Genomic DNA, 69,521 nt, shown 5'->3' on the forward strand with positions numbered 1-69,521 from the left:
AAATGCTTATTTATTTATGTTTTAGAGACAGGGTCTCACTCTGGCACCCAGGCTGGAGTGCAGTGGTGCGATCATAGCTCACTGCAACCTTGAACTCCTGGCCTCAAGTGATCCTCCTGCCTCACCTCCCAAAGTGCTAAGATTACAGGCATGTGCTACTGCACCCAGCCCCTAAATGCTTATTTAATCTAATAGCTCTGCTAAGTTAGTATTACCACCCTTACATTACAAAGAAGAAAACAAATTCAGAACGATTGAGGAACTAGTTCATGAGGAACTGGTTCAGGTCACACACATAGGATGCTTCTGACTTGGGATTTGAACTCAGGTCTGGCTGCATCAAAGGCCATATCTGTTCTCTCTCCTTCCAAAATACACGTACTATTAATATCTCCCTTGTCTCTTTTTTGTTGTTGTTGTTGATTCTCTTTTTAAAAAATTTTAATAGATTTAGAGGATACAAGTTGAATTCCATTACATGTATATACTGCAGAGTGGTGGAGGCTGGGCTTTTGGTGTACCCATCGTCCCAGTAGTGTACATTGTACCCATGGGTAATTTGTCATCCCTCACCCTCTCCCAACCTCCCCTCTTGTGAGTTTCCAATGTCCATTGTACTATTCTATTTGCCCTTGTGTAGCCATAGTCTAGCTCCCACTTATAATCCCCTGACTCTTGATATCCAAGACTCCTTGAATCTTGGAACTACAAAGTCTAAGTTTATTTAAAAAAATATATTAGTGCAAACTTTTTTCTTTTTCTTTTTTTTAATTTTTTGAGACAGAGTCTCACTTTGTTGCCATGGGCTAGAGTGAGTGCCATAGTGTCAGCCTAGCTCACAGCAACCTCAAACTCCTGGGCTTAAGCGATCCTACTGCCTCAGCCTCCCGAGTAGCTGGGACTATAGGCATGCGCCACCATGCCTGGCTAATTTTTTCTATATGTATTTTTAGTTGGCCAGATAATTTCTTTCTGTTTTTAGTAGAGACGAGGTCTCACTCTTGCTCAGGCTGGTCTCGAACTCCTGGCCTCAAGCGATCCATCCGCCTTGGCCTCCCAGAGTGCTAGAATTACAGGCTTGAGCCACCGTGCCCGGCCTTCTTTTTCTTTTTTTAACAAGCATCCTACAATTCAGTTTGATTCTGACTGTCTACCTGGGGTTAGCGGCAGACCTCACAGGTTCAGGGCTCAGTCCCACAAGGTGGTGCCCACTTCAGATGCCAATTGCAAGTCCCGGGCGTCCAGGACTTCTGACCGACGCCCCTCTCCTCATGTTTGATAAATTGGTATAATGGGACACAGAACTCAGGGAAACACTTTACTTACTGTCAGCAGTTTATTATAAAGGGTACAGATGAACAGCCAGATGCAGAGGTATGTAGGGCAAGGTATGGGGAACGGTTCTGAGCACAGGATCTTCTGTCCCTGTAGAGTTGGGGTGTGCCACCCTCCTGGCACAGGGATGTGTTCATTTACCTGAAAGCTCTCTAAACCCTGTTGTTTGGGATTTTTACGCAGGTTTCATTACGTAGACACGATTGATTAAATCACTGCCCACTGGTGACTGAACTCAATCTCCAGCTGCTCTGCCCACCCTGGAAGTCGCAGTGGGGTGGCTCGGGGGTGAGGGTCTGAAAGTCCCAACCTTCTCATCACATGGTTGGTTCCTCTGGCAACTCGCCCCCATCCTGAAGCTATCTGGGCACTTACGGCCACCAGTATCCGATTAGCATACAAAATGACATTCCTCTCACTCCCGAGATTCTATGGAATCAGGGGCAGAGACCAAATGTATTTCTTATGTTTCAATATACAAGCCACAGACATGAGGCTGTGAACTAAAATAAAATTTTAAGGCTCACCCCCCCACAGGCTGACTAAATGGACACCCTCGTGGCCAAAGGAATATCCTAAAACTAAATTGCCTGCCAGGAGGAGGGAGGTCAGATGTGCCTCATCATACCCCCCTCCCTTCTTGTTTGTAACTCATTAACAGGCCTAAGGGTATGCAAGAGGCACCTGCAGGTCCTCAATTTACACAACAAATATATGTCCGGGTGGCTTAACTCTGGTAAACAGCAACTATGTTAAAACATTCCAAGCCTTTAGACAAAGCTTCATGTCTTTAACCAATTACAAGCCAAAGAATCTTTAAACCCACCTATAACCTGTAAGCCGCCCCACCCTCCTGCTTCGAGAAGGCCCACCTTTTCGAGCCAAACCAATGTATGAGTCCCACGTATTGATTTATGACTTTACCAGTAACCCCTGTCTCCCTGAAATGTATAAAATCAAACTGTAACCCAGCCACAGCAAGTCCACTTGCTCAAGGCCTCTTGGGTGTGGCTCTGGGTCATGGTCCTCAAATTTGGCTTAGAATAAATCTCTTTAAAATTATTTTACAGAGTTTGGCTTTGTTTCCGTTGACAAGGCGAGGAAACCTTGCCGGCACTGTCAGATCTCCCGGCACCTCCTCCAGGGCCCCCCCTGCCCTCCCTGCAGAGGCCTCGGTTCTCCTGGCTTTGAACCACACGGTTCAAGGACTAGAAGGCAGATGAGCAGAGTGGTTAGAAACACGAGCTCCACTACTTCCTGGGTGCGTGACCCTGGGCAAGCCCGTAGCCTCTCAAAGCCTCAGTGTCCCTATCTGTAAATGGAGATGATAAAACAAAACACTCCTCAAAAGGTCGCTGTAAACATTACAGGAAACAAAGCACGTCAAAAGTAAAATGTGCTGGACAAAGGAGGGCTTCGTAAGTGATGGCGAGTGTGAGTACCAGAGCCTTAAAACATGGACGCTTAGGTTCTTACAATGCTAGAGTCAGAAGGGAGCAGAGGGAACCCTGACTCCGACCTTTCTTCCCCATTTTTGAGATGACATAACTGAGGCCAGAGAAGAGGACTTGTCCAAGCTCACCGAGGGTACACAGCCCCTTTTTGCATCCACTCATCTATGGATGAGAAGGGGACACAAACAAAGACATTCTCTGCTTCAATGTGAGTTTCTGTCTAGGGAGTGGACATTTGCCTGTTTCTTGAAACAGCTAAAGAGCCGTATGAATCCAAAGGTCTGCCCAGAAACAAGTGATGAGGGCCCTGGGCAGCCAATGGGACCGTGCTGGCTTTTCTACCTGCCTGCCTGGGGAGCGCCCCTTCCTCCTCCCGCCCCGTGAAAGGCCGCTTTGCCCAAGTGGGGTATTTCCAGCTTTGTGGCTTTCACTTCCACATCTGCCAGGTGGGCGGAGTGTCCTCTTGTGGACGAATCAGATTCCTCCTCAGCACCAACTTCAAGAGGTGAGCCAGGGGTTGGGGGCCCAGACACACAGGCGGCAGTGGCGGCAGCAGCAGCAGCAGCAGTAGCAGCAGCAGCAGCAGCAGGAGCCTTGGGGAAAGAGCCAGAGCCATGGAAGACCAGCGCGACCTTATCTCCAACCATGAGCAGACGCCCATGCTGACCCAGCGCCCCGGGGCCCCAGAGAGGTACGTGTGAGCACCAGGAAAGTGCACAGATCCTGGACTGCACACAGGTGTGCGGGAGGCAGGAAGGAGGACAGCCGGGAGTCACAGAAGGGATGCGTTCAGGCTCCACTCGGACACTTTCTGGGTGATTGTGAGCAAGTCTCTGGCCCACTCTGGGCTTCGATTCCCTTAGAGCAGGGGTTTGGAACCCTCTTTGCATTAGGCCCCTGCTGAAAATCAGAAGTGAGCCCTGGGTTCTCCGCCTAGAGTTTTATAAAATATCAGGAGCTTCACAGAAACCGTCCCCCAAGCTGAGCCATGAACCCTAGGCTAGAAACCTTGGACTGGATTTGGAAAATTCCTGGATCCCAGTGGAGAAACAGTTTCTCTAAGAGACCGGTAGGAGCAGCTCTTCACAGAGGAGTTCCCTCCTAGTCACCGTGAGTGGGCCCAGGTGTTTGTACCAAGCAGGTGTCTGTAGAGTGGAGGGAGACGGACTGCTGCCATCACTGAAGGGACCGAGAGATGGTGAGGGGCAGGCAAGAAAGGAGGGACGGGCTCTGGCTAAGTTTCTGGGGCCAAGGCTTGAAGTGGGTTGTGCTCCTATCTGTGTCCCGCTCCCTGCAAGCAAGAGGCCAGAGGACCCCGGCCCCCCTCTCCCAGGCCCATATGGACTCACCCATATGTTTCCTCCCCAAAGGGGCTAGAATACAGCTACCCCAATGCCCCTACTCCCCCAATCTTCAAAAAGTCATTTGCGATCTACAGGGACTTACAGCTATAGGTGACGTCACCTGTTGCCAGGCAGAAAGGGGTTTGGGAGAGACACGCAGAGATGTCATGAGGAGCTGTGTTCTGGGGGACGAGGTAACCAGATACAGACTGTTAGAGCAGCAGCCTGTGGAAACCCCGGGGAATCCCATGGCGAGGAGGGAAGACTCCCTTGTGAGGACTGGATTCTGGTCGAAGTTCTGCCACTGTCACGTGTGACCTTGGATAAATCACTGCCTCTCCCTGAGTCTCAGTAATAATAACAACAATAGCCATACTAGTTCCCATCCACTGTGGACCTGTTTCTAGTCCTCAGTCGCTGTTAGTTATTACTACAATTATTTGCCAGACACGTAACTAAAGGCTAAACTCAATCTTAATGCTCACAGTCACCCTATGAGTCGGGTACTTTGATTCTGTCTTGTTACAGAGGGGAGGACATTGAGGCTCATATTGGTGAGTGACCTACCCAAGTTATCACAGCTAGTGAGTGTTAGGGGCAGAATTTGAACCCAGGACTAGTCTTATTTCAAAGTGTGAGCTCACTCCTCCATTTGGCCCCTTTTAGAGGTGTGATTTGTGGGGAGGGGAAGTGGGACCCCTCTGAGCTTAGGCCACCCAGTGAGTTGCGGACCCAGTGGGCTCAGTGTTCGAAGAGGGTGCCCTCTCATCACAACCTCGTCTGGTTTTCATTTAGTTCAGTTACTGCTTCTAAAACCGGCCCAGCACTGTGTGCTCAGGCCATTCCAGACGGGAGCCTGTCTGGGAGCCTTTTGTGAACACTTCTGCCTGGCAACATCTGTGTCATGATTCCTGCTAGTTCTGGTTGGCTCCTGACTTTGACCAATTACTTTTTTTTTTCTTTAAATATTTTAGGAGGCTGTGCAAAGGAGGAAATTAAGGGGGGGGGGTGTGACAACAGTTGGCACTCTACCAAAACTAGGGGACAGACGTTCAAGATTCATAAAGAGGAAGAAACTGAGATGCTAAAGTTAACTATTAGGTCCCCTGAGAATAGTACTAAGGGTTATTTATTTATAGAGTGCTAACAGCATGCTAAGTATGGAGCCAAAAGCTCTACCCTCATTATCTTATTTAACGTAACAGCCTTGGAGTAGATGTGCTTACTCGGTTTTACTCACGTGGAGAGCTTGAACCCAGTTGAGACACAAGACGAGGGACTTGTCACCATCTTTACAGGCCAGGCCACCCATTCCTTGGAAAAGCCAAGAAGTAAAATTTGTTTTCCCTTCCTGTCTAGTCTCCTCCCTTTTCCCATGAAGGGTTTTTGCTTTTTCCTTCCAGAATAACTCTTCCTTGGGCTGGACCTTAGCTCAGAAAGCACAGAGGGTGGGCAAGCAGAGAGCCAGTGAGAATAAGCCATGCCTGTGACATCATGTGTTACTAGGCAGATGGGTCTCGTGGAGTTTCCTAAGCCATCCTTGTGGATTGCTGGAGTACACAGGGTGCAGTTGCATCCCGACAATTTCCAATAGTGTCTTCCTTAGTCCGTTTTGTGCTGCTATATAGAACAGAATACCACAGACTGGGTAACAGAAATTTGATTCTCATAGTTCTGGAGGCTGACAAGTCCAAGATCAAGGCTCCGGCGTCTGGTGAGGGCTTTTTTTTTTGCTGCGTTCGCACATGGCAGAAGGCGGAAGGGCAAGAGAGAACCAATTCCTCCATCAAACCCCGTTACGAGGGCACCTAATCCCGTTCATGAGGAAGGAGCCCTCACAGCCCAGTCGCATCTCAATAGCACCACTGTGGCAACACCTGAATTTTGGAGGGGACACATCCTAACCGCAGCAGGGTCCTAGTAGCCCCTCTGCTGGGGTGAGTTGAGGGAGAACAGGTCAGGAACTCCGAGGGTCCCGGGGCAGGGTCCTTCCATCTTCCATACTGTCACATGCTCATGTGCCCCCAAACTGCATCCAGTGCCCACAGCTACAAGGGCTCCCTGAGGTCTGAGGTCTGGCCACCCCTCATCGTGCCGATGGGAAGCCCAGAGCACGTGAGAAATTCACACAGGTGCGGGCATCTATACTCCTGTGGAAATCTGCCCCACACTGGGTGGCTATCACCATTTGAGAACTTCTGTGGTCACAGTGAGTTCTGGCTTCAAAGAAGAGACCACCAAATCCTAGAATCATGGAGGTGAGGGGTGCCCGTGCGAGACGTGAGGGAATAGAGGTGCAGAGACTGGCAGGAACTTGCTCAAAGACACGTGAAGAGTCTGGGACAGAGGATGTGCCCCAGAGGGGGTGGTGTCTGGCCTGCTCCAGCCCGACATGGTCCAGTGTTCCCCCACCCCCAAAATGTCGAGCCCACTTCTCCTTTTCAGGTGGGCCACACGCTCTGCTGTCCGGGTCCTACTTCCTTCCCCTTTCTTATTAAATCTGATTCCACTGCGGCGGGGGGCCGGGGCGGGGGTCAGGTTTCGGTAATGGGTAAAAACCCCCTTTCCCCTTAAATGGTAAGTATATACAATTTTTTTTTTTTTTTGGTCAATTAAAAAACAAAACAAGGCTGGGCACGGTGGCTCATGCCTGTATTCCTATCACTTTGGGAGGCTGAGGTGGGAGGATTGCTTGAGGCCAGTTAAAGACCAGCCTGAACAAGAGCGAGACCCCATCTTCACAAAAAATAGAAAAACTAGCTGAGCATGGTGGCGTGCACCTGTAGTCCCTGCTACTTGGGAGGCTGAGGCAGGAGGATCGCTTGAACCCAGGAGTTTGAGGTTGCAGTGAGGTACGATGATGCTACTGCGATCTAGCCCAGGTGACACAGTGAGACCATATCTCAAAAAACAAAAACAAACCCCCCCCAAACAAAATTCTTTCCCCTTGAAGGCAGCCCTGATCCTCAGGAGATCCCTGTGGCAATGGGGACCTGGGGAGACCCTGCATCTCCACCCCTCATTGCACAGGTGGGACACCAAGGCCCAGAGAGGACAAGGAACTTGTCTCCATTTAACCTCGGCCCAGGGGCAGAGCTACAGGATTTCTACTTGGGAAGACTTTTGCACATCAGTGGTTGGAACAGGGGACTAGGGAATGACTTCCAAGCTAGGTTTCCATAGCCAGCTTAAAGTGTGATTATTAGGGGTGCCTTAGGGGGCTGAAGGAGATGGGGGTACACTCCTCCACTCCCAGCCACCTCCTGGGGCAGCCGCGTCAGGGGATTCTCCTCTAACCTTTCTCCCCAACCCCTACCAGGAATTGCAACCGCGGAGCCCTGTACACAGGCTTTTCTGTCCTGGTGGCTCTGCTCCTGGCGGGCCAGGCCACCACCGCCTACTTCCTGTACCAGCAGCAGGGCCGGCTGGACAAGCTGACGATCACCTCGCAGAACCTGCAGCTGGAGAGCCTGCGCATGAAGCTTCCCAAGCGTGCGTGCCCCACCGCCGTCCTGACATCCCCTGCCTGCCCCCGCCCACCCCGCTGTCCCTCACCTCGCAGACCCCATTCTTGTACCCAGCTGGGCCCACTGTCCTCTGCCTCTAGTCTGGAATTCCAGCCCCTCTTCTGGGTCTGGGATCTCAGCCCCTGGACTTGGAGACCCTTCTCCCCAGGCACCAGGGCCACACTCAAGCTGCGCTCCTTGTCCCCACAGCTCCCAAGCCCATGAGCAAGATGCGCATGGCCACCCCGTTGATGATGCAGGCGCTGCCCATGGAAGGCCTGCCCCAGGGGGTAAGGACAGCCCGGGCTGGGAGGGGAAATGCAATCTAGCCTGCATGGAGGACAGGCGCCAAGGGGGGGTGGGCAGGGAGGTGTCCTAGGAAGAGCCCAGCGGGGGAGGGGTCCTGATTGCTGGGGGAGGAGTAGGGCCCCCCCTCAGGAAGGAGGCCGTACCCCACAGGCAAAGAGCCTCTCAGGGCCAGCCCTGGGAGGAAACCCAGCCCTCTACTGTTTACAAAGTGCTTCTCAGTTCCCATGGCATCTTACTGTCCCTGCCCACTGCCAAAGCCCTCGATATCACACACACATCAATGTTTCTGTTCACAAAACTGTTTGCTGTTGACAAAGCCCTGGGCAGGAAAGCTTATGCCAGTTTGACCAGTAAGGGCATTGAGGCAGGAAGGTAAAGTGACTTGCTCACGCTCTCGTGTTTGGAGGCGGCAGACATGGGCACATCGAGTGCCTGGAACTGCAGACTCTTACCCAGACCCCAGCCGCGGGCTCCTACTCCACACGCCCTCCTCCAAGGCCAGTGCTGGTAACCCTCTGTTCCTTTCTCCCACAGCCCAAGCAGAATGCCACCAAATACGGCAACATGACAGAGGACCATGTGATGCACCTGCTCCTGGTAAGTGCAGGAGAGCCAGCCGGGAGGCCCTGCCGCCCCCACAGGGCCCTGGCAGGGCGATCTCCAAGGCCTCCACCACGCCTGGCTCACTGTAGACTTCCAGCACGTGCTCTCTGGGCTGTTGACGGAATGCAAGGGTGGCCCTTAAATGTTATATGCAGTCCAGCCTCTCCCCATTTTTTTTTTTTTTTTTTGAGACAGAGTCTGGCTCTGTTGTCCTGGCTAGAGTGCCGTGGCATCAGCCTAGCTCACAGCAACCTCAAACTCCTGGGCTCAAGCGATCCTCCTGCCTCAGCCTCCTGAGTAGCTGGGACTACAGGCATGTGCCACCATGCCCAGCTAATTTTTCTATATATATTTTTAGTTGTCCATATAATTTCTTTCTATTTTTAGTAGAGACGGGGTCTCGCTCTTGCTCAGGCTGGTCTCAAACTCCTGAGCTCAAAAGATCCACCCACCTCAGCCTCCCAGAGTGCTAGGATTACAGGCATGAGCCACCGCGCCCGGCCTCCCTCCATTTTTGAGATGGAGAAACTGAGGCCAAAAGCTTGGAAGTGCCTTAAGCAAGACACCCCTTTTTTCCTCCCTAAACTTTTAGTGCTTGTCCATTCTGCCAGGGCCTGTGCAGGGCTCAGGACTCACTGGACCCAGATCCTGAAGCCACAGGATCTCAGGCTAGTGTGGGAGACAGACAAGAGACCAGGTGATGAGAGAGGTGCAGGGGGCTTTGTGAGGAAAGAGGCAGAGGACCCGATCTAGCTTGGAACAGCCAAGGAAGTCCTCCTGGAGGAGTATGACCTGAAAGATGAGTAGGTGCTGCAGGGAGAAGACTGAGGGTCGCTGGTAGAGCTGCCTGGGGGTCTTGTAGCTGTGTAGCTGAACTGTCCTCACTCTGCCCCTCCCCTCATGGCTGAGGTCCAGGGTGCAGGCTTGGTGCAGCTCGGGTCCACTCCTCAGAATGGAGGGCCAGGGGAATACAGGCTACACATTTCACCTTGCCTGTCGGGGAGCTCTTTCTAAACATGCTTCCTGCCCTGCCACCCTGCAGAAGGCCGACCCCCTGAAGGTGTACCCGCAGCTGAAGGGGAGCTTCCCAGAGAACCTGAAACATCTGAAGAGCACCATGGAGACCCTGGACTGGAAGGTAGGTTTCCTTGTACTGGAACCCTCTTTCTGCCAATGTCCCTGGCAGGGCTGGGAAGAGGCGGGCTGAGGAAGCCATTTTCAAGGAAGCTGGAGGGGGCTTACCAGCATTCACAAAGCCCCAGGGAGCTAAGAGTGCTTGGAGTTGAGGAAGCACCTGGACAACCCCCTTGGGTCTTTAAGGGAGAACCAGGCTGCAGAGGTACCCTGGGTGTTGGGCCCCTGTCTGGCCCTCTGTTTCTGTCCCCAGGGGCAAAGCGAGGCAGGACAGGGCCTTAGTGATGACTACTGAGCCTGACCCTCCACCTCTGACCCCGTTAGGTCTTTGAGAGCTGGATGCACCAGTGGCTCTTGTTTGAGATGAGCAAGAACTCCATGGAGGAAAAGCCCACTGAGGCTCCGCCAAAAGGTACAGGGAGTGGGAGCTTTGGGGTGCCAGGGCTTCTGCGAGCTCCCTGAGCTCTCCTGCAGCTGCAGCGGCTGGGCCTTCAGCACTCCCTGACCCAAGCACCGCAGGAACCTCCCATCCTTTCTCCACTCTCACATCTGTCGCTCCTTCCTGTCTCTTCTTGGTTCGCTGCCCCCTGGGCCCCGTCTTGTCTGTGATCTGCTTTCACGCTGTAAGGGCCCACAGGTAGAGGCCTCCCCTCATGAGTGGAGGATGGCACCACACAAGGTGGCCTGGAGCAAACCCAGCCTGAAACCCACCAGGCAGGAACCCTTGTAATTGCCTTTCCCAGCACTAGCCCCGAAACCGCAGCGAGGGGCTGGGGTCGCACAGCCAGCGAGTGCCAGCCAAGGGGGCCTTGGCGTTTCCCACCTCACGGAGAATGTCCTAAACTGCAACCCCCGTCCTCTTTTTTTTACATGCTGCTACGGTCTAACATAAAGCACTGTTTTCATCCTGGTGCTGCTCTGACTAGCTGTGCAACTCTGGGCAAGTCTCTTCCCCTGGGCTTCAGTGGCCTGAAGTGGAAGGTCAGTGGCCCACCCTGCCCTGGGCCTCGATTTCTCCATGAGGTTCAGAGAAGGCACCTCACATGCTATCCTGATCAGCTCCTAGCTGATGCTTGAATTCCCTCTACAACAAATGGTAACCCCATTTCTACTTGGGAACTCTTGGTAACAGGAAACGGACATACCAAGGCGTCTACTGCTTTTCTCTAAAGATCAGAATCATAGGTACAATTCCAAACTTTGGTGGGCTTTGAGTATCAGAAGAAATCGTCAAGTTCTGGAGTGAATTAGACACATTGCCATTCACTTCCTCTTTGATCTTGGACCTTGTTGGGCTAGGCCTCAGCTTTCCCATCTGCGTAATGGGTAGAGTGAGCAAAGCCACTTGGGCAGAAGGCATCAGGCCCACAGCAGTGGTGTGTGGGTCTCTGGCTCTGCTGAGACTGCAGTCCAGAGCCCACTCCCTCATTGTCTTCATCATGCCTGTCGCTTCAGTACTGACCAAGTGCCAGGAGGAGGTCAGCCGCATCCCCGCCGTCCACCCAGGCACGTTCCGTCCCAAGTGCGACGAGAACGGCAACTATATGCCGCTCCAGTGCTATGGGAGCATCGGCTACTGCTGGTGCGTCTTCCCCAACGGCACCGAGGTCCCCCACACCAGGAGCCGTGGGCACCATAACTGCAGTGGTAAGCAGTGGCCACTGTGCTAGCGAGAGTCGGAGGACCAGAAAGGACTAGGAAGGTTGAAGGGCAAGAGGTCCCCCCTGGAGCACATGGGACCGGGACGCTTGCAATGCAGCTCCCAGGGGGCGCAGCTCCCAGGGGGCAGCCACCGTCAGCATGCGTCTAGCCCTTTGTCCATCCACTCACCAGCGCATTCCTCGTCTGCCCACTTATTGTCTCTCCATCCACACTTGTCTACATTTGTTCATTTATCCTTCCATCTTTCCTCCGTGATCTTCATTCATCCACGCACCGTCCTCCTGCATCCAGGAGTCCTACAGATCCACCCGTCTTTCATCACCCCCTTCCTTGGCCTTGCTCTCCCAAGCCCCCAACCACACCTCTTCACTGCAGCTGCAGGGGCTTCCTTTCAGGCCTGCCTTCCCAGCCACTAAGCTGCACTAGCGGGAAGAACTGCCCTCAGGCATCTTGGGTGGGGCAGGCGGCAGGCAGGGAACGATGGATTTGCTCTCCTTTGCAGAGCCACAGGACATGGAGGACCTGTCTTCTGGGCTGGGCCTGACCAAGCAGGAGCCGAGCCTAGGTAAGGGCCTTGCAGAGGCGGATCTGGTCACCAGAAGCTGATCCCCAGCGGGCCGCCGGTTCCTTCACTGGCAGAAGAGGGAGCCTGACCCTGGGCCATTCTCTGACATCCCTGGGATGACCAATTCATAGATGAGCAACAGGGTTGTGGGGGGTACATGAACCCATGAAAATCAGTATCTGTACTCGAGCAGGGGGCAGTGGAGGGTTGACAGTCCTAGACTCTGCAGACCCAGGATGCTGGGGAGGGGCAGGGACAATGAACGGGTGACCCCAACCTCAATTTGCTGCTTCTCTCTCCATAGTCGTGGCGTGAGAACAGCAGAGGCGGTCTCCAGCACCCAGCCAGCCTGCACGGCCACAGCTTTCTTGTTCCCCTCTGCCCCCCAACTCTAGCCCCTCCCCCCTACCTACCCTCACCCCCTGCACCTCATTCCATGAGACTCTGGCGCCTGGCTCTCCATCATCCTTGGACTTGAAAAATCAAGTCACAACAGCACAGAGGCAGCAGGGCCCTGCTGCCCAATCCTCACCTGTCAACAGAGATGCAACGCCAGGGTGGACCAAAAGCTAGGTAGACCTCCATTTCTGACATCACAGCAGCCTCCAGCATGGGGCTCTGAGATCCCATGGATGAGGTGGAAAGGCACGGGGAGAAGGGACAACCCTGACCCAACCCCAGGCTGGACACATTTGCTGCCCACCTCTGCCCTCTTCCCCCACGACCCTCCTCACTCTCTGCCAACCTAGTGCCCTCTGCTCAGCCATGCTTGTCATCACCCTCAGGGCCACAGCTCATGTAAGAATAAAAGGTAGTGAGTAGAACACTCCGGCTCCTGGCTCTTCTGTCGGTATCTGGATCGGTTTGCTCCAAGGAGGTAAACGAAGGCCCTAAATTCAGCCATCCGGTGGGAGAATGCAGCCCAAGGAGCCCAAACAGAGATGCCCGTGGGGCTGTAGTCTTTGGACACAGACACATCTGGCTGCATGTTTAACACATACGTGCAAAGAAATAGGCCCTTGCCTAGTTTTTTAAGCACGAGTTCCTGTTGGTCAAGCTTTCATTTTCCCATGTCCCCAATTTCATTTCTATACTAAGAACAGTGCGAGTGTGATGACAGATGGCAGCCAACGTAGGGCCCCCGTGTCAGGGACGAACAGGAGGTGGGGGACTGCAGAACTGGGTGCCCATGCCTGCCGAGGGGCCGGGTGCTCTTCAGCTCTCACTGGCTGCTGCCGGGAGAAAGCACAGGCCCTGTTGCCAAATTTGCTGACCTTTCAAGAGGAGCCAGAAATCCAGAACATCAGTGAAGTTGCTCCATTTTTAAGTTTAAAGACATGCTGTGGGTCAATGAGGATGCTACTGTGCAGCCTCTGTTCTAGACCAACAGGCTCGCAGGGCAAAGAGGCCACGGCGGGGAGGGCCCGGCCTAAGGCCCCGGGTCAAGGGCGCAGCTGGAAGTCAGCGGTGTCTCCAGCCCAGTGTTCCTTTTCTGCACGGCCCTGGCTGTCTCTAGCAAAGAGCTGCGAGCTTTGGAGAGAAATCCCCAGGACCTCTGGTACTCCACACTGCTCTGGGCCCAGGGAAGCGGCCTTTGCCCTTCCAGGTTGGAACAGCAAGAGACACCCTTTGCTACTCCCCCACCCACAGCTCCATCCACACCCAAGCCACCGCCAAGTCCCGTGGACATCACCCGACGTGTCTTTCCAGTTCATGCACCTCTTGCCCTCGCCACCATGGAACCATCGCTACCTGGATGTGAGGCCATCTCACTCCTCACTGGTTTTCCTGCTGTTGCTGTGCCTGCCACAGCTATCCTCCCCCATGAGCCTCGAAAGCCAGCCCCCAAGGTGGCTCCTGCTGTCCCCTTCCATTTTTTGCCTCTAGGTGTTTGCATGACCTACTCTGGATTCGGGACGCCAACCGTGACCCTCCCTCAGCTCTCCTTTAGTTTAGATGCCACCTCTTCCAGGACGCCTTCCCCACCAATGCCGTACCCGGGGCGCTGCCCCAGTCTTTCTCTGGCAAACTGCCCGTCCCACCCTCCACAGAATCCCAGAGCCTCGATGCACAGTCAAGGAGTCCTGGGTGTTGGCCAGACTGCCCCTTCCAAGAGTAAGCCAACTGCAATGCGTCTGCCCCAGATGCACTGGAACTTGCACCTCTCCCTCAAGTCTTTTATTTTCTGAGTTTAAAAAAAAAAGAAAGAAAAAAAACCCCAACACAACCAAAAAAACTGACAAGAGGAGGACAAAGCCTCGGGATGCGCCAAAGACCACATGGCAGGAGACGAGCTGCAGGTGGGGCCAAGCTGAGTCTGCAGAGACTTCCTTGGGTGGAAAGTCCCGAGGCCTTGGGCATTTGCGGTTTGCCAGGGGAGAGGCGGGTCGTTTAGAAAAATATATATACTGTACACATCTATACGAAGCGCCCTGTGGTGGGGGCAGGTGTGGCCGAGGTCACGGGAGCTGGGCCCACATTCTTCTGGGACCAGCCTCCCTGCAGGCTCACTGGCTTGGCCAGCACAGGGACCCTGCAGCTGGCTGTCGTCTTCTTCGGGAGGGAAGTTAAAAATTCAGTTCCAACTCATGGCGGGCAGAGGTAGGCCGAGGTCAGAGGCATGGGATGGTCACCACTTGGCTAAGAGATCCCTGGGGGAAGGAAACACATTCAGATGTAAGATTTTTTGACCTGTTTCTTCATCAAGGACAATAAAACCTGGCATCTCCAATGCAGGGGAGGGGCATTAACTGACCACAGTGGCCGTTTGTTAGCACTTGGTACACCCTGGGACTCAGGCTGAGTGTGTCAGTGTTCAGCGCCGCGTAAGCCTCACCAGCAGCCTCGGAGGAAGGTTCTGTGTGAACCCCCATCTACAGGAGGCTGGGTGACACGGGTCAGCGCAGCCAGTGGAGCAGTTAACTCTGTCACCACCTCCTGGTGGGGCCTTTCCTCCACAGGGAGGCAGAGATCATTATGACGGCTCACCCCGAGCAAACCGTCTTCCTTCCCAAGAGGAAATGCCCAACATTACAGGATCGCAAGGAAAGAAACCGGACAGGCACGAGGGAGAGACCAGGCTGTACCCGACCTCACCTGCACATGGGCACCACCCAGCGCCCACCCACTAAGGCAAGCACAGCACCTTCACGCAGGGCACACTTGCTGTCAATCACTACCCTTACAGTTCTGGATCCTTCTGCTGCTGCAGTGCCGGCTCCAGACAATCGGCCCACAGGCCCCACAGGAATGGAACCCCTTCCCCACCTGTGAGGTCAGGTCCGCCTGGCTCTCTGGGACCACAGTGGGCGCCGGAGCTGCCCTCCCGCCCCAAATGCCCAGGGTCGGTCGGGAAGTGTACCTGCACCTGGCGCCTGTGCCCTCACACGGTCGGCTCTGCCGTCTTCTTCTGCGAGAAGGGAAGTGTGAGAGGCTCTCAGACCTGCAGCTCCTCCCCACCCGCCGCCGTCCCGGCCTCCTGAGCACCGGCGGCTCCCCCGGAACAGACACTGGGTCTGCAGGGCCCCGCAGGGCAGGGACAGTGCCTCAGGCAGCCTCCGGGAGGGAGCCCAGGGCCCCGCAGCAACAGATGTTCAGCTTGGACACAGCTGCAGCCTCGCCGGCCACGGTGACAACTTCCGCTGTGTCTATGGTGCGGGGCCCCGGGCTATAAAGGCAGCCCCTGTTCAGGGCATCAGGCTTTGACACCCATGATGTAGACAGAGGGGGAACCCCTGCCAGCCGGGACACACACAGCCCAGATAGCGTTTCCTCTCACCTGGAAACCTGCAAGAGCCTACTGTTCTCCCTGTCCCCTGTCCCTGGGGACCTCGCCTTCCTTCACTCTCCCTGTGCCAGCATCCTTCTACCTCACAGACAAGACACTTCCATGGCTTCCACATGTTCAGAGGAGGGGACATGCTCTCCTGGCCTCTTTCCTAGTGTGTCACAACGCATGAGGTCCCCCAGCAGACCCGCAGCATGGAAAGTGAGCAGAGACTGGGTCTGGTGTGTGGCAAGAGCTAACATTCACCCTGGGATTTGGTTTGGGCTCCTTTTCTGGCCTGAGGACCCCCCGCCCCCTTGGAATCCACTCTACCTTTTTCTTCTTTTTCTTTTGGACTGGTAATTCAGGGTCTTTGGTTGAGGTCTTTTTTGCTTTCTTCTTCTTTTCCTTTTTTTCCTTGTCTTTTTTTTCTGAGGGAAGAAAGTAAACTTCCTGAGCAACAGATGGTGGTCTTGAGTGTTGGCAACAATGTCGGGAGGCACCCAGGGGCAGGGCTCCAGAGACCCTACACCTCACCCTGCCAGCTCTGCCGACACCATGGGGAGCCATCAGCCACGGTCACCATCCCATGGCCAGCATGCCTGTCCCTCAGGGGCCAGCCTCATGACTTCTGTCCCATCCACAGACCATCTGGACTAGTACTTTTTCTTTTTGAGACAGGGTCCCACTCTGTTGCCTGGGCTAGAGTGCAGTGGCGTGATCATAGCTCACTGCAGCCTTGAACTCCTAAGCTCAAGTGATCCTCCTACTTCAGCCTTCCAATTAGCTGGGACTACAGGCACACCTGCAGTCACCACGTCTGGCCAATTTTTGAAATTTTTTTGTAGAGACTGAATCTTGTTATGTTGCTCAGGCTGGTGTCAAAACTCTTGACCTCCTGCCTCAGCCTCCCAAAGTGAGCCACTGTGCCTGGCCTGGATGGACTACTACTATTTTTCTCTAAATTAACTCACTTCTAAAAACTCCTGCACATTTATTTAAAAAGGACACTACCTGGCTGGCCAGGCGCAGTGGCTCATGCCTGTAATCCTAGCACTCTGGGAGGCCAAGGTGGGAGGATTCCTCAAGGTCAGGAGTTCCAGACTAGCCTGAGCAAGAGCGAGACCCCTGTCTCTACTAAAAAATAGAAAGAAATTAACCAGACAACTAAAAATATATAGAAAAAATTAGCCGGGCATGGTGGTGCATGCCTGTAGTCCCAGCTACCCGGGAGGCTGAGGCAGTAGCATTGCTTGAGCCCAGGAGTTTGAGGTTGCTGTGAGCTAGGCTGACGCCACGGCACTCTAGCCCGGGGAACAGAGTGAGACTCTATCTCAAAAAAAAAAAAAAAAAAATAAATAAATAAATAAAAAGGACACTAGCTATCCCTACTAGAAATGGGAATCCAGCACAGTTCTGAGCACCAAGGGGCTGCACGTCCGGCTCTAAGGGTGCCCGGCTCTCGCTCTAGAATGAGCTGGTTCTCTGGGCATCTACACGGTCTCATTCACCGCTTCGCCACCACCCAGGGCAGTGCTGAGTGCTGCCTACATCTGTGACCCCAAACGCCTCTACTGCGGAGCCACGGTTTTCCACCTAGAAAATGGGAATGAGATATCACCTACTGGATGGGGCTGGCATGAGCATTAAACGAGGGCCTACTATGTGCAGAGTCTGGCACAGAGCTCAGTAGGGGCCACTAATACTACCAAGGGGACACTGATGTCTAGAGAGGACAGGGCTCGAGACGGGGACTCAGGCATTCTGGTTCCTGGTCCCTTCTGCACCCAGGGAGCTGGCTGGAGAAGCAGGTTCCCCCAAGATCGGCTGACTTGGCTTGAGGGGAAAGAGGACACGATTCCCTGTCCTTGTCCAGGCTACAGCCTAAGCTTGGCCCTTCCAAAAGCCTGAGGCTGAAGATGTGACTGTTGGGTACCGAGAGTGAGCACCCTGGGCTCTGGGAGCCTCCCCAACAGCACTGGCCCAGATGCTCTGGAATCCAGTTCTGGCTTTACCGCTAGCTGAACCCTGGGCCTGGACAAACGACTGCTCAGCCTCTCCTTTTTATGAGAGGAATGAGACCAGGTGCTGGCTGGGGGTCCCTCCCCGCCCCACTGGGGTACCCGGCAGCCCTTGGCATGGGCCTGGGGAAGCGAAGTCACTTACTCTTGTCGGATTTCTTCTCTTTCTTGATCTTTGGGTTGCTTTGACCGCCACCCTCCACCTTCACCACCCCCTTCGGAAGCTCCCCTTTTGGCTTGTCCTTGGTCCCCTGGGAGCCAGGAGACCCCTTCCCCTTCTTCTCCTTGACGTCACCACTTGCTCTGTCTTTCTTTGCTTTCCCCTTGGAAGTCACGGAGGCCTTTTCTGGGGACACAGTGCCCTCCCCGCCTTCCCCAGCGGCCAGCTGTTTCTTCTTCTTGCTCTTGGGGGCCTTGGTAGCCAGCTGGTCTCCTGACAGCTTCCGCTTGCGGCCCTTCTTGCTGCTCTCCTTGGTGGCATCCGTGGCCTTCTTCTTTTCCTGCTCCAGCAGCTCCGCGAGGACCTTTGCCACTGAGGCCTGCACCTGGGCCTCACTGAGGGGCCAGGCCTCTCCCAGGAGACGCTGGGTGATGTCGTTCTGCAGCGCCAGTGTTGATGCTTGGGGGTTCCCAGCCCCCTTCTTGGGCTTCCGGGGCTTCTGAGGCACGGTGCCTGAAGCGGCCTCCTTTTTGCCTATGGAGAAAGAACTTGGGGTCACGGATCTGGGAGAGTTGGGGGACAGATCTTACGGTATGTGAGAGTTTAGGGGGTACAGCTCCACTTTTTCTTACAGTGGCACAGATGGAGACAGCAAAGCTCAGCAGTCACTCTGTCCCACCCAGTCTCCTAAGCTCACACTTTCCTACCAGCTGCACACCCTGATCTCACTTCTAACTTAAAGCTTTTTCCTTTTGTCTCCTCACCAAAAACTCCCCTCAAGTTAGGGCTGAGGACAGAAAACAACTCTAGAATGTTAATGAGAGCCTGAAATCTGTCAGCGAGCTGAAAGGTCAGGGAGATGGCGTCCAGAGCTGGGAGGAAGGGGACCTGGTTCTTCCAACTTGCTATGTGATCCTGGCCAGGACCCAGCTCCTCCTGGGTCTCAGTCTCCCTGTCTGCAGACTGAGGGTTAGATGAACAGTGAGGCCCCCGTTATACACGGTAGGTTTACAATAAAATGCAGGCCATGCAGACACTCAGCTCATGCCTACCCACATGGCCCTTCCGGCCAGGGGTCCGGGGGGCTGGGGGGCGCTGGGAGCAGTGCATAGGCACAAGGCGGCTGACTAAGCAGGTTTACCGCCTGCCAGAGCGACTTCTGGTGCAGCCTTTGTTTAGAATTTTCCACGCCTCTGCTTGCCTTTGATAATTGTGTGCTGACTACATGTGTAAAAAAAACCTTCCACAGCCCCCTCTAAAATGTCTCCTTGTCGCACCCGCCTCTCACAGAGAGCGCTGGGGAAGAAAGTGAGCAACGGCGCCTCTTCTGACCCAGCACTGGGCAGGCTGCAGCCGGAAGCCCAGGACTGGGTCCCATCTCTGCCTTAACTTCCCAGGTGACCCAGGCAGTTGTCTGCCCCATGCTGGGCCTCATGGGCACAAAGCCCCTACACAGCAGGCTCTGAAAGGTGGCCCAGTGCTTTGGCCCTGGAGGTGTTCGTCTTAAAGAGGGGCCCAGGTGGGCACACCGTGTCACACAAGGCTGGGGGCTGCTCCCGCCATGTGCAGTGAGCCTGACAGCGCCTCTCAGCACTGTGTAGGGTCTCCAGCAGCTTCTGGCTCCAGAGCTGTGGTGGGCCAGGGGAAGTGGGTGGGGCAAGCTGAGCAGAGGGCCCCATGATGGATGGAGGCCCAGTTCTGTCCTTTGGTGATTCCTCATGAGGGGAGAAGCTATCTGGAGAGGAGCTGGGGAGGGCACAGTTGGCCCTGGCAATCCCTTTCCCCAGAGCCCACTTCTCTGCTTCTTGTCTGCAAACAACCCAAGACACCAAGGCTAGGGAACCTCTAGAGCTGTCCCAGATGTGCCCAATTCAGATACTTGCTTCTTAGCTCTGGCAGAGTCAGGGACAGTGGATGTCCCAGGCTGGGTGACTTGAGTACTCCACTCTGCCCTCCAAATAGCATGTGACCATTTTCTGTGCATGCCATGCCTTGATACAGACTGGATGCATCAACCTCTGCTGCGTCTGGGGCCCACAGTGGCCAGGGGCTTGTCTAAGGCTTTGGAGCAAGTCAGAACAGCCCTGGGGCCAGTCCATTCCTGGCGTCTCTTCCATGCGCTGGAGATTCCTCCAAACATAACTCTCAGCCTTTTGTCTGCTACCCTCCAAGTCCCTGCTCCCCATACCGTGAGCCCATTTGCTGCGAAGAAAAGTCGACAAGGATGGCAGGAGAGCGCCAGGGCCTACTGCACAAGCCAAGGCGCCGCTTCGTCTAAGGCAGGGGCTATCCTACCGGTGCATTAGCACCCCCAGGGCTGGATAAACGCCAACCTCTAGGCTGTCCCAGACCATGGCAGCCGGACACCTGGGCATGGGGCCCCACCTACACTGCGATGAGCACCTCCAGGCCCAATGCGTGGCCACAGGTCTCACTGCCTCCAGCCAGACAGGACCATGCTGGTGGGACTGCTGCTGGGGGAGGGATGAGGGGGCCCACAGCCTTGTCCCTCCATGTCCTGTGTCTCTCCTGCAGCCCTCAACTCACCTGTTTTAAGGGATGTGATGCCTGCTGCCTGCTGGGGCTCGGCCTCCCGCTTGCCATCTGGGTCATCTTTGATGGCCGGAGTCGAGGAAACTGAGGGGTTGGAGTCTGGCCTGGGAGTGGCCTTTGAGGCCTGGGAATTGGCTGGGGTCACATAACCTGAGAGGAGAGACTGAAGAAGCCCAGTGTGAACGAGGCCGCACCCCCACCCCACCCAGCCCGCCAGGCACAGTCTGCAGCCAGAAAACCAGCCCAGGGACTAGGATGGGTCCTGCCCAGTCAGTGCAGAGGGGGTGGGCACTAAGGCCCAGAGGGGGACTTCCTGAACTATTTGAATTAATACACTTTTTAGGTAGACAGATTTGAAAAGAAAATTCCTTATTATTAATGCAAACAGAAAATCACCAGTGCTTGCCACATATAGATACCTTAAGAGAAATCTGTTAAAGAATGTTTTTGTCGAGTATCACCTAGAATCAAAGTCAATCCTTTCCACCGAGCCCAAGGGTTAAGTACTCAGAGGGTTAAGTACTCCCGGCTCTACCGAATAGAGCCCTGGAGGAGGAAACAGCCTGGCTGTACTCTGTTGGCTGGGCCACACCTGGTGCCCTGCAGACATTACCTTGCCCCAGGCCCCTGGGAAGAGGGAGGGCCCAGCCCCCTGCCCTGAGGGACCAGGTGGATGGCAGCCGGGCCTGGTGCTCTAGGTCCAAGACTTTCGAGGCTGCCAGTCCTCCCTCTTGCAGTTACCTGGGAAGGCGCCATCACCTCATCCTCGCTGGACTCTGTGGTCTCCTCCACCAAGGTCTCCCTGCTGGCGGTGGCTGGACCTACAGGAGAAGCACAGGTATCTTGTTGGTGGTCTTGGGTGGCCCCTGCCAGCCAGGCAGGGCAGAGCCTTCAGCAGGGCTCCGTGATGCCCTGGTCTCTGTAGGTTCCTACCCTCCTGCCCAAGGCTTCCTATTGCTTCCCACAAAATTCCATGCTGTTCACAGCATTCTAGGTGAGAAACCTGAATGCCAAAACCTTCATTTCTAATTCTCGAGGCCCCACTTACATTTTCCTGCTCTCCCCCATGGGGGAGGCAAGGCCCTGAAGCTTTGGGGAATCAGTGAAGGGAGGCTGGTATCAAAAAGCTGAGTGGCCACACAGCAAAGCAGGTCTCTGACCATCTGGACAGACTCCCGCACGGAGCCGCACGGGGGGAACTGGGGCCCAGTGCAGGAGGACCTGCCTAAGGTCACAGAACAAGTTGAGTTGCAGACCTGAGGCCAGAACCTAGGACGCCACCAGGCGGCGTCTCACCCCTCTCCTGGCACCCTCACCTGGCCGGTGGGCCGACTTGGCCATCGGGGGCCCTTCAGCGTCCTCCTCGCTTCCTGAAGAGCTGTTGCTGCTGTCCTCACTGTCATCTGAGCTCCCAGGGGCTTTGGCCTTGGGGTGTCCCAAGGGAGTGGTTGTGGCCTGCCGGCTGTCAGGGAGCTTGGGTTTTTTGGGATTGCTGGTCACTCTGGTCTGGACAGGGGTGCTCTGGGAACCCGTCACAGGGAATGTTCCTACAGCACTGTCAACCTAATTTGGTGAAATGAGAAAGAGTGGAAAAATTAGGGTGAGAAAGTTCTGGTCCTTCCTGAACACTCCAATAGGGTTAGGCACCGTGTTGGGTGCGTCACACATTTGCTCCTTCTCACACGACTCTCCAAGAGCGTACTGTAAATTCCATCACACGGACCAGGCTGCTGAGGCTCGGGCAGGTAAACCCAGTGCGAAGGTCACAGGCAGGCAGGTGCTGGTGCCAGGGTTCAGGGCCATGTCTGTGCCTTCCCTTCCATACTCTGCGGCAGGGCCGAAAGATGAGCTGAGCTTGGCCTCCCGGAGCAGGGCTGGGTGGGCCTGCTTCCCCTGGCCCCCAAGCTCACCCGCCTTGAAGACTGGGTCCTGCCAATACGAGGCTGGGCCTCACTGGCTTCCTGGGCAAGGACCTGGGTCAGTGGGAGGGAAGCTGGGTTCCTCTTTGTCACCTGTGGGCAGCAAGAGGCAGCCTAGAGACTCATGGGTCCTTGGCATGCCATCCGTGCCACACCCTGGTCAGGTCCTATCTGGCTCGCAGGAGCCATGAGGCTGGGACAGGGGACTGACAGGCAGTGGCAGTCAAAGGGGCAATGTCACCATCTGGGCAACAAAATGGGTGGCAGGCTTCAGGCTATGAGCAAATCACGTTGTTCTCAAAGGGCACAAAGACTCAGGGAAGGGAAGCAGCTCAGGCCCCACTGGGGGCCACACCACTCAATCTGTGTCTTCATCACGGACAAATCTCTAACCTGGTGGTCCCCCTGGTGCCACTCCTACTTCCTATGCTCACCAGCAGCCAGGACTTAAGAAAGAAACTGGCGTGACCCTTTGCTGAGAGCCTCCAGACCTCCCACTTCCCTTCAGATGTGGCGCATCCCTTGCCATGGCCTGTACCCTTCTTGCTACTCCAGCCAGCTGTCCCCCAAGTGTGTCCCCAGAGGGCCCTGGCACCTGCAGCTTCCCTGCCTGGAGGGTGCCGGCTCATCCTGTAACTGCTGCGTCCCCAGCTTCACTGTCACCGCCTCGGGGAGGCCTTCCTGCGCATCTTTCTAAAGCGGATCACCCTGTTATTCTCTAGTTTACACTGCTTCCTTCAAAGCCCCTGCCAGCTGGTGAGTACTTTACTTATATTTTGGTTTCCTTATGTAATGGCTGCCTCCCTGCTGGCCTGGGAAGTCCACGAGGGCAGAGGCCCTCCCTGTCTTGTTCCTGCCGGTTCCCCAGGGCCTAGCATGGACAGATGCTCAGCACCATCTGCTGGCCGAAGGGCCTAATGGACAGCCACAGCCCAGCCACCCACCCAGCACTCACACTCCCAGAAGCTCTTCTTGGGCTGGAGTGCGTGGTGAGCCCAGGGAGCCCAGCGAGTGGGTGGCACACCACCCCTCTGAGCAGGGGCTGTCCACCCCCTCAGCCCACCCCAGCTCGTTCCTGCCCCTCAGAAAAAGGGGATGGGGTGTGCAGTGGGCTTCTGCCTCTCAGTGGGCTAGGAAACCAAACCTATATGGCCCAGAGAGCAAGGACCTTGGAGCCGGAAGACCTGGGTTCCAGCCTTGCCCAATCTGCTCAAGCCACAGCCCTGGGGGGGGAGGGGGCGGGATGCGCTCGGTTTTATGGTCTGAACAATGGGCCATTAACCCTACCCGCCCAGCTTCTAGATTTAGGCACAGAACAAATAACAATGCACTGAAAATCGTGAAGCCTGGGAAGAATGTTAAAGTTGCTATTATAAACGCTAAAAATGGCAACTTTTATTCATGGTATTTCAAAACCAGGAGGAAAACAAAAATCAAAAAGCCTAACCAGGCCAGGCGCGGTGGCTCATGCCTGTAATCCTAGCACTCTGGGAGGCTGAGGCGGGTGGATCATTTGAGCTTAGCAGTTCGAGACCAGCCTGAGCAAGAGCAAGACCCAGTCTCTACTAAAAATAGAAAGAAATTATAAGGACAACTAAAAATACATATATATATAAAAAATTAGCCAGGCATGGTGCCTCATGCCTGTAGTCCCAGCTACTCGGGAGGCTGAGGCAGGAGGATCACTTGAGCCCAGGAGTTTGAGGTTGCTGTGAGCTAGGCTGACACTACAGCACTCTAGCCCGGGCAACAGAGTGAGACTCTGTCAAAAAAAAAAAAAAAAAAAAAAAAGCCCAGCCATGTTGAACTCTGATGAGAGACTCAAGGTGCAGGGCTGGCCCCACTCAGAGGCTGTACTCCCAAATTTCTCTTCCTGACAACTCAAAGGTGATTCGGGAAGCCAGCACCAGGGCTGTAGCCAGAAGGCCAGGAGAGCCTCTGGCCGTGGGGGTGACCGTGGCAGGAGTGGGGCCCCCACCCCGCCGGCCTGCACGGCCCTCCCTCGCCCAGCAGGTGGTACCTGAGTGGCTGGTCCCTCCTGTTTCTTGCCATCTGATACCCAGCTGGACTCCTTGCTGTTGCTGGCAACGCTGGCTTTGGGGGCTGTCCGTGGGTGAGTGGCGGACACAGTCACGTTGGTTCTAATGGCTGAAATGGAGTGGGACGGGGGCATATCAGGGCACAGAAGCCCCACAGCCGCCTTAGCAGCGACAAAAACCTGATTTGCCAGCCCTTCCTGGGGACTTGACTGTGCTCGAGGCTACAGAGGTAGAAGCTTGTTTGTTCCTCTCCCCAAGCCTCCTGGGTAGATGTCACCACGTGACAAGGCCCAGGGGGCTCAAGTCGCTGCTGTGGCAGTGACCCCAGGCTTTCCCTTCCCCTCTCTCAGCTGGCCAGGCTGCTACTCCTGAGCAACAGGCTGGCACACTGGTGCCAAATAACTCTCCCTGCAGTTAAAGCAGTCTCTCCCGAGAGCCCCCTGGTTATCTGCAGAGGCTGTCACACCCATGTTCACTGAACAATTTATAACAGCCCAAACCCCCCAGAAACAAAACCCCTCTGCTTCCTCCAACATGGCACTGGCTATGTAAACTGTAGTATGCTCATGCAAAGGACTTCTCTGTAGCCAGTAGAAAAAGCCCCAGTAACACAATATATCTAGTAAAGGTTACTGAACATTATATACAGGATAGTCACACTTTAAACATACACACGTAGGTTTCTGTAAAGTTACCATTGCTCCAATGTTAACAGTAACTATTTGGGGCAGTGGGATTACAGGTGGTATTCTTTCTTTTGCACTAATCTGTCTCCTACCAAGATCAGGTATGATTTCCTCTTAAAAGTGTTACAGTAACAATAATAGTACTATTAACCATTTTCCTGCTATCACTGGTGGAATCACAGATTCTCAGAATTCAAAGAAACCAGATGTGGTCCTAACTTCTCCCACCGATAGATGAAATCCCTCTCTGCAATGTCTGCTTAGATGATCTAACCCCTTTACATGCCACCAAAGACGGGAGTCTCATTATCACTCTGCCTGGCTGCTCCACATTCAGTCAGTTGTTACAGAGCTTTCTTAGACTATGTAGGAACTTGGTCCCTGCAGCTTCTAGCCACTGGTCTGGGTTCCATGCTTGGAGCTGGCACCGAAAAGCCCTGGCAATTAGTGCCTCAGAACTGCAGGTCTGACCAGACCCTAATCAGGATGGCCAATCAGGGCCCAGAGATCCGGCCCTAAGCCCCTCCTGACCAACACCTTGTTATGTGGCTTGGCCAGTGTCCTCTCCCTTCTGGGCCTCAATGTGGGGCAGTGCTGGCAGCCCCCCAAGCCGAGCCTGGCAGGTGCAGCAGGCTCAGCACTGTGTAGGGGCCGTGCTCACCAGGAGTCAAGCACTGTGTAGCGGGGATCATGTCCTCGTCCTCGCTCTCGGAGGAGGAACTCTTGGCTGTGCTCTCCGAGGCCCGGGCCTTTCTCGGGGTGCTCGCAGCCTGGGCTTGCGCGGGGGTAGCAGCTGGGCCAGCTGGACTACGATTAGGGTCGACAAAAATCAGAGGGGTTTTAATCACCTTGAAAAACAAAAACAAAACATACCCCCCCAGTGATTAAAGGCTTGGCCAGGGGAAGGGGAAGATAGGGTAGGGGAGGGTTTTATAAGGCAAGGTGTCCACAGAGCTTGGGGGCAGTCAGAGGCCATTCCAGCTGCCCAGGGCACTTCCAGCCCATGCACCTGCTAAGACCCAGCACCCCACCTGACCCTCACAGTGAACCCTGGTCAGCAGCATAGGCACCACCATACAGGTGGGAAAACTGCAAGTCCACAGAGAGGAAGGGGGCCGCAGTCTACTGGAAGCAGAGCCAGGGCCAGATCATCCAATTTCACCCTCTTTACTCTGGCTGACTTCAGGGACATCCACCTGCTGGGTGCGGGGCTCTAAGCAGGGTTTCCCAAGGCTGCTTGGCCAGAATACACGATTCACCCAGGGAGGTGTTTCCAGTCTAGTTGCCCCCACCCCAGAGACTGATGCAGCCCTCCTGAGATGTGGCCCAGGGGGCAGCTCCCCAGCTACACTGACCCAGTTTCTTCAGCAAATAAACCGCACATGGGAAACACAGGGGAGGTGGGTAGAACCAACGGTTAAGACTTAAGGGACTTAGAACTCAGTATAGTATGTGGCCTTTAATTGGACTCTCACTTGAACACACCAAATATAAAAATACCCTTCATGAGACAATTGAGGAACTGGGGACACTGACTGGGTAGTTCAATTTCTCAGGTGGGATGCTGTGCTTTAAAGAAAAAGTCCCTATCGTTTGGAGCCGCACACTGCAACCCTGGTGGATGAGATGACACGCCTGAGACTGGATTCAAAGTAATCCAGGGGCGTTGGCAAACGGAGTGGAGGGTTTGCATGAAACGAGCCTGCTCAGGAGTTTGTAACTGTTGCGGCTGGGGACCGTACGCGGGGGTTCTTTACATTATTCTATCTTTGGGCATGCTTTAAATTTTCCAATAAAACAGTAAAGGAAAAAGAGAGAAGGCAACAGCAGCAGCTCCCTGGCACCCTGTGGGCCAGTCTGGTTGGGAATGGCAGCTCCCCAAACATGCCCATGGTATGCCCGGGGGACTCCAGGTCAGTTTCCTTCTGAAAAGCCCCGGCTAATGAGTGCGTGGAACCGGGAGCCAGGGAGCTGGGCAAGTCTACCCTCCACTCCCTAGATGTCGGATCTGCTTCGATGCTGCTCCCGCTGGCCAGTGGGGAGACTCGGGGCAGAAGGAGGGGGCTGCTCCGGCCAAGGGAGGGGCGGGGGCAGGTCTAGGACCCAACGTCTGTCTGCTGCACCACCCTGCCCGGCTCCTGAGCCTGACTTAGCACTCCTTGTCCCCCAGGGTGCTGTGGAGAGAGGGGTAAAGTGAAAGTGAAGCAGAAAGGTGCCTGCCGGAGGGGAAAGCTCTGCTGGGCTTAGGCCTTTCCTACCCCTGCCAAACAGCCTCCCCCGCGGCTGCTCTGATCTGCCACTTCCAGAGCCTTCCTTCCCACGTTATAAAAAAGAGAAGGATGGAAAGTGGGAGAAGGCTTACAGTTGAGGGAGGGGGGATCTATATATATGTGAGAAGACAGAGGAACAGATTGTCGGGGACGAAGAGAGGCACCGAACCCACTGAGGCAAACAATAGCGTCTCGGGATGTTAAAAGCAGCTCAGCAGTGAAAGCCTCCCCCTAGCTCCACCTGCCCACGCCACCCCGCCCGGCCGCTGGGCTGTGGGAGGGAGGTGGTGCAGGGGGCCTGGCTGCTGAGGGCAGAGGCGAGGCGCACGGGGGACCACAGCCCAGCACTGCAGTGGTAGAAGTGCAAGGACAAAGTCTGCAGAGTTCAAAAAAGGCAGGCTGTGCTGCCCCAGGCTGTGGGGGACGACTTGCTTCTGATCCCACCTCTGCCACGACTTCACTGTACGTGTGGCCAAGCCCCTGAGCTCCCTGAGCCTGTTTCCCACCTAAGGATGAAAGTACTATCAGCAACCGCGGCCTGGGCCCACCCACTGGAAGGGTTCTGATGCACTCTGGGAACTGCAAAGCACAGCACACACAGGAATCTAATTCTGGGATCGGAAAAAACTTGTTGGAAAGTGAAGCAGTGAAACCATCACTCCCGGTAGGTGCTGGGCAGTGAGGATCCAGGGGAAATCCGGACTCTCTGCCTGCAGGACCAAACCTGGGGGCTTTCTGGACAGTGCTCACTGTCCCCTGTCAAAGCCGAGCTCATCATAACTGTGTCCCTATTCCAGCAAGTCTGGGACAGGGTTGCAGTAGGGGCCTGATGGCCTCATTTGCTGACCCCAGCAAGGGACACAGCCACAAGTCCTGTTTGCACCTCAGGGGACTGAGAAATTTCACTCTTTGGGGATGTGGCCTGGAGCCTCAAGGCTCAAAAGCCCTGAGGGAATCTGACCCTAGGACTTGAGAAGGTTGAGGCTCAGAGAGGGCAAGTGGCCTTGCCCAGGGTGACCAGTAGACTGGTGCCAGAGCCGGGATTAGAAGTTAGTTCTCCAGGCACCAGACAGGAGCTCCTTCTAGGATCTTCTGCCAGGCCCTGGTTTAATACCCTAATTTAGCTTCTTACGAGTTTCCTCTTTCTCTTTGATTCAACCTAAAACTTTGGTGGTATGGCCTATGTCTTTTTCTTTTTTAGCAAAGTAATGGAAGAAGTGGCACTTAAAAAATTAATTTTAATTGACAAGTAAAAATTATATATATTTATGGTATACAACAAGATGTTTTGGCCGGGCACGGTGGCTCACGCCTGTAATCCTAGCACTCTGGGAGGCCGAGGCCGGTGGATCAGGAGTTCGAGACCAGCCTAAGGAAGAGCAAGACCCCCCGTCTCTACTAAAAAACAGAAACAAATTAGCTGGCAACTAAAATATATATAGAAAAAATTAGCCGGGCATGGTGGCGAATGCCTGTAGTCCCAGCTACTCGGGAGGCTGAGGCAGTAGGATTGCTTAAGCCCAGGAGTTTGAGGTTGCTGTGAGCTAGGCTGACGCCACGGCACTCACTCTAGCCAGGGCAACAAAGTGACACTCTGTCTCAAAAAACAAACAAACAAACAAACAAAAAACCAAGATGTTTTGATGTATGGATACATTGTGGAATAGCTAAATTGAGCTATTTAACATATGCATTACTTTGCATACCGATCATTTGCTTCTTAGTTTGGTAACCACCTCAGGCCGCAGCACAGGCCTGGCCTGAGCTCAGTGCTTGCACGACAGGGGGCAGCACAGTGAGGGGCCTGGGCATCCAGCCAGTCTCCTACCTCCCAGCCTAGGGCTCTGCCCACCATCCTGGCATCCATCCCTTTCCCCCACTGATGGGCTAATAATAAAAACAGAGCGAAACTTGTCAATAGAGAAGTGCTCAATAAATGCATAATAATCATAATTAGTGAGCTGGGGATTAAGGAGCTAAAAATCCCCCAGTTAGGTGGAGGCTGCATCTTCCCCGGGCTGTGCCCATCTTCCTTGAGTCCTGGGGGAATGTACAAACTGCCGACTTTTTCTCCTTCTGCTTCTTAAATAAGGACTCCAGAATCTTCAGGACTAACGTACCAATTAAATGGTTCAGTTTAAGCACGATGTTCATTTTAATTATGTTAGTCCGCCCCTACAGAAAGAGGCAAAGCAGCCCCCTCTCTCCCAGCTGTTTAGAGCCTCAGACAGGGAGGTGGCCTCACCAAGGCGCAGAGCCAGAGGGCAGTGCCAGCCCTGCCAAGGGGAGTGCTGGGGCAGCACCGGTAGCAGGTCAGAACATAGATGGCCTGGGCTCAAACACCAGGTCTGTCCACTTGTTATCAGCCATGTGACACTGGGGCAGGTCACTCGACTTCTCTGAGCCTCATTCCCTCCTCCTTAAAATGAGAATAAAAAAGGATGTTGTCTCATAGGGTGGTTGTGGTGATTAAACAGAACCCAAATATAGGGCTTAGTGCAATGCCTGGCACAGAGGGAGTGACCAGTAATGTTACTTGTCATTGTTCACCATTATTTTTGTAATCTGTGCTATTGAGAAGAGAGGGCAGTGAGCGCCCACTGGAGCACTGGTATGCAGCAGCATCCAATCTTATTGACAGATTGGTAACGACACAGTGTATGGCTGGCTCACACCTCTAATCCCAGCACTTTGGCAGGCCAAGGTGGGAGGATCACGTGAGGCCAGTTTGAGACCAGCCTGGGCAACACAGTAAGACCATGTCTCTACAAAAAAATAAAATAATTAGCCAGGCACAGTGATGTGCACCTGTAGTCTCAGCTACTTAGGAAGCTGAGGCAGGAGGATCACTTGAGCTCAAGAGTTTGAGGTTGCAGTGAGCTGTGATCATGCCACACCATACTCCAGCCTGGGTGACAGAATAAGATCCCACCTCTCTGGGAAATAAAAAAAGAACATGGTATGTGACATTTAAGGGAGATGGTTAAAAAGACGACCCCACTGGCCTAGGGGTTGTAAGACTTCAGCATCTCTGGTTAGGCCCTGGGAGGGGAACCTGTGCTCTGAGGGCCTGGCAGAAGCTTCTGGGATCTTGGGGCTGGAGGACAAAGGGCAGAGCTGTCTGGTGGAAGGGCCTGGGTTCACGTGGAAGCTTGGACAACCCCAGCATGGCTGACTTGGGCCTCTGGAGTTGGGGAGATAAGGTGGGCTTGGTCTCAGCCCTGGCGATGTAGTTGGCAGGCCCACGAGCTTTCCGCTCTGGGAGCCGCAGAGTGTGTGAAGGTGTGCACAGGTGCCTGAGTCACGGTCTCAGGCAGGGTTCGCAGGTCATGGGATTCTGACAAGCCCTGTGGAGAAGGCCCCTGGTCCTGAACAGGAAACGGAGATATACAGGGAGCCAGGGGCCAGCGGCTGCACCTTCCTCAGCCTCGCATGAATCATAGGAACTCTCAGGGCCTCGATTCCTGACCTGTCAAATGGGGCGATACCACCTGCCCTCCTGCCAGTAACAGGCACCCCTTACCAGACAGGGACGGTGCCAAGTGCTACCTCTACTGGCACAAGGGCACAGAGGGAGGAGAGTGGCACCGTGTCGTTGTCCCTGCTTTACAGATGGAACACTGAGCCTCAGAGCGGGGAGGCATTTGCCCAGGACCACGGAGCCGGTGGGTGGCAGAGCGGGGCTTCGCCCCGACGCTGCCTGGCTCTGAAGCCTGTGTGTTCAAATGTGCTCTGCCGCCTGCCTCACGGGGTCACTGTTCTGATGACTGTCACAATAGAGGAAAGAGCTCTAGAAACTACAAAGTGCTGTTTAAATATGGAGAGACATGGGAAAGATCCAACCTCCCCCACAGAAGCCCGCGGCCTAGCTGAGCCTGCAGCGTGTTCGGAGGGAAGGCAAGGCCTACCTGGCTCGCCGGCAGCTCTTCGTCACTGCTTTCCAAGGACTCTGCTGCCTTCTTGTCTGGGGGTGCCGGGGCCAGGGTCTTGCTTCTGGCGGTTTTCAAGTTACCATTCTTCTGAGGGGACAAGACCTGGATGTACACATGGTTGGGGAGAGGGGCATTAGCTGAGGGGGAAACACGGCCAGCAGGTAGTGACCCTCATGCACTCTGGCTCTTCCAGGAAGGCAGTGTGGCCCATTCCTACACACACGCAGGGACAGCTGCGGGTCCAGCATGCTCCGCAGCCACTGGAAACGCACACCCCCACCCTGCTATCCTCCTTCCAGAGCTGACTCTGAACTTGGAGTGGATGTATGACTCAGATGCAGCTAAAACCTGAGGGCTGCAATGCTGTTGGCCCCAAGTCTGAATGAGGTGACAGCAGCTTGGGACAAGGTTGCAAGCGTGAATCAGTGATCCCAGCACAGCTCACACCTGGTTCTAATGCATGCAGCTAAAAGCAGGAGCTGCCTAGAAGCCAACTCCCCTGTCAGGCCAGGCATGATGAAGAGGCCGGCTTGCTGGGTACTGCAGTGAAAGGCTAGGGGACAGCTGTGTGTCCCTACTTGGGTAGAAGCGCCACCTTTTACCACTTAGCTCAGCAAGAAAAGTGGGACTCAGGCTGCCTGACCTTCCAATTCTTCTAGAAAAGCTAGACGATACTGATTTGAACATGTTATTTCCCAATTTTTAAATGGGGAACTGTAACACATACTGCTGGTTATCTCCTCAACAGCCATGCCCCCATGTCCTCCTTGCTAACAAAACCCTGACTCTGTTCCGGTGGCCCCCACCACACGCTTGGGGGAGGGTGGACCCTCCTCCCGGCCAGGATGGGAACTGCAGGCCCCTTATCAACAACTGGGGGCAGTGGGTGGGGGCAGCACGTCTAACCCGAGGTCTGGACAAGGAGACCTGAAGGGAAGTCTACTCCTAGCCCTTTAGGAGACGCTGCAGCCCTGCTGTGCCAGTGAGGCTGGTGGGGCATAAAGACGGAAGACATCTGGTCACCAACGATGCCGAGTTGCTGCAGGAACCACTTTTACAGCAGTACATGCATTGTGAGCTAATCAGTCCCCTTATTATGTAAGCTCCCTGGAACTGGATTTTCTCCTGCAGCTTAGGACATTGCAACTGATAGAGTAAGTCACTGAAAACTTAACAACAAAAAAACTGCCCAGGCTACAACATGGCTGGGGCCTGTGTCTTAGCCTGGCACCTGGAAGGGACTGCAGCCTGCAGGACAGTTGCTATTGCTGACTACACGTCTGCATGCCCCGCCCCTTTGCACACACCGCTTCCCCCGCCTGGAGGGCCCCTCTGCACTCTGGGTCTCGTGAAAGCCTGGTTTTCCTTCAAGTTCAGCTCAATCATCCCCTCTTCTTTTTTTTTTTTGAGACAGAGTCTCACTCTGTTGCCTGGGCTAGAGTGAGTGCCGTGGCATCAGCCTAGCTCACAGCAACCTCAGACTCCTGGGCTCAAGCGATCCTACTGCCTCAGCCTCCCGAGTAGCTGGGACTACAGGCATGCGCCACCATGCCTGGCTAATTTTTTCTATATATATATTTTAGTTGGCCAGATAATTTCTTTCTATTTTTAGTAGAGACGGGGTCTCGCTCTTGTTCAGGCTGGTCTTGAACTCCTGACCTCGAGCGATCCACCTGCCTCGGCCTCCCAGAGTGTTAGGATTACAGGCGTGAGCCACCACGTCCGGCCTAATCATCCCCTCTTCTGACCTCTCAGAGACCTGTTCCTCCAGCTCCATTAGACAGCACCACCAGAATATTCTGTGATAATCCAGTCACCTGTCTTGCCCTATAAACGGTAAGCTCCTTGAGGGCAGGGCCAACATCTTTCATCGCCAGCAGTCCGTTTGATGTACCAAAGGGCAGAGGTTAATGCTACGAGCATTTAACAGTGCTCAGTGCTTGGGTTTTTTGTTTTTCTTTTTTGATTTTTTCTGATACAAGGTCTTGCTCTGTCCCCTGGGCCAGAGTGCAGTGGTGTCAATTTAGCTCACTGCAACCTCAAACTCCTAGGCTCAAACGATCCTCCTGCTTCAGCCTCCCAGGTAGTTGGGACTACAGGCACGTGCCACCACGCTCAGCTAATTTTTCTATTTTTTGTAGAGATGGTCTCATGCTTGCTCAGGCTGATCTTGAACTCCTGACCTCAAGTGATCCTCCTGCCTCGGCCTCCCAGAGTGCTGGGATTACGGGCACGAGCCACCGTGCCCGGCCAGAACCCCAGTTCTGACGGAGGAGTGGGTGGTGGTGGCTTGGAGGCCTGGTGGGTCTCACCTGGGCTGGGGTCACGGTTGCCGAGGCTTCCCCCTCGCTGTCCGACTCCTCGCTGCTGCTCTCCGAGTCCTCCTCCCGCTTCCCTGCCTGGGCCTGGGCACATGCAGGCCCTGTCTTCCCAGGGGGTGCTGGGGCAGCCCCTTTCCTCGGGGACTCCTTGGCAGGGGCTGAGGCAGCTCTGACTTGCAGGGTCTTCCCCAAAGGCTTTGCCTGCAGTGAGAAACAGAATGAGGGGAGAGCCCGGAGGGTGGATGTGCGAGGAGACACAGGAGACCAATGGGGCAAACGTAGCCATGCCCCATGCAGCGCGGGGCCAAGGCACGCCTGTGGCTCCCAGCACGGAGAGGAAAGCACAGGGCTGCTCTCTGGGCCTCACCGGAGCTGGCGCCTCCTCTTCACTGTCCGACTCCTCCTCACTGCTCTCTGAGTCCTCCTCTCCTGGCCCTGTCTGGGCCTGGGCCGCTATGGCCCCCGCCTTCCCTGCACTTGGCATAGGTGCCTGGGCCCTCACTGAGACAGTGCTGTTCTGGAGGGTTCTCGCTGGTGGTCTTGCCTGAATTGTGAGATAATGGTATCACGGACGAGGTGGACAACAGGATTCCTTTTAGGTTAAGCTCCCCACCGTGGTGTAACTGTGGGAGGTCACCCCCGCCCACGCAGGGCCCTTGTCCAGGCTGGGGTCAGCGCCTGGTCCTCCTCTCCACCCCAGTGCCAACACCTCCTGTGGCTTCTGGCCCCACGTGCCTTGGCTGTGGACCCCTGTTTGGTTTGAGCAGCTGCAGTGACACCTTTTCCAGGAGCAGACATTGCCCCTTTGGCTGAAGACACTCTGGTGGCAGCTGGGTTGGCTTTAGCCAGAGGCACTTTCACTGAGGCCTTTACCTGGAATGAGAAAAGGGAATTATAGAGGAAGAAGGTGAGACACAGTAGAGTGAGACACAGTTAGCCAAGAGCACTAAGTCGGGAGTCAGATGCCTGAGTTTAGAGTCTGGTGCCTCCACTTAATAGCTGTGTGAACCCGAGGAAATCATTTGACCTCACTGGGCCTCAGTTTCCTCCTCTGTGAAATGGGGATAATAATGAGGCCCACCTATAGAGTTATTGTGAGGATTACATAAGAGGTTCAGAGCTTAACACAGTGCAAGGCACATGATAAGCACTCAAATAAACGTATTATTGCAGCCCCTTCTTAGCGTTAGCCAAGCACAAGACTGCCCAGAACAAAGGTGTTTTCTAGGCTCCCTTTCAGCCAGGTGGCCATGTCATTGAATTCTGGCTACTGAATGTGAGTTGATTGCCATAAAAGGTAGGAAACATGTCTCTTCCTCCTCCTGGCTGCCTGGAATGCTGAGCATGGAGCTCAAGCAGCCACCTTAGTCTATGAGTTAAAGCCAGGTACAGAGGATGGCAGAACAAGACAGAAAGCCATTGTTGTTTGAGGTTTTCTTCAGCTTAACCTAATCTTAACGGATATCCAGAGAATCCTCAAAAGGCCCGTCTGGGTCTCTAGCAAATATATACCTAGAGAGACGAGAGCAAGCCCTGCTAATGTGAAAACAGAATGAGGAACTTGGCGGCATCTCAAGCCCTCTGCCTCCACTCAGTTGTCATCCGGTCAGTGTCAGAAGACGCCCCCTCCTCCTAGCGTCCCTCATCCACATGAGACCAGGTGAAACCAAGAGTCAGGACTTCAAGAAGAAAAATTCCCTAAGGCGTGGACTGTGTGACTGAGGCCGAGGTGCTCATCAGTGCAGCACTTCCATCTGCCAGACGGGAGTCGTGTCTCTTACACAGATGCGAGAGAACAAAACAAAAGACACAAAGACTAACTTGACCTAACAAGTCTGCATACATAAAACAGAATCAAAATCACACAAAGTATGTTCTCCAACCACAGTATGATTAAATTAGAAATCAGTAACAAAGCGAAACCTGGATAATCCCAGATATGTGGAAATTAAACAACTCACTTCTAAATAACCCCTGGTTCAAAGAATAAAAACAAAACACCCACCTCATGGTACAGGTAGGAGGCTGAGATGGGAAGACAAATATTTAAGTGATCTATACAGTGAAACTCTGTAGGGGACTGAGTCTGGAATGTGCCTGCAGCTTGGAGAAGGCCAGAGGAGCCTGCGGGGCTGAGACTCTGGAAGGGGCCCCTGCATAGCTGAAAACCCCAGTGGAGGAATCCTAGGAACTTGGGTTCCACAAGTCAACAGTGAGATGGGGACAAAAAAAAAAATCTACAGAAATGTGTCCTCTGGTACAGGGAAAAGAAAAATGACTAATTTGAGTGGTTATTAGAAAAAGAAAAAAGAATGACAATTAAAAATAATAAACAGTGGGTGGGTGAGTACAGGGAGTAAGCTATCTTCACTACCCTCCGCTCTTCCAGGCTGGGACATCGGACTCTCGACTGTGTTCCACAGTAGCCTGCCCAGCCCCAGGGTGGGGGGGAGAGGGCTGGCTGTGTGCGGGCCCTTGCTGGGTGTGGCAGGGGAGATCTCACCCTAACCTGCGAGGGCTGATTTCCACTCTGTGGAAGAGTAAGCAGAGGCTCTGAAGGACTACATCATGTGCCAGGACGTGGAGCCGGGACTCGAACCCAGGCAGTCTGCCTCCCAACCCCTGCCATCCACCCCACCACCCTACAGCGTGATCGCACCAGAATGTGCCGTCTGCGGCGAGTCACCCGAGCCAGGCACTCCCCCATCCCCTGGCCTGGCACAGGCTGCTTTCTCTGCCTGCGACACTTCGCCAGGCCACCTCGTTCGGCCCACGGTTCAGACATCACTGCTTCTTCCAAAAGCCCTCGACGCTCTCACCTGTCACCCTCGGCAGCCCAGACGCACCCTCACCACAAGCCCATCACACCATGCTGGAAGCACCTGTGCACCCATCTATGTCCCTGTTGAGGCAGGACCTCCCTGAGGGCCAGGGCCACAGCACCCCCCAGGAGGGCAGCGGCCGGCAGAGTGGGACCGCCACAGAGCTTGTGGAAAGCACAGGCAATCAGTGGGAGCTCAAAAAGCCACGAAGGAGACTCTGGAGCTCCAGAGGGCAAAGGAGACACAGAGCAACAAGTGGGGAACGAGCTTCTGCACACTGGGGGCAAGAGTGGCCCCAGACAAGCCATTCCTCAGCCCTGCACAGGCACAGGCGTGGGGGCACAGGCTGGCGCCTCCCAGGCCTCACCTGCGCTGGAGTCGTGGCTGCGTCCTCACTGTCGGACTCCTCCTCACTGCTCTCGGAGTCTTCCTGCGCCTCTGCTTTGACCTGGGGGACTGGAAGTCCTGTCTTCCCAGGGAGGACTGGGGCAGTCCCTTGCCCCGAGGGCCCCGTGGTGGGCACCGAGGCAGCTTTCGCTTGGAGGCCTTTCCCCACAGACTTCGCCTGGGATGACAAGTGGGAGAGAAGTTTCTCACAGGACCCCAAAGGACCACGTGGGGGCCGGCCCTGAGGCCAGCCCAGCAAACGTGGGTCTCACCTGTCCCACTGCTGCCACAGGAGCCATCTCCTCTTCCTCACTCTCTGACTCCTTGCTGCTAGAAGAGTCCTCTGGTCTCTGGGCACCCCCGGCTGCAGCTGGAGGAGCCACCGCTCCCGCTTTCCAGGGGGCTGGAGTGCCCACGCGCACCGCGGTGGTCTTGGCAGACGCAAGGGTACTGGGGGTGCCTTTCCTTGGGGATGCCTTGGTCTGAGGAGTTTTCAGAGCTGGTTTTGCCTGAGGGGACACCGAGGATGGGTTGGAGAAGGCTCTTGGATTCAGAGCGCCCCGTTCACCCATTCTGGGGTGGAGCCCCACTGCTGTTCTTCCCTGCCGGCCAGAACAAATGCCACGACTGGCATGGCTCCCTGTGGGGAGGGCGGTGGCACGGTGGGTCAGGCCTCACCTGAGCGGGAGGCACGGCTGCTGGTGCCTCCTCCTGGCTGTCAGACGACTCCTCGCTGCTCTCTGAGTCTTCCTTGGACCTTTCAGCCTTGACCAGGGTGGCCACAGGCCCTGCCTTCTGAGGGCCCACTGGGATAGTCCCCTTTCCCAACGGCACCTTGGCAGGACTGGAGGCAGGTCTGGCTGGGAGGATTTTTCCTGAGGGCTTTGCCTGGAGCAAAACGGCACAGGATCAGGAGAGGGGGCCCACACGGTGGACGTGTGCAGACACAAGAGACTGCGAAGGCAGACAGAGCCTCAGTGCGGAAAGAGGGCAGGCAGGTGGGGCCACCCCTGCACCGATCAGCTCTGCACTGATGGGGACAGAAGCCTGACAGGACAGATGGGACCTCACCTGGGCTGGGGCCACGGCCGTGGGTGCCTCCCCTTCACTGTCTGATGACTCCTCGCTGCTGCTGGTTGGGTCCTCCTGCTTCCCCACCTGGGCAAAGGGGGCTGCGGTCCCTGCCTTCCCAGGGAGCACTGGGATGGTGCCTTTCCCCGAGGGCTTCACACCCAGGGTGGAGGCAGGTCTCACCTGGGGGTTTTTCCCCAAGGGCTTTGCCTGGGAGTGACAAAGGACAAGATCAGGGGAGGGAGCCCAGAGGGAGCGTGTGTGTGAAGACACAGCAGTAGGAGGGCAAATGGAGCCACACAGGCGCTAGGTACAGAGGGAAGGAAAGTAAACAGGCGGCGTTCCGAGGCAGGGCGTGGGCGTGCAGGGTGTCCTCCAGCCTCACCTGGGCCAGGCTCACGGCCGCTGGGGCCTCCCCACCGCTGTCCGACTCCTCGCTGCTGCTCCCCGAGTCCTCCTCCCGCTTCCCCGCCTGGGCCTGGGCGGCTGCAGGCCCCGTCTTCCCAGGGGGTGCTGAGGCAGCCCCTTTTCTCGGGGACTCCTTGGCAGGGGCTGAGGCAGCTCTGACCTGGGGGGTCTTCTCCGAGGGCTTCGCCTGTAGTGAGAACCAGAACAGAGCCCAGAGGGTGGACGTGTCAGGAGACACAGGAGAGCAGAGACAGACGACCGGACAGCGCATGGCACCCACCACACAGTGAGCGGGCACAGGGCCTGGGTGGAGGCACGCCCAGGGTCTCCCTCCCTGGGCCTCACCTGAAGCGGGCCCTTGGCAGCCGGTGTCTCCTCCTCACTGTCAGACTCCTCCTCACTACTGCTCTCCGAGTCCTCCTCTGGCTTCCCTGCTTTGGCCTGGGTGGCTGTGGGCCCTGCCTTCCCAGGGGGTGCCGGGGTGGGCCCTTTCCCAGGACTCCCCTTGGCAGGGGCCGAGGCAGCTCTGACCTGAAGAATTTTCTCAGAGGCTTTTACCTAGTAAAAGAGAAAGAGCAGTTGTTCTCCCGGCTCTGAAAACCCTCTGGGCGTGCCTTCAGGCTGAAGCCCAGAGGCCTTAATGGGCGCCTAAGACACCCTGTTTCTCTCCCACCCCCACCCTGACTGGTGCTCAGGCCACAGTCTGGTTCAGCCAGTGTCATGCTCTCACTCCTGGGGCCTCACGCCCCCTGCCCCATTCTACCTGGCCACCGCCTCCTCAGCCTCTGGGTCCCAGACAGACATTATTTTTTCAGGGCAGCTCTCCCAGAGGCCCCTGGGCTGTCCTGGCACACAGCGTAGCTACAGCCTGTCCCCTGCTGGGTTCCGAGCAGCTGGAGAGCTCTGTGGCACAGCCGCCGGCCTGTTGGAGCACAGCTGACCGGGCTGGGGAGGGGTACACAGGCCCGGGGGAGGAGGCATTCTGAAGGTGAGGAAGGGACGGGGGAGGCCCTCCCTGGGATCTGCACGTGGAAAGCAGCAGGACCCCTGGGAAGCCCGTCCTCAGCCTCACAGGCGAGGTGTCCACGCCAGTCTCTTCACTAACTCTGCCTTGCTGCTCTCGGGCTCTGCACTGCCTTGGGGCCTCAGCAAAAGGAGGGCCCGTCTTCCCTGGACAGCCCCGGCCACTCAGCCCTGGGCCACCCCCGCAGAAAACAGCAGCTCCTGTGTAGAACAGCGCACCTGTGTAGAAGGTGCAGGCTGCTCCAGACAGGCTGTGCTTGGCTTGCTTCTTTTTAAATTGTTGAGTCAATTTGGGGAAAGTACATTTTATGTAAAAGTTCACATCTGCACTCCTAAAAATTGGACACCCACGCAACACTTGGTAGCCCTTGGGCACAGCAAACCTGACCGAGCCGAGGAGCAGTGGCCCCCGGTGGACGGGGTCTGCATGCTCTCTTCCGCTCCTACTCCCACCTCTGGGCCTCACCTGGCTGGGGGTCCCCGCAGGGGCCTCCTCCTCACTTTCAGAGGACTCCTCGCTACTCTCTGACTCCTCTTCTGGCTTCTTGGTTGTCTTAGCCGGGGTCAGGGCACCTCCTCTGACCTGGGGTGTCACATCCCCCACCTTCCCAGGGGCTGGGGCTGCCCTTCTTGCTGGAGGCTCCTTGGCAGGGACTGACAAGGGTTTGACCTGGGCTGGTTTTACTGAGGGTTTTGCCTGGAACAAGGATGGAAATAGGAAATGAATAACTGTTTCCCCTTAGGTGTGTAAGGTGCTCCACAGCTTATGATTCTCAAATAACTTCCTGAGACAGATATTATCTCTATCCCATTTTCCAGAAAAGAGGATTAAAGAAGTTAAATCACTCAAGAGGAATATGAAGGGACAGAGTCCTGATTGGAACCCGTGGCTACCTGGCTTTAGGGACAGAACTCTCAACCATCCAGCTCGTCTCCCATCTGGCACACACAGGGTTCAGCCCAGGAGTGGGGGGCCGTCTCTCTCAATCAAGAGCTCATCCTTGTCTGCCCCTGAAACTCAAGTATCGGACCATGGTGGCCACCCCGAGGGCCAGGAGCCCAGGATTTGAACACCAGCCCTGCTGCTGGCTAGCTGGGCTTCCTTGGGCACATTCCTTCCTTCTGTGAGCTCTTTCCTAGACCCCCCACCTGGCCCTGGGTTTCTGGGGCATCTGTGTGCTCCTCACTCTGCTGGAGGTCTGCATGGCCTCTGGCCCACCAAGGCTGTGTGTAAATGTGTTTAGGGGCTTGTTTCCCAGGGCCAGAAGCATCTTTATGGCTGGCGGTACCTAGGGCCTAAAGGTGAGGATGGAAGGTGGGGAAAGGCCCATGGCCAGGTGTGGGGTAGATGGGGGTGAGGTCTCAACCTTCACAGGGTTGCTGGGTGAGGTGGGACAGGGAGGCGAGAAGTGCCCTGGGCACCAGATCAGTCCATCCCTCATACATGCTGGTTCTCCCTCTACAATATCCTGGATACCTTGGTTCCAGCCCCCAGCATCTTCTGCCAGTATCATTCCAATGGCCCCTAAATGGTCTCAATCCAGGCTGTAGCCAGCAATCTTTTTGAAACACAAATTAGACCATCTTATCTCTGTGCCTGAAACTGTGCAACGCCTTCTCACAGCCTAGAATAAAACCCAAACTCCCTGTGGAGGCCCTCAAGGTCAAGTGGTGGAACTGGCCCCTGCCTGTGACCTCATCTTGTATGACATTGCCCCCAACCATGAAATTACAGACCAGTGTTCCTTAAAGGCACCAAACTCTCCTTGCCTCTGTCTCTGCACACACTGTTCCTTCTGCTTACGCCTACGCCTACGCCTCAGTGCCAGGTTCCTGTGACTGCCCCTCACGGCTCTGTTTCCCTTCATAGCAGCCACTGCCACAGTTAAATATCTGAGGGCCCCCCCCTTTCTGCATGGCAGCATAAGCCCTGCCCATCTTGCCACGACCTGACTCCCCCGGCCTGGCACTTAGTAGGTACACAATGAGGAATGACCTATGGGGACCTCTCCCAGGTCAAAGTTCAGAGAAGAGACAAGGCCACAGATCCTGTCCAACTCTGGTCAAGCGCCTTGGGCTGGCATTCACCAGTGGGCCTAGAATCTTCTCAGCAGCCTCAGCCCTGACCACACCACATGACAGTCAAACAGTGCTGCCCCTGGGCCTTGCATCTCTTCCTGATTGGAACGCCCTACCACACACCCCTTCCTAGTGACGCCCACTGTGCTTCAAGGACCTGCTCCAGGGCCACCTCTTCCAAGAAGCCTTGCCTGGCCTCACCGGAAGGATGGCACCCTCTCCCACACCTGGCCCCTTCTCACACTCAGAGTGCGGGGGGCAGTGCCGGAGTCCTTTCCCTCTCTCTCCTGGCCGCTGCCTTTCCGGCTCCTGGTCACCTGACACAGTGGCTGAACTGACCTGGGCCCACTGGCATCTGAACCCCGGGCAGGCTCCTGGGAGGGAGAAGGGCTTGGAGAGGGCAAGGCCCGAGGAGGGGCAGCAATTACCTCCACGTCCGTCTCATCGCTTGAACCGGAGGTGTCCTCACTGGAGCTGTCGGCCTGGCCTGCTGACACTGTCCCTGAGGGATGGACATGGAGGGGACTGAGGGACACCCTTTCCAGACTCACCTGTCCCTCCCCGGCACCTCCCCCCATGCCAGCTGCTAATTTAAGCCGGTGCTGTGCGCTCACCCTCGTGTGCAGAGCTACAGACCCGCCCTCTCTGGAGCCCCCTTCTGAGATGGGTCCCATCATTTCCCCTATTTTCCTGCACATCTCTGAGGCCTTGGTAAGGGCTATAATAAGACCCGACAAACATGCACCAGCACGTGACAATTTACAGCATCTCCCTCCATCATCACATTCACTGAGACAGGCAGGGCAAGCACCTATATTACATAGAAATGGAGGTCGATTAAACCTACGCCTTTCAGTTTAGTCTCTTAGACACCACAGTGGTCCCTGTAACCCACCAGAGAGTAATGAACCAGAAAATGCTCTAACCGCTACCCAGGATGCTAAGCCTGAGCTGGTATCCCTGCAGCTGACCCTCCCTCGTGTAGGGGAGGGGAAAATGGCCTGAGGGGCAGGACCCTCACCATCATGGAGACAAACCTTCCAATTCCAGAATGTCCCAGAACTTGACAAAGCAGTGCCTAGGCCTACTTTGTCAGCCCAAACTCTGGGGGCTTGGCTCCTAGAGGTAGGGGATTCTCACCAGGCTTGGCGGCGGCTCTGAAGGCCGGAACACTGCCCTCCTCCTCTGTTTCTGAGGCCAAGACAGTATTTGCTGAGGGCTCTCCTGACATCTTCAGTGACTTCCCAGAGAGGAGGTGGGCCACTGTCTTCATAGAGGCAGGGTTTGGCATGGAGTTCCCCATCTTGCCGGCTGTCTCTGTCTTTGCCTACAAAGAATTAGAGTGATAGACACATCGGGTACGGCATGGTGAATTAAGAGCGCAGGCCACCTGCATCGGAACCCAATGCTACTATTCAAACTTTCTAGCTGTGTGAGTTTAGGCAAATTACCTCCCTAAGTTTCTGCTTCCCCCAAAACAGTATTTGCCCTCACAGAGGTGTTGAGAGTGGAAGTGCAGTTCTTAGGACATAGCAGTTACTTGCTAAGTGGTAAACAACAGCTTCTGTGGATATTGTCATTATTTCTATACATTGTTACTCACACTCCAAGCAATTTCAGAGACAGAATCCTGCCTGTCTTTAGCACTGCCTTATGGATTACCAGCAAATGATATTCCACTTTCTAAGTAGTTTCTGGTTTAGAATATACTTTTAGAGTCCCAGAACAACAGGTGTCTTGTTCACTAAGGTGTCTCCACGGCCTACACAGTGCCTGGAACCTAACAGGTTTCGGTAAAGATCTACCGAATGAATGTAGGGAATGAAGGAAGGGGAAAGTCACTGTCCCCACCAAGGTGCACAATGTGCGTGGTGGCCCACCGCAGTAGCATTATTCTTCTCTTATAAAAAAGGAAACTGAGGCCTAGAGCGATGAAGGGACTCACCAAGATCCCACAGCTGGTGATAGACTAAGATCTGAACCCAGGCTGGACAATTACTCACAACCCTATTCCTCTCTGACACAGGCGACTGCCCCCTACAGGGCACTTCAACTCCCACAGGCCACAGCTTGGAAGGAGGTCCCACTCACCTTGGCCTTTTCTTTCATGCTTGACAGCAAATCCGCCCCCATGGCTGAGGAGTTGGTACACGCTAGTCTTGGGGCTGCAAGACACAAACACTCGCCAGATGAGCTTTTCTCATCTGTGAACGGCAAACAGGTTTCATCTCACCTAATAACTCAGTTGGTATTGGCTGCCTGGTACTGGCACGAGGATTTGTGGCTGAGCCCAGACTTGTGGGAACGAGCTCTGTGATGCATTAGCCATGACCACCGCGAGCAGGAGAGAAGAAAATGCGTCTGTGTCTCTGATGGATTCCTAACTCCCCTGTGGCATGAGAAGTTGAGGCCCCCAGAGTGAGAAGAGAAGGATTGCTCATGTTCCTGCTGTCTGCTACCACGAAGGCACTGCACAACTCCAGTGGTACCACCCACACAGGCTACCACACTGTAGCCCTAAAAGTCCTCAGCAAGAAGAGACAGCAGCCAGGCAGCAAGCTCCAGGTCCACAGAGAAAGCTGCTCAGAATTCAAATGGTTTCTTAGTGAAGACGAAGCTGAACCATGAGACCTGGGCCCAGTTAGATGTTGACATTTCTAGATTCTCAATGCTGGTGCTTTTACATCAGGGTACTGTCTCCTTAAATCTCAGCCTTCTGGTTGAAAAGAATGTTGCTGAGATGAATGGCACGATCTAATTCTTTTCCTGGCACTTACCTCCATCTCTCTCTTTGGAATTATGGAAAATTTTAAACATGTTCATAAGTGGAGAGGAAGTATCAACTTGCGGCCAATCCTGTTTCATCTGTTGTCTCATCTACCCTTCTCCATCATGCATTACTTGGAAGAAAATGCCAGACATCCTATCATGTTGCCCACAAATACTTCAGCATATTTCTCTCAATGAGGGCTCTTTAAAAGGTGTAATTACATACTTGGGAGGCTGAGGTGAGAGGATTGCTTGAGGCCATGAGTTTGAAGCCAGCCTGGGCAACAACATAGAGACTCTGTTTCAAAAACCGCCCCCACCCCCCAAAGCACAATTGCAATTCCATTATCACAGCTTAAAAACTTGATCAATATCGAACAGCCTAGCAGTATGAAACTTTACCACTTTTGTTTTACATAGTATGAAGGTCTGTACAGATGCATGTATGGTGCATACAGACGCAAAGGAGGGAGTTTTTTTTGTTTTTTTGAGACAGAGTCTCACTCTGTTGCCCGGGCTAGAGTGCTGTGGTGTCAGCCTAGCTCACAGCAACCTCAAACTCCTGGGCTCAAGCGATCCTCCTGCCTCAGCCTCTTGAGTAGCTGGGACTACAGGCATGCGCCACCACGCCCCGCTAGTTTTTTCTATATATTTTTAGTTGTCTAGCTAATTTCTTTCTATTTTTAGTACAGACGGGGTCTCACTCTTGCTCAGACTGGTCTTGAACTCCTGAGCTCAAATAATCCGCCTGCCTTGGCCTCCCAGAGTGCTAGGATTACAGGCGTGAGCCACCGTGCCTGGCTCAAAGGAGGGAGTTTTAAAGGCTACTCGCTGGGAGATGCAGTTAGGGAATGAAAGGGAACAGGGCAGGAGAATGGGAAATCTTCACTTTTTCCTCTATATGATTTTGTACAGTTCAAAGTGAACTTGTTTGCATTTATAATTTAAGCAAGATATAAAATATACATCTAGTATGATCTCAAACATCTTTAAAAGCAGGCTTAGGAAGCTGGCCATGGTGATGCATGCCTGTAGTCCCAGCTACTCAGGAGGCTAAAAGGTAGGACTGCTTGAACCCAGTTCAAGGCTACAGTGTGCTATGATCATGCCTGTGGACAGCCACTGCACTCCAGCCTGGGCAACATAGTGAGACCCTGTCTCTTAAAAACAAAAAAGGCTCAGGAAAAATAAGTGGAAGAATAATTTGCCAAATCGTAGAAATTGTCTTCCATGTAAGCAAAAAAGCAATAACATAATGCATAGAAAAGAGATACGATGCGTAGGAGACACGGCGATTCCTGTGGAGTTACGGCTGCTGCTGAGTAAAGCTCAGGGAGCCCTGGGAACTCGGGGGGAGAAGAGGCTGTAATGGCTTTGACTGGGTTACCTCCGCCAATGCTCTAAAACGAGAGTGCCCAGTACCATCCCCAGTGCTAATGTGCACACATCAAAAATAACAGGACGGTCAGCAACTCCTGAAGCACCCACAGGCCCCACAGAAGAGGTGTGTCCGCTAGTTGCCCTCTGAAATCTCTCTGGTAGGACTTTGACTGTAACGACCCATCTGGTTTTTTTGGTTCAGCCTTGGATACTCAGAGCCTGGGGACACAATGTCTGGCACAGAGGAAGGGCTCAAATAAATACTGAAAAAGATTCGTGGTTCCCTCCCAATCTTCCAGTTAAAGGTCCTGGTTTCCCCAGGGCTCACTAAAGGGGAAGCTGGAGGTGGACTCTACCCTGGAACAATCCAATATCCCATAACCTGTTCCCAAAGGTGCAGGCCCTGGGCTGAGTCCCCACAGGCACCAATGAGAGGGGCCCGATTGGGAGGCCCATGTCCCCCAGCAGTGACCAGCATGCAGTGCTCTTACTGGCTTTGGTGGTTTCAGCTTCTGCCTCCTCCTCCTCCTCTTCTGAGCTCTCTGAGCTGCTAATGGGGTCTGACACACGGGTCTTCTTGGCCAGTAGTTCCGCATCGGCCTCTGCCTTTCGCTTCCGGCCAAGCTCTGAGGTTCTGCAGGACAAGGGTGACTGTGACTGTCTGTACCAACTGGGTAACAAAACAACTCCAGGAGATTTGAATGGGCAGATGTTCCCACATCCTCCCAGCCCCCAGAGGAAATATGCACAGTGTTTAAACAGTGATCAAAACACAATGTAGGTAAAATTTTATATTCTGCATTTTCACTCATTTCATAAAGTGCTTTTACAATTCTCAATTAGTCTTTAAGATAATCACGAATGCTCCATGTTATATAACAGCAGTAGCTAACAGTCTTTAAGTGACAGGTCCCAGCCCATGTGGCACTTCAAAGAAACTTCCAGGCTCTTCCTAATGCAGAACTTGCTGTCTGTGCTGTACCCTCTTTCTGGAAGACTCTGCCCGAGTCCTTGTCCTTCATGTCTCAACTCTCATGTGGCCTCCTCAGAGAGGCCCTCACTGATTGCCCCCTCCCCCAAGGCATTCTCTGCCCTGTCTTTCTGTTTCATTTTCCTCAGAGCACTTTTCTCTGGCTTCTGTTATTGTATTTACTTCCTGTCTGACTCCCCACCTACACAGAAAGGCCGGGGGAGGCAGGGAGATGGCAGCTCATTGCAATACCCTCAGTATCCTCAGTGCCTGGCACAAGTCTCAAAAAATGGACAACTAAGTGACTTGCCCAGGACCAAAGTACATTTGGGGAACTGGTAGGATAAGCACCCAGACAGCTAAGTCCCCCAAACTTTCAAGTCTCACCCGCTTTGAGCCCCCTTCCTGCCCCCCAGGGAGTCACCCCGATGTTTTCCAGCTGGGGGGGACACTGCTCTGCAGTTTGGGATGTGATGCTCAGGTCCCCTATTGCCAGGAAGCCCACTTGTCAGGAATCTTCTGCTAAAAACAGGTTTCATTTATTACACGTATCAATTTATTTAGCCTCTCTTCTCCCAGCAGAATGTAAGTTTGACAAGAGCAGGAATTTTTCTCGTTTGTTCCCAATTATATTAAGAATAGTACTTGGCTCATAGTAGATGCTCAGTAAATACTTGGGCGGCAGGGGGTACCTCCAACAGAGAGCTAGTTTTATTGCTTTATATAGACCACTGTGTCTAATCCTCACTATGCAATGAGATAATTACTATTATTATCTTCATTTTACAGATGAAGACAGACTCAGGGAGGCCAAGAAACTTGCTCAAGGTCATACAGCTAGTTGTGGGGAACTATTAGGCTAGGCCGTCCTTGGTGAGTGTGAAGTGCTTGTCCCATTCAGTAACCCTCACCCATAAAAGGGGCCAGTGGCAGGGAAGCATGTGAGCAGCTCATTGAAGCAGTTTTCTGCGGAAGGAAGTATATGAATAACACTCACACATCCGGGCAAGTCAGACGGTGAGGAAGTATGGGTTGTACCCTGTGCTCACCTTAGCGGCAGAGGACAGCCAAGAACTGAGGGCTGGCAGGGTTTTCAATGACTTCAGCTCTCCACTAGAGCTTTCCACACCATTCCTGCCTTTGCTCACATACCGCTAATGACAGGGAGCTCACCACTCCCACTGTAGCCTACCTCATTTTTAGATAGTTCTGATGATCAAATGCTTATATTCAGAAGCTGAAACTTGTCCTTCTAAAGCAAGTACATATGGGACCCACTTCTATCTTCCAGGGCTTCAGAGAACGTGCTACTCTCTTTGTCCTCAAAGTCGTGCAGACAGTGGTCCCTCACCTCCTCCCACCTCTTTTACATCCAAGACATTTCAGTATTCTCCACCATTCCTCATGGGACATATCTGTAGGTCCTTTACTTCCCTAGTTGGCTGTGGTGAGGCCAGTGCACGGAGAGAACACGATTTTCCCCTCCTTCATTCTCAAGCCATTTCTCTGTTGACACATCCTTAGATTATTCCCCCTTCCTTGAAAAACATTTAAATTTTAGTTGTTCCACAGGCATTTTACAGCCAACCTGTCCTTGAAATCTTTCCCTCCAAATTGGGCTCTCTTCCAGCTCTATGCATGGACCTACCTTCCACCCAGGTGCACAAGCCAGACCTGGAAGTCAGTTATATACTTCCTCTCCCACCCACCCACAAAGCCTGGCTTTGTCCCCTACTATTCTTGGAATCTACTGTCTACCTCTTGTTGCCCCTGTCTCAACCCCCATCAGCTCCTGCCTGGATGATGATGTCCCTGACCAGTTTCACCATGGTGCAGAGCGACCTCCTCACTCACGGCTCCACCCTTCCATGGCTCCTACTGCTCTTGGGTAAAGACAAACTTTCTCACAATGGATGACCGTGCCTTGCCTGCAGTGGGCCCTGTCAACTGCCCAGCATCATCTGTACTGTCCCCTGGCCACAGGCCTCAGCACTAGCAATCCCCACTGCCAAGTACGCTCTGTCTGCCTCTCTATACCTATTGCCTAGTTCACTCCCCTACTTCTTGCAGCTCTCAAGTCACAGATCACCTCATTTATGTGGCTGTGGCACCAGGTACCGTTCTTTCATAATCCTTATTACCACTTTAATTTTACATTCAATTATTTCACCCTTTGACTCATGCCTACCTCCCTGACTACAATGTCAGCAGCATGAAAGAAGGAACCATGTCTGGCTCATTTTTGACAACATTTCCATACTGAGAACAGGACTTGGCATTTAGCAGGTACTCAATAAATGTTTGTTGACCAAATGAATAACAAGTTGGTGAGAAGCTTTTCTTCCTAAGAGATCACAGTTGTTAATGTCCCCTTCCACTACCAGACGTTCACACAGAAATACCCATAAATGTGACGTGACCCGACTTCTTGGAGGTAACATGGTGTCCATAGTGGGCTAAGGGGACAGATCTTACACTAGACTAATATCCCAGCTCATTCTGAGCTGACTGCATGGGGTGTCCCTACTGCCCCCTTCAGCCCCACCAGACTTACTGTTGCCAGTGCGTATAGATGTCCAGGAGGGTTACAGGCTGAGCCAGGAAAATTTTCTGCAGAGAAGTAAAGAGAGAGCCACAATTAACTCCCCAGCACAGAAAGGGTCCTCCTTGGGCCCAGCTCTCCCTGACCTCATGACTTGCACAAACAGGTGGTTCAAAAGAGGATCTTTTTGTCCTAGGAAGCATGTCTGCTTGGTCCTGCCAGTTCCATCCAAAACCTTCCAGAGGCAAGAAGGACAAGCAACTCCAGCTAAAATCTTTTAAGACATGTTGGTGAGCGGCACTGCTGAGAACCTGGAGTTGGAACGTTCCAAGTTAGCATTTATCCAGCCTCCCTAGCACTATCCACACTTACAGGCCACGAGACAGGGCTTTTCCCACCTCTGACCTTTAAAATGGCTTTCAAAGGCCTGGCTAGTCAATCTCCGCAAAGCACGAACCACGAACCACAGCCCAGACACCAGAGGCATCCAGGTGGCATGACCGCAGTGGTCCACTAGTCTGCTGGGAAGAGACTGGGGCCCAAATAGTGCCAGTCTCTTGGCAGAATCAGAGGGAATCCAGTAGAATCTAGGCCATTCGAGCAGAGGCCGGAGGGCCCATTGTCTATGTAAATGTCAAGAGCTCCAAGGAGGTAAGCAGTGTGGGGCAGGGGTAGAAGGTGTCAGGAACCTGGGCAGAGTGGCCAAGAGGGCACATCTGGAGTCAGGCAGCATTCCTCTGTTAACTGGCTAACTAATCTCTTCACCTCTTCAAACTTCAGTTTCCTTCTTCCTAACAGAGGTAACAGCAATACCCAGCTTGCAGGCTGCTATCAGGTCTGAACAAAACAAGCTATGTCAGTGCCCAGCACAGTGAGTCAGTAACACTGGGACTTCAAGAGTTAGTTTCACTCTGTTCCATCCCAGGCACAGTGGCCTCCTCATTGTCCTCAAATGTGTCAGGCCACCCTGCCCCGGATAGGGCCTTCCTATTCTTGTTGTCTAGAATGTTCTCCCCCCTACTAACCACACAGCTCACTCCCTTATTTCCTTCCTGTCTTTGCCCAGTTGTCACCTTCTCAGCGGGGCTTCCCTGACCGCCCTATATATAACTGAATACTGATATTCCTAACCCCCTTTGCCTGCCTTATTCTTATAGCTAGCACCTACCATCACCATATATACTATATCATTAAGTTATATTTTATATTTGTCATCTGTCTGCTCCTGCTAGAATGTACACAGATACTTCTGCTTGGGCATATGCCTCAATGAACATGAGTACTATCTCTCACTCCCCTTATCTGTTAAGTGATATGAATGGAGTAGGACGGGCAAGTGGAGTTCACAGAGGGTTGGTAAAAGCGTAGGTAACATCTCAGGGCCCATCACCTGTCAGTTTCTTCAGGAGGCCCTGTGAGCAAGCATCAGGACCAGAGCCTACACCACAGCCAAAGGGATCCTGACTACTCAGGGTACTGTCTTACCAGCTTAAAACCCTCCAGTGGTTTACCACTGCTCTTCAGATGAAGACCAAACTGCCCAAGAGACCACTCCAGCCAGCCCCTGCCTCTATTTCCCCATGGGCATCTAGAGTCCTTGTACTCCACCCTTCAGCCACAGAGGACTTTCCTGAGGCCAGCAAGTACATAAGCCCCTCCCACCACAGGGCATTTGCATGTCAGCCCGAAATAGCCACCTCCCTTCCTTCAGACCTCTCTTTCTCTTTTTTTTTTTTGAGACTGGGTCTCACTCTATTGCCCGGGGTAGAGTGCAGTGGCATCATCACAGCTCACTGCAACCTCAAATGCCTGGGCTCAAGTGATCCTCCTCCTTCAGCCTCTCAAGTAGCTGGGAACACAGCCTCGCGCCCCCGTGGCCAGCTAATTTTTGTATTTTTTGTAGAGATGAGGTCTCACTACGTTGCTAAGGCTGGCCTCAAACTCCCAACCTCAAGCAATGCTCCTGCCTCGGCTTCCCAAAGTTCTAGGATTACAGGCGTGAGCCACCACGCCCAGCCTCAGATCTCAAATCGAATGCCACTTCCTTTGTGAAGCAGTTCTGGATATCCCTGACAAGGACAGCCCGCCACATCCCTGTGCCCCTTATTCTTAACACTTTCAAAGTAGTGTTAAGAGTACAGTCACTTTTGTGATTCTGTGATTTGTCTCCCTGACTAGACTGTAAATTCCAGGAAGGCTCACCATTCTATTACCAGCATCCTAAGCACCAGATTAACAATTGCCAAATGAATGAATCAAGCAAGAAGTGACTGCACCACGAGTTCGAGTCCCAAATTTGTCCGTCTCAGTACAGAAGGTTGCTAAAGGCCTGTGTTCCAGTTCAACTAAGAGGCCACGGGACCCTTCTCTAGACGCTCCCCCACGGTGCTGGCCGCAATCTACCCCTGAGACTCGCAGCAACTTTCTCGTCCCAGGGAGACTGCTCCGAGCCACGTGGCTGGAGACTTAGGAAACTTAAAACCGCCGCTATCCGCAAGGGGGTGGAGGTAAGGGGGCGCGGGAATTACAAAGCCCTGCACTTGAGATCACACGTCCCGTCCCGCCCACTGCACAGACGAGGAAACTGAGGCCCAAAGGGCTGGAAGTCGCAAGGGGAGAGGCAGACGCTGTGGCTCCTCCGGCAGCCCTGGCCCGTGTCCTCGAGCACCGCGGGACCTGGCTCCCGGCGCCGCTAGGTCGCCTGCGGAGGGGGCCGGGGCGGCTAATCTCTAGATCTTGCACGCGGCCCTCACACACGGCCCTCGAACGCATACCTGGCCGCTCTGCTCCTTCACTTCCCGCGCCGCGCGCACATAGCCCGCCCGCAGCAGATGATGGTAGATCAGGGGAAGCAGCTCCCGCCGCTTCCTGGCCTCGGCCATGCCCGCGACCCCCGGCCGGTCGGCTCACCTGCACGCCCCCCGTCAGTCCCCGCCCGCCACTTCCCTCGCGCCCTTAGACCTCGCGCGTCTCACTTCCGGCTCCTCTTTCGCCCCGGCCGCGTGGCACGCCGGGAAATGTAGTCTCATCTCCGGGAATGGTAGGCCCCGCCCCGGCGGGCGAAAGGGGCGGGGACTCGGACGGCGTCAAGACCGCCCATTGGGGCGGACAGGGCGGGGTTAGGTCTGGACCCGCCCCCGGGGCCGGCTGCGGTGGGAGTGACTCCATCTTTTTAATCCTTAAGGCTTGCTCCTTGAAGAGATTTGTCTGCCATGTTAATTCTCTGACGGCTGCGACTGGTTTTACTCACCTATGAACTTTATAATCTGCATCTATCTCTACACCTGAACTTCCAGTTACCCACTCCTTTATTCATTTCACAAATTTTGGGGGACCTACGAACCAGGCAGGAGTGGTCATTGGTTTATTCATTCCTTCACTGAACAGATTTTTACTGAGCACCATACCTTGGGCTAGAACCTGGGAGGCTGGGGGGATAAAAAGATGCATAAGACATGGCGGTTGCCCTCAAAGCTCACCTAGGCCAGGGCGACCGTCAGTAACCAAGCAACTATTGCTCAGTGCCTGGTATGCATTGTCAGGGAGGGGCACAGCCTATGTCAGCCCCAGGAGGGGCACCTAACCCCAAAAAGACATCTAAGCTGAGGCGTAAAAACAGAGTAGGAATTTCTAGGTGCAAAGGAGAAGACTGATACACTAGGCAGAGGGCATTGCATGAGACATGAGAAACTACCCTGGTCTAGACTGGGAATCGCACACACAGAGCCCATTCTGTGCTGCTGGAGGAGAGAGGGAAGAAATGAGGACATGTGAGGATGGAGAAGTATGACCTCATTCCCCCATCTCCCACAGAGTTTGGACTTTGCTCTAAGGGCATTAGATAGTCTCTGGCTTTATGAAGGAAAGTGAGCTGGGTTTGTGTTTTTAAAAGATAGCTATGACCAAAGTATGGAGGATGAATTTGTGGAGAACCGGATGTGAGGCTGCTGTAGTTGTTGAAGGAAGGCTGGCAAGGAAAGGGTGAGCTAGGCTGGGGAATATTTGAGTCAGCTGTTCTTAACTTCATGGACCCGTTGAGAATCTGATGACACTGCAAACCACCCAGCCCTTGCTCAAGAACGTGTTGAATGTGTACAGACACATAACATTTTCCTCCCAAGTTCAAGACACGGATAAACATAACTGGACCTCCTAGGGTAAGGGACTCCTGCTCCAGGAAGAAACATGAGTAGGACCAGGTGACTAACTGAATGTGGTGGGTGAGGAAGAGAGTGACTAAGCTACATTCAGCCATTTAGCAAATATTTATTGAGTACCTACTATTGGGGATGAAACAATCTGTACTCCTATAGACCTTACAGTCTAATAAGGGAGACACATGCTAAACAAAGTCATACAATACACTGTTACGAATGTGGGTAAGTGCAAGAAGGAAAATTCTTATGGAATAATATAGTATTTAAAAGCTACACTGCAGTCACACTGCCTGGGTTCAAATTCTGGCTTTGCTTCATTAACTAGGTGACCCTGGGCAAGTTATATAACTCCTCTGTGACTCAGTTTCCTTATCTGTAAAATGGAGATAATTATAATTTCCATGAGGTAGGATTGTTATGAGGAATGAATGAGTTCTAAGCAGAAATGCTTAGAAAAGCTCCTAACAATAGTGTTCCCAGTGTGTGTGTGTTAGTTATTACTGTGAATGCATTTAACAGAAAGGAGGGATCTATTTTTTCTTGGGGTTAGGGAAGGAATCCCTGCAGAAGTGATGTTTGTGAGGAAACCTCAAGGGAGAGGGTTGGGGAGAAGAAACCTGGGCAGAGGTAAGAGCCTGTGCAAAGGGCCTGAGGCAGAAGGTACAGCTGAGAGAAGGGACAAGGGAAGGCCTTTGTAGCGGGGCCCAGAGGAAGAGTAGGGGATTGGGCAGTGCAGAAGGTGGGTAGAGGGCACAGTCCACATTAAGAATCTGCCACATCAGGGGTCTTTCTCTTCATCCTAAGAGCAATTGGAAGCCACTGATAGTGTAAGGCCAAGAGGGATAGGTGAAACTTGAATTTTAATGTGACCTATGTGGGTGCCCAGTGGAGAGTGGGGGTGAGTGGGGGGGGGGGCATGAGCAGATGTAGAAAGACAAGTTAGGGTTAGGAGTGTAAGCAGGCATCCAAGGAGAAGATGGGGTGGTGTGCTAGTGGCAGTAGAGTTGGAGAGCAGTGGAAGGTTCCTAGAGTTATTCAGGAAGGAAAGTTGTCACAGTGATGATGTGTTGGGATGGGAGGGTAAGGGAGAGGGAGTGTCAGGATGGACTCTGAGGTTTCTGTGTGAACATAGGCAGCACCTTTTGCTGAGATAGGAAGAACTGGAAGAGGAGGAGGGATGGTGGATGGTTTTAGTGACAAGGGGAGGGTGTGGAGGGGGAGAGGAAAGTCTAAGTTCTACTTTAGACACGTTGAGCTTGAAGTGCCTTGGAGACACCCAGTGCGGATGTTGAGTAGGTACTTGGAAACCTGGGTTTGGGCACAGCATAGAGCTCTGGGCTGCACATAAAGATGGGAAGTTGTCAACAGAGAGATAATTGTGGCTGTGGATGAAGACAAGCTTGCCCAGGGAGAAGAATTTGGGCAGAGAAGAGAGGTGGCCCAAGATGAAGTGCTGAGGCGCACCCACTGGTTAGGGCTGAGTGAAGAAGGATCTGCCCACACAGCTGAGCAGGGGGTGCTGCAGAGGTGGGAGGGAGCCCAGGAGTGTGGGCTTATGGAAGGAGGCCAAGGGAAGCATTTCGGGAAGGTGGGAAGAATTGATGGAGGATGAGGATGCAGCCCTGGGCTTCACCTTAACAACAGGCATGGAGATTGGTGGGGACCTTGGGGAGGGCTGTTTATGTGGCATGATGGAGAGGGTCAGATGGCAGTGGGCCAATGTGCAGGAGGGATGAGGGAGGCAGAGGTCTTTTGAGAAGTTTCGAGGCGGAGGAGAGAGATGAAGTGATAGGGTCAGTGTGTTTGTTGGAGGAGGTGTGTTTTAAGGTGAAACAGACTAGAGATTGTTTAAAAACTGATGGCAGATCTAGGGGAGAGAGATTAATCAGGGTGCAGGAACTAGGGGAGACAGTGAGTAATGTTGGCGAGCTTGTGTGAGGGGATGGGATCAGGCGTGTGGGTGGAGGGGTTGGTCTCGGGGGGAGGAGGGATGACTTCTCTAGAACCCAAAAGTGGGAACAAAGAGAGAATGGGTGCAGATGTAGATGTAGGTTTCAAGTGGGATGTTAAGGGAGATTTCAGCTCGAGCTTCTATTTTTTCTGCAAAGTGGGAGGCAAGGTCTTCTGCTGAGAGTAAGGAAGAGGTGGTGAGGAGTTTGAGGGAAGGAGAACGATCATTCAGAGAGTTGAGAAGCAGTTTGCCCACAAAATCCCCAATTACCTGATAGTCTTGGCAACCCAGTTGAGGTTGGTGGTAATTAGTGTGTGTGTGTCCTGTCCTGCTGAGTGATTTCCTCCATCGGGGCTTTCCTACCCAGCCGCAGGCAGGGGGAAGTACTCGGTGGGATTTATCCAGGTTTATCTAGGGCTTTGCCAGATGGGTGGGGAAAAAGGGCGCAGGGGTCTAATGTGTTGGCAAAGGAGAAGCTGAATCTCTGGGCTCTGGGATCTAGGCTGGGCAGGGAGAGAAGCAAGGCAGATGGGGTCAGCTTTCAGGGGGCTAGTGGAAGCCTGCATGGCCTGGGCCACTGGGAGGTTGGGAACTAAGATTAGAGAGGACTGGCAGCTCTGATTGGGGATGGTGCCCGGGTTTCTACTTGGGTGGCTGGATGGGTAATGAACATATATGGTAAGCACACAAACCACTGTAAGACCCCAGGATTTTTTCACCAAGCCCCCTGAACCCCCAACACCAATTTTCATTCCCTTGAGGGCATTCTGGCCCCATTTGAGGAAGCCTGGGTGAGTAGAATGCAGACGCCCTGAAAGCAGACTCATGCTGGTCTTGTTGGTTGCATTATCTCCAACCTTTAGCACTGTGCCCGCACACAGCAGGCACTTAATAAATGTTGGCAAATGCATAGATGCATTCAGACCACCTCTTGAAGAAGAGGGGAGGGCGGAGCAGGCAGGGTGCTCACCAAGAGTATATGCACGGAGGTGGGGATGTGGAAGGCTTCTAGAAGGCAGTGGAGAAGGAACTGAGTTGTGCATCCTTGGCTGACCCTGGAAGAAATGGAGAACTGGTATTAAATTAAAGAACAAAAATAAAACAAAACCAGGATGGTCTAATACCTTCTGTCTGGCAACAGGTTGTTTGTTTTTGTTTTGTTCCTAATAAAATTCATTGTCGGCACTGATGCTTTGTCCTCGGCTCCTGGGAGGCTGGCTCTTCTGTGGACAATTTCTTTATTTCCTTGATTTTCCAAATCATACCCTTCACTGAATTGCCTTAGGGCCTAAGCACAAAATTAGAACATTAAACTGATAAAATATAACATGGCAACAATTAAGACAGGAACAAACAAAACAGTGCATTAAAAAAAATTAGCCTCCGAGCATTTCTCTACCAGTTAGGAAAAAAGATGTCTTTGTTAGTGGTAGAAGCCAGAAGCTTCCAGACCACTCAACTGTGAGCGCCCCTTGGGCAAGCAGCACGCCTTAGTCACCTTGGATTCACATGCAGGGCACAGTGCGGGCACTCTGGACACGAGTGAAGGAAGAATGAGCAGCAGGTGGGCACTCTCCTCCCAGCAGGAATGGCTCTGGCACAGAGGCGGGAGGTGGCGTGGTACAGAGGAAAGGCTACTGGGCCAGGAGTGCTTACCTTCTAGGCCAGTTTGCCTGTGTGGCCTTGGGCCAGTTTCTTGCCTTCTCTGGTCCTAGCATTACCTTCTGTTAAATGAAGCTGTTGGACAAAGTCCCTTCCGGCACTGGACCTATCAAGAGAAGGGCCCATCTGGAAAGCCTACCCTTGCCCCCGGCCTCCTTCATGCACCGTAACAGTGGCTTTTCCCTGAGCCAGGTCACTTTGGCCAGATTTCCCACGGTTTCCTTCCCTCTTATGGGCTGACAATTTTTCCTTCTTTTTTCTGCAATCTCAAAGGAGTTCTTAAAGGTTTACAGGTTGTTACTGAAGCAGCAAGTTAAACAATTCAGACATGTGTCAAGACAAAACCAATTGTCTTTCCCTCCTTCTTCTCTGTTCCTGGCCCACTTCCCCACACTCAGCCCTCCCCGCCCCAGACAGTCTTAGGGGTCTGGTATTAGATACCCTCATGTCCTTCCTCTGCCCAGACGGACGCAGACATTCATCATACGGTGTTGGTCCTTCCTCCCCTTTCCCTTTTTCCTTTCTTTTCTCTTTCTTATGAGAAGGGATCGTACTAAACACTCAACCCTGAAACTCTCTCTTTTCACTTCATGACAGCACATCAGAGCCATTTCATATCAGACACTTGGGTCTGCCACACCCTCTCGAATAATAGTAGCAGCTCACATTTGTAGAGTGGGTACAGTGAGCTGGAGCTGTGCTTCCAGGCTCATGATACTACCGGCTTAACCCCCTCAACACCCTATGAAGCATGTAAACGGTTATCAGCCCTGTTTGTAGATGAGGAAACTGAGGCTCAGAGAGGATAAGGCCTGGGCCACGCAGCTCAGGCTCCAGCTGCCGGAGGCTTGGAACCCATCCCTGGGCGGGACCACTGACAGACAGAGATGGGAGCAGCGTGATATAGGTTATTCACTTCTAGTTTTTTGGCTAATACAACAATGTCGCTCCAAATATCCTAGTAAATATATCCTTGTAGACTGGAACTTTCATTTCTGTAGGCTGCAGTCAGAGGGGTGCCTGTGTTTTATTTTAATAGCTAAAGCCAGATTAACTGCCAAAAGGGTCGTAGCAATTCATAGCCTCATCAGCATGATTTCTCATTTTCGTGGTTTTGTATCTTAGATCGGGAATTGTCCTTGGAGAGCATCTAGCCAGTGCTGTCCTCTTACTGACAAGGGAGCAGGCCCAGTGACAGGAAGTGACTTGGTAAGGTCCCCAGGGGGCTAGAGGTAAAGGCGGGCCCTTGTGCCTTTTTGCCTGGGCTACTGCCACATCCTCTTCCCTGCAGGCGGCCCCTGCCGCCATTGTCTCTTGTCCCCGTTCCCTCTCCACGCTGGATTTCGCATCGCATCACTCCCCTGCTTATCAAAGCTCCCCTGGCTGAACAGTGACCACAGGCTCGAGCCGCATCTTCTTAACAGGCATTCAAAGCCCATCGCAGCCTGCTCCCCGGTGTGTCTCCTGTCATTTAAAGCAGCAACTATATCTTGAGTACGCTTTGTCCTTGGAACATCTCACTCCCTTCACACCATTTGGATAGAATTGCCATTTTCCTCTTTCAAGTTTGACTGTTTCCTGTCCATCTTTCAAAGCTAAGTGCAAACGCCACCTCTTCAATGGTGCCTTCCTCGACTGCCCGGGCTTCCTACCTTGGGCAGAGTCATCTGTGTTCTGCAATGAGGCCCCTTTTCTGACTGCTCCTTCCAGGAGGACACGTGTTGCAGGAGAACCAGCCAGGAGGGGGCAGTGCACAACCAAAGAAAGGTCTCCCAAAAGGTCAAGGTCACCAGGGTGGCGGGGCCTGCCCAGTGTGGAAATACCTGGTTCAATTCCAGTGGCCTGACCTTTGGCAAGCTCTTCCCCTCCCTGGGCTTCAGTCTGCATCTCTGTGAAACGGCAGGGTTGGGCTAGTTCAGTGCTTCTGAAATCGTGGTGATGCACAAAGTGACTTCAAGAGATAAATAGATGGACATTTTAAAATGGAAATCATTGTATATTTCTATTAAATGTGTATTAGACAAAAAATACCTAGCACATCAAACCTGCTATTTTGCAGGTATTATTGCTTAGAATGGGACTAAAGTAGGCATTCAAGTACAAAACGGTGAGTCAATGTAAGAGAAAGTACCAATTAAATAATATACAGGTGGTAAGACAGCAGTGAATGGCTGCATGGGGGAAATATTGGTCTGCCTTTGATGTTCTAGAACGCTGTGATTTGCAGTGACTCCTGCCTTTGGTGGGTGGAGGCGGGGAGAAGGAGCCGCCCCAGGAGCTGGGGTGCTGGGCCTTGGGCAGAGGGGCAAGAATTCAGCAGACAGGCCATGTTCCCCCCACCCCGGACCCTCCTCCACCTGTGGAGGGGTACGAGTGCCGGCTCCCCCTCCCGCCTTCTTTCTCAGCTTCCCTGCGGTTACTAAGGAGTGGGAGGCTGAAAGGGGCCGCATTCTGGAAGCTCATCTGCTCCCTCATTCTCACCCAGCACCCTGCTTGGCATAAACTATTCAGGGTGATGATTAACAAGGATGCAGAAAGGCACTGGGGATGGGGAGAGAAAATAGGCAACGTGGACAGACTTTTCTCACATATGTGAATGTCCAACCTGGAATCACCGTCTAATGATGCCCCAGCTCGGCTGTGCATTGGAATCACCTGCTATGCAATGGAGCTATAATCCCAAGGCCCCACCTCAGGTGATTCCAACTGAGGGGCCCTTGCATCTGCATTTTAAAAATCTCCCCAGTTGATTCTGATGCTTCTAGGTTTGAAACCACCAGGGTAGACTGCCACCTCTCTCAGTGCACCTGTGGAGGCTCAGAGAGGTTGTGTCACTTGCTCAAAGTCACCCAGCAAGTCAATAGCAGAAATCCTGACTCCCAGGTCAGTCCTTCCCACTGAGTGTCCCTTGTTGAGCCCAGTCCACGGTCAGCACAGAGGACTCTGCTGACAACTGAGGTAGGGTTTCTTTGAGTCTTCTTTGCCTCTGGGTTTGTCAAGGAATTTCTACAGAAGAGAACATGCTTCATGAGCCACCATCTGCTGAGAAGGCCGGAAGGGGTGGGGGGGGACGGCGGTGGAAGAGGGTGGAGGGAGACACTAGTGGAGGGGGTGGCTGGGAGATGTGGCCCCCTCTCAGTGGCCGGCCGGCACCGTCTGCGTGCCGAGGGCAGGAGCCGATTCGGGTGCCTGGCGCCAGTTGCAGGAACAGAGTCAAGGCCAATGACTGGGAAGTTAATTCCAGAGGAAACTTTCAAACAGTGACCCGGAGACAATGGACCTTAGGGCAATTGTCCAGTTCCCCACTTTTGTTTTAATCATTTAAGATATTTGACATGTGAAAAATGTAGGCACACATACATACAGCTTCCGTGTTCCGATGATCTACATCGTCAAAGAAAACATTTCAAATAAACAGCTTCTCTCAGCTCATTCCCCTCTGTCCTGCTCAGGCGAGTCCCTGAAGTTGGCATGAGTCGTTCCTCTAAGTGTTTATATATATATATATATATATATTGTTTATATATATATATATATATATACACATGTGTTACATATATAATGCATAAAACATGCAAAATATTGCTTTGCACTTTGCAGCTTTAAACTTTTTGTAAATGACAGCATTGTACACAGCTTTCTGCAACTCGCTTGTTTGCATTCAACATTGTGTATGAAATTTATATGCGCTGATGCGTAGAGCACCGGCACATACGTTTCCACCGGTCAATCTGTTTCATTGTAAGTACGTGCCACAATTTATTATCCATTCTCCTGTTGATGGGCATTTGACTGATTTCCAATTTTCCACAATAAAAACTTCACTGCCGTGACCACCCCTGTACGCGTCTGGCGTGGGCCTCGGGGGGCATCGCTGGGTGTGTGTGCGTCTTGGGATCTCCGCCATCGCCTGGCCGCATCTGAAGCGCCAGCAATTGTCGAACTTGGGAATGTTTGCTGCTCTGATAGGGGCCAAATGTCTTCCATTCCTGTTTTTAATTTGTTTTTCTCTGATCGGTGGGGTTGAAACGTTTTCATAATTGCACTGCTCGTTTGGATTTCCTCTCCTGTGAATTGCCTTTGAATCCTCTGCCCCTGTTGCCATGGGGCTGTTTGTGTCTTTCTTATTGATTTGCAGGAGCTCTAATCCTGCGGTCTTATCTTTTCCCTTTGTTTATGCAGTCTTTTGATGCACAAAGGCTTTAGATTTGAATATAACCAACAATGTCAACGTCCTCCTCTGTGGTCTGGGGTTCTGCAGTCCTCAGCAAGCTGAGGCCATTTCGCAGTGTAGCGGCCTCCTCAGGAGGCCTGACTCTCAGGCGGGGTGTTAGGAGCATGGGCTCTAGAGTGGGCAGACTCGGGTTGAAATTCTGGCTGAGCGATTCACAGGCTGGTGAACTTGGGGGTAAGTTATTTTACCTCTGGGCTTCAGCGTCTTTACTTGTAAAGTAGGGTGAGAACAACCCTGAGCTTCAGGCAGGTTATGAGGCTGGAAGGAGGAGGCCGATGTACAGCAGGAAGTACTGGAGTCCCCACGGAGAGGGGGATTTGCTGAGAAAAGTCTCCGGAGGAGCTGCTGCCTGAGAACCATCATATAGTGTGAGTGTTCGAGTCTCGCCTGGCCCCAAGGGCTCAACACAACCTCTTCAAATCTCCTAACTGCATCTCAGAGTGGGACTGGGTCTCTGGAGGAGCTGGGACATGCAGGACGTGGGTCTCCCCCCACCCCCCGCTTCCCTCCCACTCTTGGTCCTGGGTCCTGAGCAGCTTCTGAGCCCGTGCTTGGTGACTCTGGAGGCACGGACATGTGCGGAGTGGCATTCGTGATCTCTTGGGAAAGCCGGGAGAGCACGGAGGACGTGTCCCACACCCTCGACACTCCGTAGCTACTCAAAACCGCCCAGTCACCGCCCCCCGCCCCGGGCCCCCACCCCTAGGCAGCAGGCTTGGGAGAGCATCTGATGACTCCAAGGAAAATATTTGTCTGGGGAAAGAAAAGGACACACGTGCCCAGTCACTTTCACTCATATGCGACCACATGCCAACCTACACAAACAGGTCTCTTAAGGCCATGGCAGGAGGGTGCCCCAGTCACCTCCAAGCAGTTCATCCTGGGCACAGTGAGCACAGGAACAAGCTGGGGCCGGGAGAGGGTAGGCAGAGGCCTCTGGGGCCAGCAGCCTCTTGAACAAGGTCACAGAGCCCATGGCCGTAGGGCTGAAGATGCCTCCTTCTTCATTCCACTTACTGACCCCAAATCACCCCTCCACCACCACCTCTGAGGGGTCAGCCAGCTCAAGTGGCCAGGGCACTGAATGGCAGTGAGGAATGTTGTTTAAAACGGAAACTTATTTCTGGAGTAGGTGATACATACACATGATGCAAAAATACCAAGTTACAAAAAGAGTACAGAGAAAAGTAAATCTCCCACCCTCCCACCCGCTGTGTCCCCCGGCTTCTCAGTTGTCATCTCGGGAGGAAGCAATGTCACCAGAGCTTAGATACAAATACACAGACATAGGTACATATTATAATATTGACAGTAGCACATTACACACACTGCGGTAAACCTTGCTTATTTTTTCCACCTTACCTTCTCTCCCTCAAATTTAGGACCTGGAATATAACAGGCAGGAAAGAATGAAGAGTGGATGGATGAGTGGAGGGGGTGGTGGATGGACGTACAAAGTCCATCCAGGGTTAGGCTTTTTCTACTCTGTATTTCTAGACTCATCCCTGACCTTGGGAGGTTCCCGCTCCTTTGGCACATTGCTGCAGGTGGGTAAACTCTGGCCTTCCTGACCCTGGCACAGAGCCATAATGGGGGAACTAAGTGAACCCGGCAGCTGAACAAGCTTAATTGTCATTTCCACCAGCAGATGGTTACCAGGGAAACTCAAAGACTGTTAGAATGGGGAGGGGTTTGCAGGCAATGTAGAGGCAGCATGATAGAATCTCAGAATGGTGAGCGGGGAGGTTCAGACAAGTTCTTTAAGAGTTTAAGGTTTAATTTTCATTTCAGCGATAATCCAAAACAATTGAAAATTATATTTTTGGATCATTTGGAAGACATAACATTGTATGGCCACGTGACTTTGGCGCTGTGTTGGTGTTTGTATTTATGATCACATCGGTACGGGGATAATCAATGACTTCCCAGCCTCCTGAATAAACCAAGATTTTGCTGTAGATCACATGGAGCGGGTTCTTAAATTTGGGTTTGTAGACCCTAAGATCCCTGGACATATTCGTAAGATCAGTCAGAATTTTTTTTAAGGTATCTGTGCATTACTCAAATATGAGAAACTCGGGTGAGGACAACAGGACCCAGGCAAGGGTTGAGAGCCCGGATTCCGCTCCCGTTATTGGTTTAGTCACCTGGACTCTTCTGTCTCTTCTGCTTTAATTTCTTCATCAATAAAATAGGCATCAAAACGCCTCCTTCACAGGATATTACGAATGCCAAATGAGCTAGTGAATGTGGAAGTTCTGACTTTATAAGCATGCTCAACACTTTCATTTTATAAAGAAGGGAAGCAGGACTTGAAGAGGTGAAATGACTTTTACAACATCACACGTCGTTGACAGAACTGGGCCGGAACGTGGGCTCCTAACCCTGCGCTGCCCCCGGGCACGCAGGCCACTAGCAGTAATGGTGTGATTCTAATTCTGGAAAGGATAATAATAACATCTCAGGTGGAGCCTGTCACTATTTGGTCAAGCATACTATCTTTATTTTTATTTGTTTAAGAGATTAAATTAAGGAAGCCAAACAAATAAATAAACACATTGAATTTCCCACAGCTATACCTCTCTTCCCGGAGCAAAATAAATTCTTCCTCCGGCGAAAGGTCAGACAAGAGGCATGTTGGGGATAAAACATCCAAGTGCTTCAGTACCAGACACCTGGATTTGTCATTTTGCTGGGTTGAAGGGCCACTGAGCCAGGCACATGGGTTGAAGGGCCACTGAGCAGCACCGGGCTGTGCTGGGGAATGTGTTTCAGGGTTGGGGTGGCCCAGGACAGGCTGAGCTCCAGGAAACAGGGACCATACCTGATTACTGCTGTTTCTCCCAAGCTCAGCTCAGTGCCTTGCTGTGTGAGGTGCACCGTCAACATTTAAAGAATAAAGGAATAAACAAATGAATGACTAGAGTCGTGGTCTTTGTGTTTAAAGATTTGGAGTGGTCTCAGAGAAGATGTGCAAGTCCAGGTTCAAAATCAGGAGTCAAGAAACAAGAGAAGGCAGGGCAGGAATGGCCTTCTGGTCTGGATTTCAGAGATCGGGGGATAAGGAGGAAGTGAGGCCCAGTCCAGAGGCTGAGGCCAGTCACAAGAGAGCGATTGACCCCTTTGTTGTATCTAAGTCTCTTTTTACTGATCATGGTTGCTGTGTCAGGCTCTGTGCTAGCTGCTGGGGATTCCAAGCCAAAAAAGTCCTGCACCCCAAGAACCCCCAGTCTATGATAATGCACTCACAGTGGTGAAGCAGAGCTCACAGACACGAGCTCAATCTCCAGCTCCACGATGTGTGACCTGGGGCAAGTTACTTCCCTACGGTTCAGCATCCTTACTTGTAAAGTGGGATGAAGAACAGTAACTGCCACTTCGGCTGGCAAATAACACACAAGCCCAAGACACACAGCACCTGGCAGAGAGTGAGTGCTTAGTCCATGTGATCCGGCACGACAATCTGAATGTGCCCTGCTAGAAGATGAACCCAACTTTTCTATCTGCTCTGAACCCCGCAGGAGCTTGTCTGAGCTGACAGAAGGAAGCGGCTCGGATGGATGTCTCCCCTCCACAGACATCAGGTTGTTTACAGTTGTTTGGTTATTGTGGTGCTTGTGGTGGTGGTTTCTATTAAGAACACTGATGCTATGAATAACCTCGTGCATTTCTCCTGGTGCATGCGAGCCAGGGTTTCCCTAGGGTGTACACAATAACAATAAACAACCAGAATGGTAAGGGCCCAAGCAATCAGAATGAATGCTATGGGTATTCTGTGAGGCCAGGTGTTAACCTTTCCGTTGCTGGATCATGAGGACATTGGGAGGGTGCCCAGGGGAGGGGTTGGGGCAGCCAGAGCACAGGGGATCACACAGTAAGGGGGTGAGGGAGCTATGTACTGACTGGCATGGAAGTATGTCAAAATTCCAACAGCGAGTGTGGTCAAAATGGCAAGAACTGGTGTGTGCACACCTGGGAGTATGTGCTGCTTGGGAGAGAAACTGCTAGGTTGCAGGGAAAGGGAATGATCCACTTTACAAGATGACACTGGATTGTTTTCTAAATCACTTATGTCCACAGACGTTTCCTCCAGCAGTATAAGCATCTGGTTGATCCACATCCTTGCCAACACTTGATATTGTCAGGCTCCTTAATTTCTTGCCAATTTAGTGGGTACAAAAAGATATCTCATAATGGTCTTAATTTGCATTTCCCTGAATCCTAATAAAGGTTGAGCATCTTTTCATATGTTTATGGGCAAAGAGCTCTTTGCTTAAAAGACCTGGGCACTGTGTATATTAAGTAGGTGCGTTTTTTTATATCAATTATACCTCAATAAACCTGTTAAAAACACACACACAAAACGTAAGCAAAGACCTGTCATTTTATCCCTAACACAATGGCTAACACTTAGTAGGTGCTCAGTAACACTGAATTGAATATGGAAAAAAAAAAGGACATGGTTCCCTCATGCCACAGGGAATATCCCATCCACTACACGCCTTGGACAACAGCCAGGTTGAGTGGTGAGAGCACTGGACCAGGAGTCAGGAGACCTGTGTTCCAGCCTCAGGATGGCCACACCCTTACTCTGTGGCCTTAGGTGAGGCACTTACCTTTTCTGAGCCTCCATTTTACCATGGGCCAAGCTGGGGAGAGCCTTAGTCTGCGCACACGGAGAGCAGCTGGCGGGCAAGTGAGATCACGGAAGTCAATGTGCTTTGGGTACTGAAAAGTCCTGCACAGGCAGGGCTTAGTGTTCCCTCTCAGAAGACAATTTAAGAAGGCTCTGGAACCCAGGGGAGTGGAGGAAGCCAGCCAGCCTCCTGGAAGCAGAAAGCATCAGCTCCAAGGCGCTAATGAACATCTCCTGCCTCTACCCACCCCCTCCTCCAGGCACCCATCAAGCAGAGAAGGAACACACTCCATTAACTCCTGGCATGGCTTAGGCCACCCTGAGGGTCACTGGAAACCAAAACCTGTGCCAGAGTGCTCTAATGTGAAGATAGTGCCCCCTTGGTGCCCACTCCTTGTCTAGGAGCCTGCCACTGCAGGCTGTTGGGTCAACACACAGCCATGGGCTTAGCTGCCCAGGCCAAGTTGCAGAGATGCGGCCAAACCATAGTGCCTAACGCTCAGGTTCATGGCTCTTTCCTCTGTTCCTTCTGGCCTCACACCCCTCACCTGTTTAGTGGCAGGAAGGTTAGCCTACAGAGGCATTTCTCAAAGCATGTGCTGTGGGACACTAACCACCATGGATGGGGGTTAAGTTGGGGGGAGGTGCATAGGGGAAGTTTCTGTGGTCAGATTGAAACATTGAGTTAAATTATTTATGCAGCTGATATTTGCAGGATGTGTCAGGCACTGGGCTGAGAATTTTATAAGCATTATCCACTGACTTCTTACAACCTTATGAGGCAGGTACCATGACTGGCTCCATTTGACAGACAAGGAAACAGGCTTCGCAAGGTAAAACGACTTAGCTAAGGTCCCTCATCTGGCAAGTGGCAGAGCCATGAATCAAACGCAGGCATTTTCAGATCTCCTGCTCTTAGCCAGGGCAAAGGAACAGGACTTGACTGATCAGATGGTGGAGCTTGGGGAAGGAGACAGAACACTCACATACTCTCTCTCTGACTCAGCTCAGTGTCAGACTGTGTCCTGGCTGCTGGTGGAGGAAAATAATGAAGAAAAAGGCCTCATCCTTACCGTTCTGGAGAGAACTTCAGGTACGGAGGTGGTTCGGCAGAGCGTGGAGGCACACTGAGGTGGGCTCGGGGAGACAAGCTTCCTAGCGTGGTCTCTTCCAAGCCAAGACTTAAGGGACCATTGAGCACATGAAGAGCCAGGCAAAGGGAGCAGCAGGCAGAGGAAATGGCACGTGCAAAGGCCAGGAGAGGAGGGAGAGCGTTCGAGGTCACACACATGGTTGATTGAGGGGTGGGGCATGGAGGTGAGGCCAGGGTATAGGCGGGAAAGTCACTCAAGGCCTCAACTTTGAGGCTTCTAGGGTGGGGTGGGACAGAGGAGAGATGAGAACATTGAGCAAATCTCCTGAGGGAAGAGTGGGGCTGTTGGCTGAAGCTGGGAACGTGGGCGGAGGAGTGAGGAACGGGCAGAGCGGGTGGTGATAATGAGCTTGGCTTTGGCCTCTCTGATTTGGAGAGGGTCACTGCTAAGGTCTCTCCCGGTGCTGACCTTCTCAGTGTCCCTGGAAGGAAGGAACATCTCGCTGTGGCCCCTCCACCCCCAAATATTCCGGGCAGGAAGAAGCGGGATCTGTTTTGTCAACGCAGCTTGCAATAAAGAGTCTCATTCAGGGAAGCAAACAGCTGCTTGACTATTAATAGGCAGGGGCCTCAGCCGCAGCCTGCTGGGAGGGCCTCAGCATGCCGTTCTGGAAAGGTGAATCGGTTCCTCTGCCTGTCTGGGTTTTGTACCCCATGGTGCGACAATTGGCCGGGTGCTATTTCTCAGAACATTGTCACCCCCAAGCATTTTGGGGGGCAGGTAGGAGCTATGTGGCCTGGCCCTGCTGGGGTGCTGATGCTATCCCTTTATGCTGGACCCAGCCAGAGAGAGAGGGAGCCCAGAGGACCCAGAGCTGGCCAGAGAAGGAGACATCCAGGGTCGACGGAGGGGGGGTGTCTGGGTGGGATCTTAGCAGCTGCTCCTATGGAAGACCAGGCACCCCTGGAGAGATCAAAGTTGGGTGGCTGGAAGGGAAGGGGGTCAGTCTAGAGACAAGAGGACTCATGAAAGGAGCCGGGGTTAGAGAGCCTGGGGTCAGGGAGAACCATGGGGCATCCCTGGTCACGAGCCAGACCAGGCTGAGAAGGTGAGGCCCAGGGGAGGCCACAGGCTCCTTCTGGCCGCCACCATCACGATGCATGACCTCGCTGCGGCCAGCCGGATCGCCCATCTGAACGAGCCTGCAGAGGGGGCGGCTGGCAGCAAGCTAAGAGAAACCCAACGGGCGCCCTGGGCCCCACCAAGGCCAAGTCTTGCAGCTCTAGAGGCTCCATGGCTGCTGCCCAAGCGGGCGCAGGGCTCACAGGCTGGCGTTGTTGCCACCCTCTCAGGTGGCTGCTTCAGGTGGTGGCCACTTCAAAGAAGCCCCATTTAAAGCAGGGCCTCGCCTCAAGTTTCCTAAGGGCCCTGTCCAGGCTAATGAGATCATTAAGAGGCTCCTTGTTAAATGAGTTTAAATAGAGTTTGCCTGTAAGGCCTCTGGCTGAGCCCCACGCCCTGGCTGCATTTTTTTTTTTTTTTTTAATGTATGTGTGTTTGTATCTGTGTATGTACTTAACAGCATGCTGCAGGGTGTGGACTCTGGCCTCAGACTGCAGGGAATCTTGGCCCCAGAACTTTCTGGTAGTGTGACCTCAGGCCAGTTACCTAGCCACGCCCCAGTGCCTCAGTTTCCCCATCTGTAAAGGCAGGCTAATAGTTGCACGGTGGAATTGCATTGTGGAATCCTCCAGTGGCTCCCTCTTGCCCTCAGGAGAGTACCCAAGCTCCTTGGGGCGGCCAGCCTTCCACGGCCGCCTCAGCTCCTCCCCATGCCCCTTCCTCACACTTGCCACTCTGATCACATGGACCGTGCTCCATCCAGCCTTTGTGTGTGCTGTTTATTCATCTCAGAATGTCCTTTGCCTTCACCATTCCCTGCCTAACCTGTCTTCCCCTTCAGGTCTCAGCTGCAGTACCTCCTCCCGGGAAGCCTCTGCTGGTGGGTCACGCCAGTTCTGGCACGTCCCCGCGGTGGTGCCCACCACGCTATACTGCAATGCTCTGCCAGCTGGTTGGCTTTCCATGCTGGACTGTAAACTCCACGAGGGCCGGGACTGTGCCTCGAGCCTCACCCTATCCGCAGGTCCCAGTGCTGATCCTGATGGTTTTTTAATAAGTCTCTGTGGCTTACTTCCAGTTAACTTTAAGATTAAGGCTGCCTCTGGGTCTCCTTCCATTAGCTGGTCCTTGAAGTTGCTCCCTGCCCTGTCTCACCTTCTCACTGGCCTTGACTCAGAACCTGGCTGCAGCAAAGCCTGTACCAGGAAGCGGTGGAGGAGGGGCCCGGACCCAGGCATCCAAGCCAAGCCCACCGGGGGCACGCTGTCATTTCCTCATCAACACCATGGATCCCAACCCCCAGATCCAAGACTCTTGAGCACTCCGTTGGAACGCAGAGCCCTGCAGGTGTGCAATTGTTTCCCAGAGCCCTATCATATCTCAGGGGCCTAGATTGATCCATTGTTGTGGCTCTGGTGGGCAGGAAGGTAGGGACGCCTAGGGGGTGGTGCATAGCTCCGAGTGGGAGGTCTACAGCCCGTCTGGCCAGCAGGTGTGGGGTCATGATCCCTACTGAGGGGTATCAGCATTTCTCAAGTCAACGTGGTAAAGAAAGGGTAGACATGGGCAGCAGAGTAAGAAAACTACAGTTAGAGGCAGAGCATCGAGAGAGACCCAGGGCTGGCTTTAAGAAGCG

At 53.2% G+C, this 69,521-nt stretch overlaps 2 protein-coding genes across 3 annotated transcripts; one reads left to right on the top strand and one right to left on the bottom strand.

The window, feature by feature from the left end:
* The first annotated feature begins 3,242 nt into the window (after window positions 1-3,242).
* CD74 (CD74 molecule) lies at window positions 3,243-12,735 on the top strand. 2 transcript variants are annotated; one of them, XM_045551381.1, is made up of 9 exons: window positions 3,243-3,480; window positions 7,452-7,624; window positions 7,849-7,928; window positions 8,482-8,544; window positions 9,593-9,688; window positions 10,009-10,096; window positions 11,140-11,331; window positions 11,849-11,911; window positions 12,216-12,735. In XM_045551381.1, exons 1-9 carry the CDS (start codon window positions 3,404-3,406, stop codon window positions 12,224-12,226), a joined length of 843 nt encoding a protein of 280 aa, XP_045407337.1. In that variant the 5' UTR covers window positions 3,243-3,403; the 3' UTR covers window positions 12,227-12,735. The 2 variants fall into 2 exon arrangements, with proteins under 2 accessions (XP_045407337.1, XP_045407338.1); XM_045551382.1 differs by lacking the exon at window positions 11,140-11,331 and having other exon boundaries at window positions 3,263-3,480.
* A 1,339-nt stretch (window positions 12,736-14,074) lies between these two features.
* On the bottom strand, window positions 14,075-52,020 carry TCOF1 (treacle ribosome biogenesis factor 1). The gene is made up of 27 exons (XM_045551383.1): window positions 51,804-52,020; window positions 49,042-49,097; window positions 46,009-46,151; window positions 43,460-43,533; window positions 42,509-42,695; window positions 41,797-41,870; window positions 39,756-39,986; window positions 38,612-38,824; window positions 38,244-38,453; window positions 37,859-38,068; window positions 37,466-37,675; window positions 37,060-37,296; window positions 36,768-36,965; window positions 34,314-34,451; window positions 33,946-34,122; window positions 33,570-33,779; window positions 31,234-31,359; window positions 25,717-25,903; window positions 24,351-24,478; window positions 22,322-22,423; window positions 21,728-21,974; window positions 21,153-21,232; window positions 20,406-20,574; window positions 17,844-18,392; window positions 16,011-16,108; window positions 15,273-15,320; window positions 14,075-14,562 (listed from the first exon to the last, which is right to left on the bottom strand). Exons 1-26 carry the CDS (start codon window positions 51,909-51,911, stop codon window positions 15,294-15,296), a joined length of 4,389 nt encoding a protein of 1,462 aa, XP_045407339.1. The 5' UTR covers window positions 51,912-52,020; the 3' UTR covers window positions 14,075-14,562; window positions 15,273-15,293.
* Window positions 52,021-69,521: the final 17,501 nt, after the last annotated feature.

This window comes from Lemur catta, chromosome 5 (assembly GCF_020740605.2).
Source record: "Lemur catta isolate mLemCat1 chromosome 5, mLemCat1.pri, whole genome shotgun sequence".
NCBI lineage: Eukaryota > Metazoa > Chordata > Mammalia > Primates > Lemuridae > Lemur > Lemur catta.

Bases quoted from the DNA above. Each gene is read 5' to 3' on its own strand.
- CD74 (XM_045551381.1), top strand. From the start codon at position 3,404: ATGGAAGACCAGCGCGACCTTATCTCCAACCATGAGCAGACGCCCATG. The intron at 7,625-7,848 runs GTGCGTGCCCCA...TTGTCCCCACAG, and splicing joins GCGCATGAAGCTTCCCAAGC to CTCCCAAGCCCATGAGCAAG. The intron at 8,545-9,592 runs GTAAGTGCAGGA...GCCACCCTGCAG, and splicing joins ATGTGATGCACCTGCTCCTG to AAGGCCGACCCCCTGAAGGT.
- TCOF1 (XM_045551383.1), bottom strand. From the start codon at position 51,911: ATGGCCGAGGCCAGGAAGCGGCGGGAGCTGCTTCCCCTGATCTACCAT. The intron at 43,534-46,008 runs GTAAGAGCACTG...TGTGTCTTGCAG, and splicing joins AGCTGAAACCACCAAAGCCA to CCCCAAGACTAGCGTGTACC. The intron at 36,966-37,059 runs GTGAGACCCACG...TTGTCATCCCAG, and splicing joins CTGTGGCAGCAGTGGGACAG to GCGAAGTCTGTGGGGAAAGG.